At 33.2% G+C, this 69328-nt stretch overlaps 1 protein-coding gene across 2 annotated transcripts; it reads left to right on the forward strand.

The window, feature by feature from the left end:
* The first annotated feature begins 15649 nt into the window (after positions 1 to 15649).
* On the forward strand, positions 15650 to 60381 carry LOC145291411 (uncharacterized). 2 transcript variants are annotated; one of them, XM_080137218.1, is made up of 4 exons: positions 15650 to 15791; positions 26078 to 26212; positions 52721 to 52852; positions 60225 to 60381. In XM_080137218.1, exons 1-4 carry the CDS (start codon positions 15743 to 15745, stop codon positions 60305 to 60307), a joined length of 399 nt encoding a protein of 132 aa, XP_079993344.1. In that variant the 5' UTR covers positions 15650 to 15742; the 3' UTR covers positions 60308 to 60381. The 2 variants fall into 2 exon arrangements, with proteins under 2 accessions (XP_079993344.1, XP_079993343.1); XM_080137217.1 differs by lacking the exon at positions 15650 to 15791 and adding an exon at positions 17716 to 17873.
* Positions 60382 to 69328: the final 8947 nt, after the last annotated feature.

Below are 69328 nucleotides of genomic sequence, written 5' to 3' on the forward strand. Positions count from 1 at the left end.
TCTCAATATATTTCAGACTTATTAGTCCTTTTTCAAGAGAAGACAGCGGAAGAGTGTTCTTCATGAGTGCAAACTTTGTCTGGCCGAGACTGAAGGATATAAGTAGGTTATCGCTTGCTTGAAGCATTGTTGAAGAAAATTATAAGGTAAAATTAAAGCCAAGAACAATGCGAGATTTTTTTTTTATATAGAGTAAAACTCTAAACAACAGTAATTTTTTTTTTCTGTTGTATCCAATGGTGTTATAGATCTCAATATCTTCAATGGAAGAGTACTCGCTTTGCATGCAAAAGGCTCGAGTTTCGAATCCCGAGTTTGGACGTGTCTAACTGATTAGCCCAAATGAGGGCGAAACTCACTCTTGAACTTCCGGTTTTTTGGCTGTCATAGCTCTTGTAAGATGCAGCGTGTTTGGCTGTGGAAATAATGATATAATCTCTCACATTATGAAAATTATGCATACACTATATATATATATATATATATATATATATATATATATATATATATATATATATATATACCATATGTTCAATTTAATTAAAAACTTAAACATTAAAAAGAAATCAGAATTTATGAATACAACAATCAATAAAATAAATAAAACATTAAAAAAAATATGTAACAACCCCAACTTAATAGTTCCTGCTGATAAGACTGTGAACATTTACAACAATTTCATCATGAATCTACTGAAAAAAAATATAAACTTGCAAATGAAGAAGACATCCATAACATAAATGCTCCCAAATCAACATACAGAACAATATTGAAGTCTACACTCAAAAAATGCCCTAGATTTACTTTGAAGGACCACAAACTTGACTTTGAAAGTAACCCAACAATAAGACTAACTTCTCATTGTTTTTCAGATATAGGCAACATTAGTAAAAAAGATTCTAGATATAATATTGCCAATGATTAAATCTAAAGTATCTTATAATCTATGGTCTTCATCAGACGAAGTTTTGAATTGGTTTGATACATTGCCTTAATGCTATAACAGTAAGTTTATAATGTTTGGCATTGGCTCATATTACCCATCTATTTCTCCTAAATTGTTAGATATGGCATTAGAATTTGAGAAATCTGAAACTAACATTAATAAATTGGAAATTGATATAGTTAAATTAGCCAGAAGAACTTTAATTAAATATAATAATAATAATAATAATAATAATAATAATAATAATAATAATAATAATAATAATAATAATAATAATAATAATAATAAATATTGGACTAGGAAATAATAGAGAATTTAACTTTGATGTTACAATGGGTACCCAGACTCTACATAGGTCACTGATCTGGTTGGCTTCTATAGTTTGAAAGAGTTGGGGATAAAGGAGCAAAATATAAAGGGAGGTTTGTATAGAAATGATGCATTATTTTTCATTAATTCTGTAGAAATTTAGAATGGATTAGTCAAAGGATATATAATCTTTTTAAAGATATTAACTTAACGATAACTATAGATGAAAATCATAAAGTAGTTAATTTCCTAGATGTCATTCTGAATCTAATTAACAACACCTTATCATAAAGCTAATCAAACTTTATACTATATTGATTATAAATCAAACCACCCAATATCAATGAAAAAAGCAATTATACCTAGTATATCAAAAAGAATTTCCAAATTATTCCAAAATGAGTATATTTTTAACAACAAGAAAGAATATTACAACAAAGCACTAGACAGATCTGTAAAGGCGAAATAAAATATATTAACATTAAATATAAAATATATTAACATTAAATATAAAAGCGAAATAAAATATATTAACAATGTAAATAAAGCATCAGAGGAAGGGAAATATCAAAACATAAACCGTCACATGTTATTTCATACAATATGGCAATGCGTAAATCCAATTATAAAAATAGTAGGGAAAATATTAATGGTAATAAAAATAATGTTATAGGCAATATCAGTAAGTCCCAAATTAGCAACAGTAATACCATTTAAAAGACAAATAGACGTAGAAATTGTGTTTGGTTCAATCCTCCTTACAGTGCACACATAAAAAATAATTTACCAAAAGATTTGTTCAAATTATCGATAAAAATTTCCCTACTGGAAACAGTCTAAGTAAAATTATAAACCGTAATACTGTTAAATTATCTTTTTCGATGTGGACTAATTTAGTTAAAACTATTATAAGTTCTAACAACGCAAAAATAAACAAAGAGACAAATGTAGGAGGATTATTAAATAATCAAAACATTGAAGTGAATTCATTTTGCAATTGTAGGAATATTGACGAATGTCCATTAGAGGGTAAATGTTTCATTTCTAATGTAGTACATAAATGTGATGTAACAGATAATAACAGAATTAGAACATATATTGGGGCCACAGTTCATAGCTTTAAAGAAAGATTCAATAATCATATAGTTTCCTTCAAAATACCACATGTCAGCAATAAGAAGAAAACAACATCATTAGCAAATTGGATTAGAGAATTAAGGAAAAACAAAATTGAATACAAATTGAAATGGTCGATATTGGGTAATGCCAGTAAATACTCACCAAACAAGTCTGGCCGATGTAACCTTTGCAATCTCGAATTGTATCATATAATAATATCTAAAGAAAACATTCTTAACAAACGTTAGGAAGTAACTCAAAACTGTTTACCTAAATCAAAATATGCATTATCATTATTAAAACCTGATTAATAAAATTATTAAATTGAATTAACGTACTTAGCAAGTAAAGTTAATTTTGATTTATTAGGACTAACATGTAAATAAATAAAATTGGGAATACAAATGAAAATAATAAATTTAAAGTAATAATAAGGGCTAGGTAAAAAATTCATGTTGCCTTGTTTAAATTTGTTTTTCTTGTTTTATTTATGTATGTTTATTTAACTGTCTCTACGTTTACTGTCTTGCAAAACTAGCGATAAAAAACAAAAAAGCCAGGAATTATTCTCTATTACAGTAGATGAAGTTACGACTTATTACAAAAAAAAATTAAAATAAAATTAACATATTTACACATTTGAACGTAACGACTTTATTCTATAAATAGATAGGCACGTGTGCACAAGTTATTCGTAAATAGAAATCTTCTTCTGCTCTAGAAAGACACGGCAATATTCCAGTCTGCAAAAAAAAAAAAAAAAAAAAAACGGACGCCGAACCATAGTGTCAAACAGACGTTAAGTACTAATTTTAAATTTCATCTTAACTTCTAACACATGTATTTCATGTTTCCGTGTTTAAATTTGTTGTTCTTGTTTTATTTATGTATATTTATTTATCTGCCCCTTCTTTTCCTGTCTTGCAAAACTTTTACTACTACTATTCGAACAGGCAAAACACTGCTCACTCATGCTATATTCAAGAAAAGTAGTGATAAAAAAACAAAAGCCGGGAATTATTCTCTATTACAGTAGATGAAGTTAGGACTTTATTTAAGTAATATACTTAATATATACTATTACTATAAGCTTGCTTGTATTGAAAATGCTTGCTTCCTTGCTAGTCAATCAAACCATCTAATATAATTAGTCTTACTTTCAATTATATTTGAAACTAAAATACAGTGACATTAGCTACGTCCCTAGGACTATTATTGAATAGATACATAATGCTTTGAGCTTGACCATTACATTTGACGCACTATACTCTAATAGTTTTTTTCTCATTATGGCACAAGCACCATTGTTGGATTCCTACGTATATCAAATATGTACTTTGCCTCCAAGACGGCTGCCTATGTCTGACTTGCATGTTAAGTCCACCCCCCAAAAAATTTTTTCTTCTCTTCTCAAACTAAATGTTACTTGGCACTCAAAACTCTTATAATTAATCCTAACTTTATTCTGTAAGTTTAATCCTCTCCTGAAAACTAACAATCTGCTCTACTCCCCAAGCTGCCACTAACACTCATACAATACACCCGACTTAGATTGGGGTCTTTAGCTTTCAGCCCTTAACCTTCGCATGCTGACCGATTAGAAGTCATGATCACTAAACATGTGTACATTTCTGCCCCTCAGGCATGCATTAGTTTATTCTTATCCAGGTGGATACTCACTAACAACAGTCTGTACTTAGATATACAACTATCTATACTACATAGCCATAGCTGTCTCTTCCTTAGCTTAGCTATGTTAAATACAAAAACTGAACCGATACTCTATAATGCAAAATACAACTTCCTGATTTTTAAACGAAAGCTGAAGATATCTTCATTAGAAATAGTAACCTATTTAATACATACAATCTCCATATTTTCGCATCTACTGGAAATATGCCCATATATCTATTTATTGTACTATAATACTGTATACGACATAGCATATAATTTACTCCCAATTATATCTGTACTGTAATGTACTTCATATTAAAAATGACGTTACTTATATCTATTGAATATACAACTTAATCCTCCTGCTATCTAAAATATCCAGAGCTTGTACAATTTTTTCTAGTTAATTCGTAATACCATACCATTCTGCAACGCATTATCCTATTCCTAAGCCAACATAAAAATAAGAAAAGGAAACTTTTTTTAATCTAAAGGAAAAAACAAACGATGTTAACTCCTTCCAACAGACCTGTTTGCAAATATAGCTGCTTCCACTGCATGAACTCTTACTCAGCCCCTCCTCCAGTAACAATGAAATAGCAATGCCCTGTAATCACTTTGAGGAGTATAATTTTTCAGTTGATATATAACCCTTTTAAACTAACCCGTTAACATTAACCACCAACGCGGGGGTGCAGAAATACCTGGATTAGGACCCAGGTGTGGGGAAAACCCTCTCAGTGCTGATGGATCCGTAGATCTTCCCAGGTCATCCGTCTAGGAGAAGGAAAACTCTGAAGCTAAATCTAAGGGGAGGAAGGCCTCTCCAGTCTTGGATGACATCCTTCCTAGAGCTGGTGACTCAAACAAATTACCGGTCTGCAAACCTAAACTGCTTAAAGAGTAGATAGGTACTGTCTATCGCCCGGCTTCCATACTCCTTCTAGGCATAGAGGTCGAATCACAAGGAGTCGACAGACCTTCAGTGGTCGATTTTGTTTCCTGACTAGGGCAATGAACGCCGTTTTCCCCACTCCCGACACATCCCATCCCCTAAACTGGGCACTTGGGAGTGCTTGAATGCCATAATGCCAGTACAAGTAGATTGGGTTGACCATCGTCTGATGGATTGAGGGTACCGGATAGACACTTCTTGGCTGCTGTTCCCGACTGGTAGTACAAGAGACCTAACTCTTTGGTAGCGCTTAGAGCGGCTGCTCCATCAACAGTTGTATAATATCGGGTTGTTTGTAGTGCCATGTCCGCATGGAAAGGGACCCTGCACTCATCCCCGGTGGGCTATCCCAAGGCCACAATCCTAGTAGATGGCAGGACAACTGATGGTCTGCTTGTGTTGCATGTCTGGTATTCTGCATAACCACTTGTTCAGCATCCCTTACCTAAACTGAAACTCTAAGAAAAAGAATGACAGTACAATAAAAAAAATTACGCTAAAACCAGGCCCAAACAAACTCAAACAAAACCAACCTGCCTTCTCCCTTGAGGCTTGCATTTACGAACATCCGTGGGCTTAGAACTAATTTAAATGATGTCAAAGCATTTCTCTTAACAAACACACGGATATCTTAGCACTAAGTGAGACTAACCTACACTCCTCCATCCCCTCTAATTACTTTAACATGCCTGGCTATCTCCGACTCTGCCGTAAGGACTCTGACAGACATATGCACAGACTTGGAGTTTACATTCGTAACACCCTCCCCTTGATTAGAGAAACAAACCTAGAATCAGGCGATCAAGCCTTTATGTGCTTTAGACTAAGCATACAACATAACATTAGTTACTTTTATTTTCTCTCCCGCTCTCCCTCGACCCAAATATTTTTTCTCTTCCTGCTGAACAGTGCGCAAATGAGACCACTGAATGGTTCAAAATGGCAATTGAAGCACATGTTCCCATGGTTTACTTCTACTTGCGCAATTGCCATTGCTCAAAGGCAGCATGCATACCACAGATTTAACCGACGTTCAAACAGACTGAAGTATATAGAAACTAGAAGTAACGTTAAGAAAGAAATAGCGAAGCTAAGAGAGAATTTACTGAAACCACTAAAAAACACATCGAGGCACAAAAATTAGGAACGCGTGACTTCTGGAAAATAATGTAGTAAATAAGTAGTAAATAATGGGCAGCAACAATTCCCTCAGTAACCAACAATCACGAGGTTGTTTGCTCAGCAACGGACAAGGCTAATATGCTTGCCAGTCGGTTTGCCTCAAACTCCACACTGGGCTCTTCCAACCACCACCTGCTTGACTTTTCTTTACAGACAGACGCCACGCTAGACGATCTAAAAATCACCCCTGCTCAGGTGCATGCTATCATAAAAACCTTGACACTTCAAAAGCATGTGGATCCGATCACATCCAAGCTGTGCTATTAAAAAAGTGCTCAGCCGAAGTAGCTTCAGTTCCATCCAAAAATGCCTTAATGAAGCTTGATTTCCAGGCTGTTGGAAAACTGCTTCTGTGGTACCAGTATTCAAGAATTCTGGCGAAAAAACTGACCCAGTAAATTAACGCCCCATTAGCCCCCTCCCACTTTTCGCCAAAATCTCTGAATGTATATACCATTCACTGGACAAAGCGGGGGAGGGCAGAGTAGTAGCTCTAGATATATCTAAGGCTTTTGACAGGGTATGGCATGAGGGTCTCCTCAGGAAAATTAAATCATACGGTATCACTGGTAAAATACTTAACATAATTAAATCCTTCTTAGATAAAAGAAAAATCCAGGTTGTCCTCGATGGTCGTACATCTAAACAATATGATATAAATGCGGGAGAGCCTCAGGGGTCTATCCTTGGATCTGTATTGTTCCTAATATTCATTAATGACCTCCCCGACAAAATTGTCTCTGATATACAGTGGGGGTCAAAAGTGTTTGCAAATTGTATAAATTGATAAATTTATGCTTCAATATTTTCCAATATAATAACTATGTTACTCATTGTTTGATATGCAAATATATGAAGTAAATTCATAGAAACAGAAACCAAATAATCATATTCGGGGGAGGGGGATGGATCTTTAAATGATTTCAGGAAGGAATATGGGCCAAAAGAGTTTGAAGGCACTCATTTATCCGCAATAAATACCATTTTTAAAAATGATATAATTCGAAAAATTGTGTCATCATGATTATAGTACCATATATTGATAACATATTACAAGAAAACAACAGTTATTACTCAAATAACAATTAACAGAACAATACGAATTTATGAAACTATTTAACCCTTTATTCGCTTTCCTCTAATTTTTATCAAATCAATCAGCCTCCTATCAACAGAGGATGTTAATGTATGCACTTGCTGAGGTGTGATTTCAGAAGATGCCTTCTTGATTCTCTCCCAAATGTCTTTTTTACTATGGAATTGATGCCGTTTTCGTAAACCTTCCTCTTCAGAATCGACCAGAGGTTCTCTATCGGATTCAAATCGGGGCTCTGAGGTGGTCAGTCCATCAGACGTTCACCAGAGATCTCCTTGTCTGACAGCTAAGCTTTTGTAAACCGAGAAGCATGGCTTGCCTTGTTGGATAATTAGATTCTGGTTGAGAGCATCATTTTGTGAATTCAACCAGGGCAATAAATTTGCTTCCAAAACCTTGCAGTATTTCACAGAATTTATTTTGACACTGTCAGGGACAAGAAAAGGACGAACAATCTCACTTCCAATAATACCAGCCCAAATCATCATCACTCCTCCTCCTCCCTGTTAACGTCTGAATCGCAAAAGCCATTCCTTGGCCCAACCGTCGGGGCCATCGAGGGTTGCTCTGGCCTCGTCAGTCCAGAGAACATTTTCAAATATTTAGTGGCCCATGATAGTCGCTTCTGACAGCTTATATTACTCAAAGGAGAACATTTTATCTGTGTTCTCTGGTCGGCTATCTGTTTCAAAATTCGATTTCGGGTTCTTTTAGAGATGTCAGACACTCCTGCATGGTCGAAAATAGCTTTGCTTGTGCTGTGTGGGTTTGCTAGAAAACTCCTCTTGCTTTTTCTAATATCTCATGGTGAAGTCACCTTTGGTGCCACTTTTATGCTTTTTTCTTCCATCTTTTCCGTCAATGACGAACCGTTTCACAGTTCGATGATCTCGTTTTAAAATTTTCGAAATTTACAATGTAGACTTCTTTGCAGAAAGAAATGTAACAATTTCACCCTTCTCCCTATCTGTCAACATCTTTCCTTTAGCCATTATCAATAAATTAAGATTACCTGCATAAACTTTTGGCTCACCTGAAAAGTGGAAAATGTCGAACTATTATTAAATTCTGGCTTTTATCGTAAAATGTAGTAATGGAACGAACCAGAATGGCAACCAACAAATGATGGAAGAGTCCAAAATGAAAAATAAAACAAAATTAATAAAGAAATTGAGAAAAAATAGGTCTGCAAACTCTTTTAACCTCCACTGTATGCTGATGACACCACACTCTATAACAGGCATGACAAAAAACAAATGAACATATATCTAAAGCAATGGCAAAAACACTAGAGGATGATCTCCAATCTGTAGTGGAATGGGGACAAAAATGGATGGTCACATTCAATGCTGCCAAGACTAAACTGGTTTCATTCAATAATTACAAGAAACCTTCTCTGCCACCAATAGCAATGGCCAGTGACTCTTTATCTGAGAGTACATCTTTCAAACTCCTTGGCCTAACGTTCACAGGAAACATGAGTTGGAACAATTACATTGAAAGCGTTGCCAGGGCTGCTGCAAAGAAGGTAGGCTCTCTCTACCGTGCTAGAAAATTATTAACACTCGAAAGTATCCTGTACCTCTATAAGGCCACCATTCGCCCATGTATGGAGTATTACTGTCACATTTGGGCTGGTGCATCTGCTACTAGTCTCTCACTCCTAGACAAGGTTCAAAAGAGAGTCGCCAATCTGATAGGCCCTGAACTGGTATCTAAGCTTCAGCCTCTGTCCCATCGACGAAATGTTGCATCCCTCTGCCTGTTCTACAAGTATTTTAATGGTGAATGCTCTGGCGAACGGCAGTATGTTGAAGTGGGGAGGGGGTGCGGTGGGGGCGCAAGATGAATTGTGTCGGTAAGGACGGTAGGGGCTGCAGAGCGCATTCTGTGGGGGGGCACAATGTTCCTAAGCACAGCACTGTAACAGTGGGACACAGAAATAACAAGATGAAGAAAGATGGAAAACTAATAAAATTTCATTTATAAAAAGATAAAATTTAGTTTAAAAAGAGGGGAAAAATGATATATGTAAGTAAAGCAATCTTATATTAGTCATGTTTACCGAGTGAAGAATATCCAAAATGCAACAAAGTCAATATACATTAAAAGAAATATACGTCTGCTGATATGAGGGAGATGCGTGAGAAAGAGATATGCGAGAGAGAGAGAGAGAGAGAGAGAGAGAGAAAGAGAGAGGGGGAAGGAAATTATGATGAGGCCTCCCATTTCTTCCTTTTTTATATGTACATGCCCGTTCTCCTTTCAATATCATGCCTAATTTGTGACGATAATTTATTTACGCTTGTATTTCTTAACGAAAATGGATTTTTGTTTCAATGTATTATTCTAAATACCAACATTAAGATACAACATTCTACCCCAACATCAAGATACAAAATTCCTTCTTCGTCTTTTTAAAATTTAGTTTTCGTCATTTGCCGAGAAACATTTGTGAAGTTTCTTTTCTTAGTCCATTTTCCTTTTCTTTTCATCACAAACAGATTTGGTCTCTCGCCGTTTTTTATTCATCTTTTTTTTTTTTTTTTTTTTAATAACTTGACTGTTTCATATTTCCCTCCATGCTTTCCTAACAGTTTTGTTGTCTGCCATCCGCCTCCTCTTTTCACAGTCTGTTTTATTTTTATTGACTTTTCACCCCAAACAAGGCTCGGTGCCACTTTTGTGTAAGGGGCTACTATCTAGGATATAATTTACAGAAGTACTATGTAGGGAGTTAAGCCGCAAGATGTTTGTTTACATTACACTTGAATTTTCACATGTCAGTACAGTCGGGGAAACAGGAGCTTTGAAGGGAATTCCAACGTCTAGCAGTACCAGAAAAGAAACTACTGGAGTAGAAGGCTTTCTTACATCTAGAGGATTTCTACTGTGTAAAGGTGAGATTTCGCTGTTTGTCGAGGGTATTTATGTCGGGCTTGTAGTTCGTCAGAGCATATACCATTAAAATACTTGTAAAACAGGCAGAGTGATTCAACATTTCATCGGTGGGAGAGAGGCTGAAACCCAGCTTATAGTTTGGGACGTATTAGGTTGGCGACTCTCCTTTGAACCTTGTCGAGGAGTGAGAGACTATTAGTAGATGCACCATCCCAAATGTGACAACAATGCTCCATACATGGGAAAATGGTGGCCTTGTAGAGGTACCAGATACATTCAGGCGTAAGTAACTTTCTAGCAGGGTAGAGAGAGCCCACCTTTCTTGCAGCAGGCGCGGCAATGTCCTCAATGTATCTGTTCCAGCTTATGCTCCCTGTGCACATAAACATTAAGCTGAATTAAGCTGAGGAGTTTGAACAAAGTGAACAGGTAATGTCTTATCAGCTATAGCTATTGATAACTGAGATGGGTTCTTGTAATTATTAAAGGAAAGAAGCTTAGTGTTGGCAGCATTGAATGTTACCATCCATTTTTGTCCCCATTCCACTACAGACTGAAACCTCTAGGGTTTTCGTTATTGCTTAGGGATATGTGTTTATTTGTTTTCCCCTCGTGCCTGCCATAGTGTGGCGTCATCCGCAAATATACCCATCTCAGAGAAATTTTATCAGGGAGGTCATTTATGAATATCAAGAATAATAAAGGTCCAAGAATCGACCCCTGAACGACACCCACATTTATATTATATTGTTTTGACGTACGTCCATCGAGGACAACCTGGATTCTTCTCTTAAAAAGGATTTAATTATGTTAAGTATTTGTGCAGTAATCCCATATGATCTGATTTTCTTAAGACCCTCGTGCAATACTCTGTCAAAAGGAGTCAGTTCACAAAGGAAAATCAGCAATATTAGCACCATCATTATTATTTATATTGAAATTAATATTTTTAATTTTTACATTTTACAAACTTAACTCAATTCTACATACGACAATCTAGTTTTAATAAACATTTCACGAACTTGTTCCTTATTTAAGCACAATTTTTGTTATCATTGTATATATCCTAATTCTCTAATACGTATGTTTCAGAGTTTCTTTCTCTGATAACATGTTATTTTCTAATTTTGATTTGTGACTATAACAACCAAGATGAGGAAGTCAGTCCGACAATCTCAACCCCTCTCCTATGTACGTTAATTTAATCTTATTTATTATTTTTTAAATTTATTTTTCATTAATTTATTTATTTAATTTTTTTAATTAAATTTAACTAATAATTTCGAAATGAATTTATAGACAAACAAAACTAATTTATCTTAGTAGAAGTACAACATACATTTGAAGCCAATTATCAATCAATTAATAATCACTTGTTGCATCATATACATTTTTCTTTTTAGATCAATATTTGGAGTCTGTTTACTGTAAATGTTACAAGATAAGGGCTGTCCACTTTTCATGTAAATAAAAAAATAGGGAATTAGTTAAATGTAAATATGAAATATGATAGTCAAAGATTCGAACTTGCGAAGCTAGACTTGGAATTGAGAATTCCAATCATAAGTTTGAATAAATACAGAATGTTATTAAAAATAAGAAATGTGGAATTGCCATTGTTTAGCTCACACAAAATAGTTAGATATCTGTTAATTGAAAAAGGAATATAATGATGAATTTTGTTTCTGTTATAAAAATGAAAATTGAAATAAGGAATTTAAAAATGGACAATGGAAAATGTTATTTGTAAAGTGGGTTACGAAAATTAGGTTAGAGTGTCGGCTTTGTAAGAAACATGTGAATAACAATGCATGCTTAAACATGGAGGCATATCGTGCCATGTGTTTTCATATGCACGTGCAAACATGTTGGAAACACGTGAGTTGTGGTCACGTTGACCAGACATACGTGTGATTTCTCAATATAGGAAAGAGTTCGAAGTTAGAAGAGAACCAGTCAGTCAGTCGGGGAGAAGAGAGAGAGAGAGAGAGAGAGAGAGAGAGAGAGAGAGAGATGATATCGAACCTTGGAAGCGAGGTAAGAAGAAGAATCATGTAAGACTTGAATCCCTGAAATACAAAATTATGTCCGACCAGTCGAAGAAGAAATAAACGTATCATCAGGTGTTTTTGTATCTGCGTCTTCGTGTTGTTATTCAACAGAAAAGGTATTGTCCATTAGTATTAATATGAACTTTTTGTTTATTATATGTACAGCTTTCAAAACGTAAATGTCAAACTATTTCTCAGTCTATCTATCAAGATATTAAAAAATCTCTTCTAGTTAAATTACAGGCTTGGTGTTCCTGTAGTAAAATGTACATTACCTGTCTGTCTCGTTATATATAAGAACTGCGTCTCTCTTTATATGTAACCCGTCTTTTATATATACAGAACTGTCTGTCTCGTTATATATACCCTGTTTATGTCTCCAATATGCTATCTCCACAAACATGAACATCTTAAGACATATGAACACTCAACAAAAACATGAACACTCATAAGACTGTCTTTATCATTCTAAGACTCTAACAACACCAACAATACAGAATATACGTCATCTTAATACCACTCAGTATATAAAATAAATACATTTTTAATATTATCATTAGTACCATTTATTTTTATTTTATTTTTTATTTTATTTAATTTTCTTTATTTTTTCTTAATACATAAATTACCTTACTTAACAAACTCAACTTTACCATCTATAAACATCACTATTAAATTAAGTAATAATGGCATGGCCCATTTCTATTCCCTATACTAATTTAATATTTAATTCTTCCTCCACTCCTAATTGTATGATATAGATGTACGCTCTTTTTTATCACTCCACATTAAAATAATATATTATGTGTAATATATTAACATACTTAGCTTCATTATTTATACTGAATACTAAGTTGGATATATTTTGCCAACCTATATGCTATCATCTAAATTCATTAGGCCTATATAACAAGTTTATAAAGTTTAATTTATTTTGTTTATTTTTGTTAGCTAATTCTATTTATATAAATAGTTATCTTCATATGGAAAATAACAGCATAATTTTAAGTATTTTATAATATATATATTACGCAAACATATACACATATATATATATACACACACGCGCACACACACACACACATATATTTGAATCTATTTTCCAAATAATGTTTTATTTAAGTCCATTGGTTACTTATTACATCTAATTAAACCACTTATAAATTACTATTATAGAATTTAATAGTATTTATATTATTTCATATAACATGATAATTTGAATTCATACTAAATAGTACAACCTAAACATTCATATCTTTCCCTTTTTATTTACTGTTTAAATTATCCCTAAAATCATTGTCATATTTAATTTAGATTTAATTATTTACCTAACCTTTATTATTACTTTAAATTTATTATATTCATTTTTATTCTCAACTTAATTTATTTACATTTTAGTCTCAGTAAATCAAAATTAACTTTACTTGCTAAGTGCATTAATTCAATTTAATAGTTTTACTAATCAGGTTTTAATAATGATAATGCATATTTTGATTTAGGTAAACAGTTTTGAGTTACTTCCTAACGTTTGTTAAAAAGGTTTTCTTTAGATATTATTATATGATACGATTCGAGATTGCAAAGGTTACATCGGCCAGACTTGTTTGGTGAGTATTTACTGGCACACTACTCAATATCGACCATTTCAATTTGTATTAAATTTTATTTTTCCTTAATTCCCTAATCCAATTTGCTAATGATGTTGTTTTCTTCTTATTGTTGACATGTGGTATTTTGAAGGAAGCTATATGATTATTAAATCTTTCTTTAAGGCTACAATCTGTGGCCCCAATATATGTTCTAATTCTGTTATTATCTGTTACATCACATTTATATACTAATGGACATTCGTCAATATTCCTACAATTGCACTTCAATGTTTTGATTATTTAATAATCCTCCTACATTTGTCTCTTTGCAAAAATAAACAAAGATGGTGGTTGATTAGCGCTTGATTAATTAACAATTTAAAAATTCACCGAAAAAATGCAGGAGAGACTAATTGGGTGATAATTGAGCTGTTCATTTCTTTCACCATAGTTCTTGAATATTGGTACTACAGGGGCCATTTTCCAGCTATCAGAAAGACATTTATTATAGAGTTCGGAAATAATAGGGACTAGCTCAGCAGAACATTCCCCAATGAGTATAGTAGGAATTATATCCAACCCACTTTGGAGGTGTCTATTTTTTATGACATAATGGCTATGAGAAGGAATAATTATCATAGAATTGAATGCGACTTCTGCTCACAATGGAAAATTTGGGTGGGAATGGTTTGTGGTTTCTAAGATGGTGTTAGAGGCGAATTGCCAGTAAAGTAGTTCAGTCTTTATGGTTATCAAACAGCGACATCATAGTTGTTGGATATTGGCGGAATTGATTGCCCATTATTCACTACACTATTATAAATTTTCCAGAAATTGCAAGTTCGTAATTATGACTTATGGCGGTCGTATTAATGGAACACATGCTGCTTTTTCACAATGGCAGATGCACAGATTTAAATGAACCATTGGGGAGATGTGGGCTTGCTATAGAATTTCTGTGTAGAACCATGTGCTTCATTGCTCACTTTGACTCAGTCAGTTGCCTTATTTATGTACCTTTTAGAAGAGAAAGATAATATATTACTTTATGGAGTGTCTCGGATAGGTTCCCATTCAGCTTTTTAACATATCTAGTCGTTTTGAGCAATATATCTTCAGCCTGAGATTGAAAATTAAAGGTAATATCTAATAATATAACAAGGTGATCAATGTCCCACAAGCCTCAGGTATTGTCGTCAAGAATAAATCAAGAAGTGTTATATATTGGGACCCTACGCAAGTAAATAGAGATTATGTTAAGTAGTATGAATCTAGTCAGTCAAAGCAGGGAAGTTAGAGAGGTGACATGCATCTGAGAGAGACTCTAAGTGAATGTTGTATTGAGACTCTGCCCATGTGTTGCCCATCTTAAGACTAAGTCAGGAAAGCAAGTTAAAAAGTAATCAGAATTAGATATTGGTCTCTCTTCCCATGAACAGCCTTTTCCTAAATAAAACCTTTGAAAGCAAACAAGTCTCCATTGTGTTTCCATGCATGAGTAGATTCGTCTTAAGTTCAACCAAAGATGTTGCTAATCTCATTTTTTTTATAAATACTATTATAGGGATCTCAACAGTAAAAGAGAATTTTATTGCTTGTCAGATTAGTCGGGGTGGGTAGGTTAAGTACGTCAAGGAGGGCACAAGGTCTATGAGTTCATCAGAGTACATATTTATGTCTGCCATGAAGATTAAAATGGTGAGCACCGATCTAACGACCTGTAACACTCAACTGATAGCAGAAATGGTTACGTGATTGGAAAGATTTATTGTTTGATTGACAAGATGTGGAACAGCTGTAGCAGAATCTGCCAACGTGTCACAAAAAGTTAAAGAGTTTCTTGGTATAAAGCAAATGGAACCTCATTCCATTGCGGAATCTCTTACCAGAAAAACATCCTTCCATTGAAGAATTCTCAGGATGATTTGGTCATTGATATTCTGTATCCTGATTGGCACTTTGGCAACAGGTGAGTGGCTAACATTTGACCAAAAAATCAATATCATTTGGATCCTTCAGACTTTCGTCCTTATCTTGACTGTTAGTTTTAGAACCTTTCGGTTGATGGCAATTTTTCTCTCCCCAAAATTTGAAAAGGTCTGGAACCTTTTAAATTGTGTACCTTAATTTTTGTTGCCTGATGATATCTAATATAACTGAAACGGTCTGCACATCGTAGCAAGATATGACTGCATTTACATAAAAAATAATATATATATTCCAAGAATAATGTTTTTTCGGTTATGGCAGGATAGACAATTATATAATATAAATAGTATTATATCAAATATACTACATTTGTTTGATGCTCAATGATATTCAGAATATATATATATATATATATATATATATATATATATATATTTCTGTAGAAATATATTTTCTTATAATATATACCAATCCTTATTTCAGAAGCTCAATATAATTACAGAGCAATATAGTGAATAAATGACAAAAAAAAACTATATTCCAAAATTCATGATGTTGACCATGTTATAATTTATTCCTTTTATTTAGTTGACATTTATAATTCTTGATAGTATCTGTTTCATAGCGTAAAATCAATCACTTAATTATTATATCAATCAGTGAATCTATTATGCCCTTAACTCATCAGCATATTGCAGTATTAAGAATAGATTATATAATGTTAAAATGAACTTTTTAAAAAATTTTAATGGTGCAATATTATAAGTTATAAATTTACTATATTTTTTACTAGAATACATTGTCCTTTTCTTTTCCAGTTTTAACACCTAGCCCTTTACTTTTCCATGTTTAAGCTTTACTTTTCATGCTCGCATTTTTCTATTTTAATCCATGATTTTTCTAGGCTTCCAATAAAATCACTTGTTCTTTGTTTAATTTCAATCTTACTTTTTTGCCCCCGTAAACATAACATTATACACATATGTAATAACAATGTACGGCACTCGTCTACTTCAATAAAATGTCCCCAATTATCTCCCTTTCATTCTTTCATTCTGTCTGTTTCACTTTTTACTTCTCTTTTCGCGACAGCAGTGAATCAGTAGCAACACTAGTTATATGTCACAAACAGTCAAAATATCGGGGGTGTAATTCTAAATATAAATAAATAAAAAGATGGAGGCCTGATTACCAACGATAATTACACCTTCGACATCAGAGGTATGATTTTGACTGTTTGTGACATATAAAGATTGTGTTTGAATATGTTTTTTTTCTTCATAGAATTGTCTTAAGAGTTTGCTATATTCAAAAATACAGTGACAACATATTGTTACTTTTTGTTGAAGATTGCTAACGAAACAGATCTGAACATATACTCTTATGAGAAAATAAAAGAACATGTGTTTTCAAAAATTGTGAATTGAACCATAATATATATATATATATATATATATATATATATATATATATATATATATATATATATATATATATATATTATTTATTTTCTTCTGTAACAAGGCATATTACCACTTGGAACATAAAGAGCTTCTATTTTTTATTGTATCTAAAAGGAGACTGAGGAGTGCTGAGCAGTGAGGTGTCTGTTCGCATTACATTTAAACTTTTGCAAGTTAGTACAATCAGTGGAGCAAGAAACGGGGAAGGAATTCCAAAGTGTGATAGTCTGATGGAAAAAAAACTATCAGAGTACATCTAGGGATCTCAACAGTAAAGGGGGGTATTTTGCTGCTTGTCGGTAAGTCGGGGTTAAGTACGTCAAGGGGGGGCACAAGTGTTATGAGTTCATCAGAGCACATATTTATGTCTGTCATGAAGATTAAAATGATGAGCATCAATCTAACGACCTGTAACACTCAACTGATAGTAGAAATGGTTACGTGATTGGAAAGATTTATTGTTTGACTTACGAGATGTCCAACAGCTGTAGCAGAATCTGCCAACGTGTCACAAAAAGTTAAAGAGTTTCTTGGTATAAAGCAAATGGAACCTCATTCCATTGAGGAATCTCTTACCAGAAAAACATCCTTCCATTGAAGAATTCTCAGGATGATTTGGTCATTGATATTCTGTATCCTGATTGGCACTTTGGCAGCAGGTGAGTGGCTAACATTTGAAAAAAGTCAATATTATTTGGATCCTTCAGACCTTCGTCCATTTTCTTGACTGTTAGTTTTACAACGTTTCGGTTGATGTAACCTTCGATTTTCTTCAACTGTATCATGTCGAACTCAGTAATCTTTCTATCCAAATCGGGAAACTTTCTGACAAACTCTGGAATCTTTCTGTCGAACTCAGGATCGTTTTGGCAAACTCGGGAATCTTTCTGTCGAATATGATTATATTGAAATAATAGCTAAAAAAAATCTTCAGGGCGATATTTTTTTTTAAAGAATTTTGTGACCATTCCACCTGCTAATCCAAAATGGTCACCCATCTGGTACTGGTCAGGTTCAATGTTGCTTACCTTTAATGATCTAAAATAATTATTATGTATATATCAGATCTATTATTCCAACTCGAATCTAGCGTGCAGAATCCACGTTCTGCAACAATTACACCAAACTACATATTATGGTTAAAATTTCATCATTTCGTTTAATTGTATGAATACACAATGTTTTGAATTTTGGAGATAAGGATTGATTATTGGTATTACTTCGAATATTCGGACATCTGTTCTCACCTTGTGTGTTATTTTCATGTATTATTTGCATTCTTTGAACTACTGTTCTTATCATGAATGTTATTTTCACAACGTTTCGGTTGATATAACTTCTGACCATCTTCAGCTGTATCTTATCGAACCTGAGAATGTTTCTGTGAAGCGGCCACAAGAATCTGCATGCAATTATGAACAGAACCCTTTATTTAATACACTGGGGTAACATGCTCTTGTTTTGTCAAGCATGACTTGCTTGAAGTCCTAAGTAATTTGCAATTGTTCCTAAAGGAGAGTAAATTTACAACTCGAATATTACGAAGTATTTTATCCACTATGTCAAAGGTCTTTGCAGATTAGTAGGTCCTGCACGGTCGGCCAAACTCCAACCACTGTCTCATCGCTGAAATATGGCACCACTGTGCCTGTTTTATGAGTATTTTAATAAACGAACTCAAAGCACTAGCCCCCCCCCCCGACTAAAATACCCCCAACAAACCCGACAAGCAGCAAAATCCCACTCCTACACCGTAGCAGAAACAAATGGGATTTTTTTCTTCCTCGAATTAATGCCTCTCCCCTGTGCTATTTGGCCACATATTGACCAATCAGGGGTACAGCGCATTGATCCTTCCTATCCTCAAAGGAAATCAGCCAGCATCTGGTTGGAAGAAGAACAACTCGTTCTTACTGAGAGAGACGCCAAACAGAACGGACCTTCCATTTCTTCTCTCTCTCCACATCGGTTTTTTATGGTATCGACGATTCCACTGGGAATAACTACCGCGACACCACCAGGTAGCTGGAGTCCAGCTTTTAACAGGGAACATGTTACATTCTCATTAATAAACCTTTGCTGTGTTACCTTTTATGAAGTTGTTGTGTTCGTCATTTCAGAGGCTTGTATTGAATTGTTTATTTTCTTAGGGTGTGCCCTAAAAGCTTATAAACCCTTAAATGGTGACCCCGACGTGATATACAAGCAATTCTGAATGGCGAGCCTTTTTCTTAATTTTTCGTAAAACCAGACACGGCATAGAAAAGCCAGCGACCTTCCCCCAACAAGAAAGACAAAACATTCTCGTCGAACAAGATAAACTATAAAGCCGAAATATGGTCAACGACACGTGTTACATAAAAAAAAAGCTGAAAACGCATTTCGTAAGAAATACTTCTCACAGTTTCACAGAGAAAAATAAAACGTTTCAACCGGATGTATTTCCTTGAAACAGAACGAAGAACAAACCCATTTTCTTTCACTACGGCTACACATTAAAAAAAAAAAATACACACTCAAGCAAGAGACAACCGATACAGAAAAGAGAACTTTTCAATATATATATATATATATATATATATATATATATATATATATATATATATATATATATATATATATATATATATATAACATTTCTCTTCGTCTCTCGGCCAAAGAAAACGTAAGTACCCTTTTAAAAAGATTTTAACTTCAGGCTTTACGTAACACCTACAACTCTCTCTCTCTCTCTCTCTCTCTCTCTCTCTCTCTCTCTCTCTCTATATATATATATATATATATATATATATATATATATACACTCACAAAAAAAAAAGAAAAACACACACACGTATTAATCTTTTACCAATGCCTTTTCCATCCAAGAGTATATTTTTCTATTTTATTTTTTTGTGGAATCTTTTTTTTGTCGTTTTTTAAGTATTTTCTCTCTCTAATTTTTGTTTAGTGTTAAATATTTCCCCTTTTTTCCTTACGTGGTCCTTCGACAATGTCCTATCTATATTTCGGATCGTTAAATTTTTTTTTTCTGTTGTCGCTTTCTTTATATATACGAGTATATAAAATAGTTGCCGTGAGCCTTCGCAATGATGTCACAACCTAATGACATCATGGATATGGCTATTTTAAAAGCCATTGAGAGACTCACTCAAGAGATAAAAAAATTTGGCAAGCTGGAGCCGAGGTTGCGCAGGCACCGACTCCAGGCTAATTCCTTACATTCACACCACTACCGTCGCCGCTCAAACAAGATGAAACTGTGCTTTTATCACAGTCGTTTTGGTATGGAGGCGCACAAATGCAAAAACCCATGAACCAGGGAAACTAAGGTCTGGGGAGCTGAGCAGGGCAGGCTCTCCATGGGATATTTTCAACAACCATGCCTATTTTATTACAGACTCCCCATCCCAAGTACGTTGCTTGGTTGATACCGGAGCGGCCTGCAGTATTTGGCCACTGAAACTTCTCACAGAGAAGCCTCCAGTGTCATCCATCACACTGCAGGCGGTAAATCACTCCCCCATCCCCACGTACGGTCAAATTTCTCGTTCTCTGGACTTGGAATTACGGAGAGACTTTACGTGGGTTTTCACTATAGCAGATTTACCCTACCCCATACTAGGCGCAAACTTCCTGCACCACTTCAACCTGATAGTGGATATGCGCAGACGCTGGCTGATAGATGCAAATACAGAACATTCTGTATCTAGTGTAAAAACAAACACCCCCTCTATCAGTCCAGTATTCTTCATTGCCGCTTCAGATAACCCGTATCAGACCGCCTTACACTCCTACCCGGAGTTAACAAATTTAAATTTTGTGGTAAGCGAACCCACGCACACCACAAAACACCACATCAAGACCACAGGTGCTCCTGTTTTCTCATGCCCTCGCCGCCTCCCTGCTGATAAACTTAAGGCAGCGAAGGCAGAATTCAACCATATGCTGCAGCTAGGAATAATACACCCCTCGTACAGTCCATGGGCTTCCCCTTTGCATATGGTCTCAAAACGAGACGGAGATTGGCGTCCGACTGGGGACTACCGACAACTCAATGCCATGACGGTACCTGATCGTTACTCAATCCCACATATACAAGCCTTTGCTTCCTCTCTACATGGTTGTAAGACCTTCTCCAAACTGGACCTAATTAAGGCTTACCATCAGATTCCAGTGAATCCAGCCGACATACCCAAGACTGTGGTAACGACTCCATTTGGAGTGTTTGAATTCTTAACTATGCCCTTTGGTTTATGAAATGCGGCTAGCACATTTCAGCACTTTATGGACAAAGTAGTGCATGACTTGGACTTCGTCTATAACTATATAGACGACATTCTCGTGGCAAGTGCCTAACCTGAGGAACATGTCACTCACCTCCGCCTACTATTTGAATGGTTTCAGCGATACCAGGTCAGGATTAACCCTGGTAAATGTGTTTTGGGTGTGTCGTCACTAGTTTTCCTGGGCCACATTATCAGCCCAGATGGTATATCTCTGTTACCGGAAAAGGTGAAGGCTCTACAAGACCTTCAACCACCCACTTCACTTCGCCAACTAAGGCACTTCCTCGGTCAGTTGAACTATTATAGACGCTTTATCCCACACTGCACGGATCTCCTAGCTCCTCTTTCCGACCTGTTACGTAATAGAAAGAAGAAAAATGAGCAAATCTCACTTAATGAGATCCAGCTTAAGGCTTTTAATGAAGTGAAAACAAAACTGGCGACAACATCTCTACTTGCACATCCTGTACCCGATGCCCAGTTTTCTCTGGTCATTGACGCATTAGGCACAGCTGTAGGTGCAGTGTTGCAACAGCAACACCAACAACAGTTACAACCTCTCGCATACTTTTCAAGACAGCTGAAACCAGCAGAACAACGTTACAGCACGTTTGACCGTGGATTCCTGGCAATGTACCTCACAGTGAAACATTTCCAACATTCACTCGAAGGCCGTCAATTTGTGATCTACACTGATCATCGTCTGCTGACATATGCACTGCGTTCTAAGCCGGACAAATATTCTCCCAGCGAAACGCGCCACTTGGATTTTGTTTTGCGATTCACCAGCGATATCCAACATATCTCAGGTGAGCAGAATGCTGCAGCAGACGCTTTGTCCCGCCTTCCCATTAATTCTCTGTCCTCACCATCCGATATCGATTTACAGCAGATAGCCTTAGACCAGCCAAGTCTGGACACGTTGGATCCGTTATCACCTGAATTTGCACCTTGCAAATTCGCATACCTGCCCGTGCCTACCTCGGACATGCAGATCATTTGTGACGCTTCAATGGATTCACCTCGACTATTCATTCCATTAACTCATCGTAGAGTTGTTTTTGACACCCTACACAATTTGGCACACCCTGGATGCAGAACCACAGCTAGATTTTTCTGGCCAAATATGAGGCATGATATCACGGCCTGGACACGTTTCTGTTGTATCCTGCCAAAAGTCAAAGGTACACAAGCATATCCGTGCACCCCTTGGAACATTCACCACCCCAGACGCTCGGTTTAGCCATGTGCACATCGACCTGGTTGGACATTGGCCGGTCAGTCAGGGATTTACTCATCTCCTGACCTGTATAGACTGTTTCACACGGTGGCCTGAAGCCATTCCCCTCACAGACATTTTGGCTGAGTCTGTAGCACGAGCACTTATATCAGGCTGGATATCACGTTACGGAGTTCCCACCACTGATCGTGGCATACAGTTTGAATCCCACCTCTTCCAGGAACTCTCCAGGATTCTAGGGATACAACGTATTCGTACCACAAGCTATCACCCTGCTTCTAACGGGATGATTGAACGCTTCCATCACCGATTGAAAGCAGCATTACGTGCTTACCCTGATCAACAGTGATGGAGCGAATATGTACCAGTTGTCCTTCTTGGCTGTCGTGCTGCTATCAAAGAGGACTTGGGATACTCTTCAGCCGAACTTGTATATAGAGTACCTATCGTTTCCAGGCCAAATGTTGAGCCCGATAGAATTAACAACAAACGATTCAGCTCTGTATGTTAACAGACTGCGAGTTTATTTTAGTAAGCTCCCACCAATGCACACTAGGGAACAGACCATCAGATCTTCGGTCCCAAAAGACATTTCGTCTTGGACTCATGTTTTTCTTAGGACGCCGTGAAAGCCCCCCTAACTTCACCTTATACTGGCCCCTATCGCGTGCTTTCACATACCGATAAACTTTTTACTTTAGATATCAGTGATAAAAGAGAAACTGTTTCTATTGATAGAGTACAAAAAGCCTTTCTCGACACAAAAACACACGAGCCACACATTCCCCCTACTTTCACACAGCTTCAAAACAATGCTCCAAATGAAGACAATCATGTCACTACTACACATAGTGGTCGACGGGTACATTGGCCGAAGAGACTGTGTAAAACTTTGTATTTCTGTCAAGAAAATATTTTTTCCTTTTTTTCCCCTTTCAAAAAAAAAAAAAAAGTATGCTATTACAAGAAGTTGCAAATATTCCCCCAACTTTTCACACAAAAGTAAGAACATTTTTTCGTTCTCTTAAAAATAAATAAAAATAAGACATTTTTATTTGTCGCTATTTGTTATGCTACCTTTTTCTCTGTCGGCTTTCAGCCTAACCAGGTGGTTATGTAGCAGAAACAAATGGGACTTTTTTCTTCTTCGAATCAATGCCTCTCCCCTGTGCTATTTGGCCACATATTGACCAATCAGAGGTACAGCACAGACAGACACCTTACTACCCAACTCTCTACATAGTATCCCTGCATATCTGGTCCTAAATAGTAGCCCCTTGCACCAGTGTTTGACTGGAAAAAGGTAAAAGAAAATCCTGCGCGAAGAGAAATATTCATTGAAGTTAGGGTCTGGCGGTAGTCATAATGGATTTTCATTGACAAAGTGAAATATGTGGTTAATGTTTTGCATGGGTTCTGTTGTGCCCCATAAGAGAAGTTTGAGAATCAAGGGCGAGCCTCTGAGTTGCGGAAAATCGGCTGTGGCCAGGCCTGGTGAGGGATAGCCTCTGCCAGGCGTCATTGCCTAAGATTTGCTACATGATGAATACAACCAGAACAAATTTTATAAAACTATAGATAACAGTAACGATAACACTAAATATAACACTAAATATAACACTAAATATAACATCAAATATAACACTAAAGATAGCACTAAAGATAACACCAAAGATAACACCAAGTATAACATTAAAGATAAAACTTAAGATAACACTAAATATAACACTAAAGATAACACTAAATATAACATCAAATATAACACTAAAGATAGCACTAAGGATAACACCAAAGATAACACTAAGGATAACATTAAAGATAAAACTTAAGATAACACTAAAGATAACATCAAAGATACACTAAATATAACACTAAATATAACACTAAATATAACACTAAAAATAACATCAAATATAAAACTAAAAATAACACTAAAGATAACACCAAGGATAACATTAAAGATAAAACTAAAGATAACACCAAAGATAACACTAAAGATAACACTAAATATAACACTAAAAATAACACTAAAGATAACACCAAGGATAACATTAAAGATAAAACTAAAAATAACACCACAGATAACACCAAGGATAACATTAACGATAAAACTAAAGATAGAACTAAAGATAACACCAAAGATAAGATTAGTGCTAGATGCAACAACTTAGTCGTAAGCACATGGAATGACAGGACACTGAATACTCCTGGCAAGCTTGAAGAACATACGCATACTATGAACAGATACAACTGGAATGTGTCAGGGATATGTGAGGTGAGATGGAAAAGCATGGGAGAAACAACAATCCATGAAGGCCACAAGCTTTGCTTTAGTGGAAAAGATTACAAACACGGAAGATTCTTTGTGCAAAAACACACAGCTGGCGCAGTGATGGCATGCAGATCAGTTTCCAGCATGCTCATCACCTACGGGCTTCACATTTCAACTTCACAATCGTGCAAGTTTACATACCAATCACAACACACTCTTACGAAGAAATAGAGGGTTTCTACCATCAAATACAAGGTTATTGATGAAATAGCAAAGAAAGAAATCTTAATTGTACAAGGGGACTGGAATGCAAAGATTGGATATGCACAGAAAGACTGAAAAAGTAAATGCGTCTGCAACACAGAGACCAATGACCGAGGCTTGAGACTGCTTGAATTTGCGACGCTTAACAACCTCAAAGTAATCAACATATTCTACCTCCACAAAGCATCCAGACGGTGAATCTGGCACAGCCCAAATGGACCTCATCACAATATAGACTACATCCTAATGATGTGACGCTTCCGCACATCAGTCAACATCGCCAGGACATGCAGCTTCCCCAGAGTGGACATCAATAGTGACCATGAGCTTGGGTCAGATGAAGGTGAAGATAAGTCAAATGCAGTTGTTGTCAGTTCCAAAAGCAGGAAAAGAGAGAGTTGCTGTGCATTTAACTTTTTAATAAACTGTCACATGTCTGATAGATAGTCTGTAGAACACAATACCATGTGTGTGCTTCCCAGCTGACTATAGCATAGTCATCTTCAAATCTAATGTGAATAGATTCTTGCTGAGTCATCCTTTTTAATGATCTAGTCCTATCAAAGTTCCACCATTACTGATCATGTTGTCTTACCATCTACCTAATATTTAACCTTTATCCTAGAGTGGCTTCTGGATAAATTGTAGCCCTCCACACACACACACACGCGCGCACGCGCGCAGACAGACACACGAAAAAAGTTAATAGTTGAGCTAATTTTATTTTGCATTTATTGAGTGATTAATGAAACCCATAATACAATCGTCAATAAATGATTTCTTTTTTTTCTATTGAAGGATCTGACGATGAAGGCAGCTACTGTATATTTAATCGCAGAAAATTCTTAAAGGGTGAAAAGTACAAAGATTCGTATAATGATTGCACTTGTATGGGATACGATACGTTTAACTGCAGCAGCTTAACATGTTTTGGTAACGTTATAAAAACTTTATTCTTCTGTTTCTATATTGTTGAAATACCATCATTCCATCATCTTCGTATATACAAGGTAAAGTATTTTGGTCCCCTATTCAAATGAACAGTATAGCTCTGTAAACAAAATATAGAAATCTAATACTGTTTCAAACTGCCATAACCGCGCTAGCAGACATAACTGGATTGTTCCTTTTTACACCAAGAAGTCCACTTAATATCAGATAATGAAAAGGAAAAAGAAAAAAAATTGCTTTGACAACACTATTCTTTTTTATGCTTTTCTTATAGTATACATACAAAACCGTCCTCTAAAATTCCTTTTATTGCTCTCACCTTAATAGAACATATTGCATTATTTTCCAGTATCAATTGTCAGTCATGTGTGCCCAGACTTCTTCTTTACTGTGATCATTTTCCTCTTTTATAAATCACTATGTCATTCATTTTAAAAACTTTTATTTCTTATAAAATATGTAATTTATTGAAGAAATGCTGAGCATTAAATTCGATAAATCTCTGACGTTCAATGACTAAAACAAAATAATAGATTTGTTTATTTACAAAGTGTGTTCATTCAGTGATGGAGTTTGTCCAACATTGACACTCCATTTGTTTACAAACATTGCATGCCTTTTCCATAACACGTGGGTGTTAAGTCACACCCAAAACCCTTGACAGAATTTGATTAATTTGAGAGCCATCCCGAAAACAGCAATTTCATTGCTGCTGTTGCTGGTGGGGTCCTCTTCTGCTCCTGGGCTTGATAACTGGACTCCTGAACTGTTTTCCACTGTATTCATTTAGATAAAGGCGTACTATTACGAAGCTCCTGAGTAACACACAAACAACTATAATTAATTAATAACCAAATTTGTTGCAGTCAAAATAACCTGGGATGTTGATTGATTGCATTTATATAGTTTTTTTTTTTGGTCAACATTTAGATGTTGGTATTTGACTAGGTGTAAGGAAGGGGTGTATGGACAAAAGAACAGTATGGGGGAGGGTCAAAGTGTTGGAGGCGTGGTTTAACGTCCAGGTTTTTTTAACGAATGCTTGCAAACAAGGGAGCGGCATTGTCGAATAGAATGCTCTAACATTTAATAACTTTATTGATCATCTTTGTTAGAAAAGGATGAGAGAATTAATAGTGGAATGAGTTTATGTATGTGGACGGAGATGAAGAATTAGTCACTCCTGTAGGACGAAAAAAGAGTTCATGTATATGTATTGGAGTTTATGTATGTGGACCCAGATGGAGAATTAGTCACTCCTGTGGGACGAGAAAAGAGTTCATGTATATGTATTGGAATTTATGTATGTGGACGGAGATGGAGAACTCGTCAATCCTAACAACCAGTGCTCTACTTCGACCCTGGGCTATACTGCAAATTTACAAATACGGAACATTATTATTATTTATTATTATTATTATCTTTACTCATAATTCATATATTCTTCCTCCCATATTATTTCCTCCCCACTGCTCATCATGATCTTCCAACCCCCAGTCATACACTACTGATCCAAAATTTACGACCACTTAAAAATCTTTAAAAAGAAACCTTTTTTTTAAGGATAGATTTTAAACTCTTCCGACTCAAGTTTACTAATATTACAATCTAAAAGGTTATGGAAAGAAAAAGGTACATTCCAAAAATTTTATTTAAAAATTTGCATTTTTATTCCATTAGGCTTTTAACGCATGATCCAAATTATAAGACCAAGGGTATAAATTGTTAGATTTATGCTAATTCTAACGTTTTTAGTTCAGTTAGAGATTAGCAATCACTGTAAAGATGTTACCATGCCTAAAGCAAGAAAACTAACCGAAGTTGAGCGCTCTCGAATTCTAGGATTCCATAAGCAAAGTTTGTCACAGTGAGCAATAGCAGCTAAGGTAAATCGCAGTGAAACTGTTATTTACAACATTCTAAAGAACATTGAGAATTATGGAAAAGCAAAATCCTTTGGTAGCCCCCCCCCACCCCCAAATTGCTCCTGCATTGAGTAGGAGAATCAGATGGTTGTTATGAATGACAGAACACTTTCTTCTAGTCAAATTAAGGCGGTTACAGATGCTGATTGCAGTCCAATAACCATCAGATGACACTTACAACAAAAAGGCATGGTAAATAAAAAGCATAAACAATTCCTCCATTGTTTCTACGTCACAAAAGGGACCGCTTAAGATTTGGTCGTGAATACCAAATCTGGGACGTTGAGAAGTGGAAGAAAGTCCTGTTTTCTGATGAGAAAAAATTCAATTTAGATGGTTCTGATCGCTTCCAGCGATATTGGCATGGCAAAAAACATGCCCCTTGAAATTCTTTTTTCATATGTCATAGTGGTGGAGGGTCCGTAATGGTATGGAGTGCCTTTTCTTACAGAGGGAAGATGGAACTCCAGGTGGTGCTGGGTTGTCAGACAACAGCTGGTTATGTTAGCATGCTGCAAAAAGTATCTTCGATGATGGAGGGTCTTCGTTTGTGTGGGGATGGATGGTTATTCCAGCAGGATAATGCTGCAATCTACAAGAAAATGGAGTCCATCTCTTGGGATACCCTGCATGCTCACCGGACTTGAACCCAATTGAAAATGTTTGGGATGGTTGACAAGAGAGTTTTATCAAAATGGCAAACAATATTTAAGAAAAAATGAACTTCTTTGTGAAGTCATCTTCAGAAACTGGAGCAGAATCCCCTACGCCTCAATGGAAACCCTTATTTCTAGCATGCGTCAAAGAATTTTGGAAGTCATCAAAAGCAGTGGAGGTAAAACTCATTATTAAGTTTGATTGTTGAATGTTTTCATACAATTTTGTACAATTTAATAGAATTTTTGTCTTTGGTCTTAAAATGAGAATCGAGAGGAGGAGCTAGAAGTGTCGCGAGTTTGATATCCCAATTAAAACAAATTAAATATAACAACCTATTTTCAGTGATTGCAAGAGAAGAGAAAAGAACGGATGGTTAAGAATGAAATGAATAACGAAAGTAAAATTGATGAAACTAGTTCTGATGAAAGAACTGAGAGAGTGGAAGTGCAGAAGGGAAATGTTAGCGATGATGGGAGGTGGACAACTGAGGAGGAATAGAATCCTATCGTTAGAGGAAGTGATGAGAAGGAGTTTGAAGGAGCTAAGGCAGATGAGATCATCGACTCTGAGACAATGGAATCAGTCAAAGGAGCAGATGTATGGAGAAGTGGTGATGAAGTTCGAATTTTGACTTCTGTAGAAAAAAGGAGTACTTCAGAAGTTAAAACAGGTTCTTCTTAGAGACGATATCATAGACATTCCAAGCATGAAGAGTAGTGATAGGCGGAAGGTAAAAAGCGAGGTAAAAATAATTCAAGGAGTAATTCACAACATGATAAGAAAGAACATATCGATTACGGAAATTAACAGGCTTCTGTATGCAACGTCATACATTATTGCGAATCGTCTTGGCTTAATACAGAAGAAAAAGAGAGAAATGAAGGATAGAACGCCATACTAGCAGAGGCGGCTTGAAGAAAGTATTAAACGATGGCAGACATTGGTAGAACCGAAGAAATAAGAAAAGGAGGTAAACAAGGACAAAAAGCCAAGGACGAACTTAAAAGGAGGTATAGATTGCTGGAAAAGGGAACGATGAACGTTCTAACAATGTTGAAAGAAAAGATACACACTGGTGGTATGAAAATTCAGAACTTTGTTGGAAAAAGTGTTGTGTGTTCGGCAGAACAACATTTTCCGGAACACTCAGTCTCAACTGTATAAAGAATTAAATGGTAGTAAACACTCGAAATGCAAAAGATGCCAGGAAGTTCTGGAGTTGGATTTGGTGTGTCGAAGGGCGATATAATAAGAAGGCTAGCTGGTTGGGAGAGGTCAATGCAGCAGATGAACAACGTCGAGATAACCATTGATGACGGGAAGGCTGGCATACGAAGGATGACAAACTGGAAGACACCTGATCCAGATGGAATGATGGGCTTCTGGTTTAAACAGTTTCAATGCTTTTATCCACCTATAGCCGCTGCCCTGATTGGCTTGTAAAGTGTCGTAGAGTCGGGAGATGTCCCTGATTGGCTTGTTAAGGGAAGAACAACACTGATTAGGAAAGATGCTTACAAGGGAACAGATGCCAATAATTATAGACCAATTACATGTCTACCACTAATGTGGAAACTGTTAACTGGAATCTTTGCAGAGAAAATTTATGAACATCTTGAGAATAATGGTGTTTTTCCTGATGAACAGAAGGGATGCCAGAAAGGCCCGAGAGGTACCAAAGAGCAACTACTAATTGATAAAGCATTGATGCAGGATGCAAAGAAGAAGAAGAGGAATCTGAGCGTAGCATGGATTGATTACAGAAAGGCTTATGACATAGTTCCTCATTCATGGATACGTGGAATACTATTGATGATGAAGGTTGCTGAGAATGTGGTAGGGCTTTTGGAGACAAGTGTGGCTCAATGGAAAACGGTGCTGACAGCAAACTGAGAGGTGATGGGACAGGTTGGCATTAAACGTGGAATATTCAAACGAGATTCGTTATCTCCACTTCTTTTTGTAATGATAATGATGCCAATGAGCATCCTCTTGGAGAGAGAAAAACTGGGGTATTACTTTCGATCTGGTGACAGACGCCTCAACCATCTACTGTTTATGGATGGTTTGAAAATATTCGGTAGAAATGAAAAGGAAATGGAGAGACTGGTAGAACTTGTAGGGATATACTCAGAATACATTGGGATGGAGTTTGGGATTAGTAAATGTGCGGTGCTGGTGATGAAAACAGGAGTAAAGGTTCATTCGAATGGAATAGTGCTGCCAAATGGAGAAATCATGAAAGAAATAAAAAATACAGAGTATAAGTATTTGAGAGTGTTGGAGGGTTAGGTATCATAAACAGAGAAATGAAGGAGAAGGTCGGGAAGGAGTATCTTAGAAGAGTGAAACTAATTGCAAAGTCGAAACTGTATGGAGGAAACCTAATGAAAGCAGTGAATGCATGGGCAGTCAGTGTTTTGAGATACAGTGTGAGAATTTTAGAATGGTCTTACAATGAGTTGTATGCTATGGATATCAAAACAAGAAAAGTTTTAGCAATGTTTGGTATATTTCACATTCGAAGTAGTGTAGCAAGACTGTATCAAAAGAAGAAAGACGGTGGGAGAGGATTGAAAAGTGTAAAAGAATGTGAGAACCGAGAAGATGTCGTTGAAGGAGCATATGGTTAGAAGTGAGGAGTGGATGCTTAAGGTTGTGGCCAATGAAGTGGAGGTATGAGAGACCAAGGCTGATTATGTGAAACGTATGGATGGAGAAAGTGCAGAGGAACTGGCTGGGAAGAAAATGCATGGGAGGTTCTTCCAGAATATAGCAGAAGTGGCTGATGAAAGATCATGATAATGGCTTAAAGCTGGGTATCTGGCTAAGAATACTGAAGTTTTTGTTTGTGCAGCACAAGAGCAGGCATTAGAAACAGGATTGTTCAAAAAAGTGGTTCTAGGAGAGGAAGTTGCTGCAGAATACCGGATTTGTGGTAAGACCTCAGAGTCAATTGCGCACCCTGCAGCAGGGTGTAGTGGACTGGCCCAGAGAGAGTACCGCAAAAGACACGATCGCATGGGACTCAGCAAGAGGTGTGTAAGAAGGTTGGGGTGAAGTGTGCTGGAAAATGGTTTGAGGAAGTGCTTGATGAAGTAAGAACAAGTGAGGATGGCAAGGTAGAGGTATGGAGGGACAAAAGTGTCATAACGACCAGCAATTGGAACATAATCGTCCAGATTTGGTTGTCATTGACAAAGTCTCAAAAAACTGGCAGGTTGTAGACTTTTCAGTACCCTGGGACAGGAATGTGAGAGAGAAGGAGAACGAGAACTAGAGCAATTATGCTCCATTGGCCTTGGAGATAAGGCGTATACACGGGGTTAAAACACAAATAATCCCGGTCGTAGTTGGTACACTAGGAGTAGTATCAAGTCGTCTGGAAGGACAATTGAAAAAACTACAAATCCCCGATGTTTTAGGTGGTCTTGAGACCTCTGCTATTGTAGGTACCACCAACATCCTTAGAAAAACCCTTGATCTTTGAAGCTCCTGGTTTGGAACCGGGATTGAGAGAAATCCTCTGGAAATGAATCCCATCCCCTTCAAGAGAGACGTTTATAAACGAAATCAGAATTATTATTATTATTATTATTATTTCTTTTTAATGTACACTTTATCCTTTATTTTTACTTCGTTCTCTTTATTCTATTTTATTTTTCATTACTAAGCTAATGTATCCTATGCTAGATATCACAAAAGTGGAAAGAAGTCCTTCTCTGTTTTAAAATTTTTACTTTACTGTTTATTATAAGTATAATTTTTTTGCTTATCGTACGTATTTCCGTACCCCTTATCTGGTTTTTCTATCCCAATTCCCAGTTTTTTAAAATAGTTTCCTCTTTCTTCTCTCTTTTTACCTTCTTTCTTTTATTGTAATTTTTCCCCAATAATTTCTTAGTCCTATTTTCTTTTCACTATTACTTATATATTGCCTTTTCATTTTTTTACGTTCATTTATTTTATTTCCATATTAATTGATATATATATATATGTATATATATATATATATATATATATATATATATATATATATATATATATATATATATATAACTACTTCATTTACTCACATAAAATTAATATACGAAAGTATAGATTTATGCGTAAACTTTAAGTATTTACTTCAAAAGTGCTCAATACGTAGGTAGAGCTAGTTAGTAATTTATAAAATATATATGGCGATTAAGCTACACTGAATATTCAGCGTTTCATTCACTCTAGGATTCGTCAGGCTTATGCGCCGCAATATAACAATCGTTAGATAACAAATAAAATTTCAATTATTTAATGCACTCAATATAATAAGAGGCCACTATTAAACAATTGTTAGAAAAATAATAAAATGTCAATAAGCCTGACGAATCCTAGAGTGGATGAAACGCCGAATATTCAGTGTAGCTTAATCGACATATATATATATATATATATATATATATATATATATATATATATATATATATATATATATATCTATCTTCTATATCTATATATCTATAAAAACAGAGATGTGTGTGCCACAGACGATTTCTGATTGGTTAATCCAATAATCACATCTCCTAAAAAACAATCGTTTCTACGCTCTTACCTTTACCATAAAATATTATGGCTTTATTTATTGTCCATCTTGGAAGGGTTTAATTTTTTAATAACTTGTTATTTACAAATTAAAAAAATACGAAACTATTATGCGAAACTAAACTACACGAAATACGCGCACACACGCACACACACACGTTCACTACCGTCACGTTGTTATGGCAACCAAACCCGCTGACTTCTTTTTCTCATTTCACTCGTGGTCTTAAATTAGATTCGAATAAGTTGCCAAAAAACAAATATATAACAAATAAATGTTATCAAAGGCAAATTTTTCGTGTTTTTATTCAATTTAACATGTTTAATCAGCTCGAAAAGCATACAGTGTTTACCGATGTATTGGAAAATTCAAGATGGCGGCCGATTCTCTCTTTAACACGGTAAGTTTGGAAAAAGGTGTAATAAATAAAAAACCGGTTAAAATACTGTTAAAAACTCGCTCAATATATGTTACCGTGACATAGGTTGACATATATTCGGCGGGTTTTTAATGGTATTTTGTATAGTTTTTTATTTATAACACCTTTTCCCAAACTTACGGTGTTAAAGAATGTGTGAGACGCCATCTTGAATTTTCCAACACATCGGTAAACACTGTATTCTTTTCGAGCTGAATAAACATGTTAAATTGAATAAAAACACGAAAAATATATCCAGTTTTTATCGGTTTTTTACCTTCTCTGCAGAAGTACAAAAAACAAAAACAAAAAAAAAAAAAAAACGGAAGGTACTTTTACAGAATGTTAAACTAACCCTAACCGATGTTTTATGTTTAGTTTAGGAAAAGTCAGAAGAAATAAAAGTCATTATTGCATGAAATATACGTATTTAGTTGAAGTATTGTTTATGTCAATTCTTTCGAAGAAATTTAGCAAGAATACCTGTAAACCAGGAAATCGGTAAAATGTCATCATGGATGAATACTTGTCTATTATAATTTCTACCCTTGACAAAAACTTAGCCATAACAAAAGAGATTTATTGTTCAGATTGTTTTTGAGATTGATTTCTAAAAAGATATTTTATAAATAAAATCGACTTTAAAATTAAAGACTTAAATTACAATAATTGAATTTAAACATTCTTATTTCAATATTTGGCACATAACACCTGCAAAAATGATCACAATGTCAGGATTTCATTTTATTTCAGAATCGATGGCAAATACTAATATTTAACATTAGTTTATCATTTAAGCCGATAAAAAGCCCTTTTTTTTTCCGAGTCATAAAAGGATTTGGAGTTTCCTAATCAACCTTTCGGGTGCAGTTGCACGCTCTCAAAATAACTAAAGTGTTGGCTTTAAAAAAATTGGTTCATTAAAACTAAACAGGTTTAGTTTTAATAAAAAAAAAAAATTAAAAAAAAATCGCTTTGGTAATTAGATATGTCGTATGGTTATCCCTAATCGCTGAATAAAACCGCTAACGAGTTGAATGATTACGACATAAAATTAAACTCGGGTTCCTGAAACGGAAACTTCGTTTGTTTTTGTTTTTTTCTTATCAATATATTTACATTGTTATTTTGTTTTCATTTTCAATCATTCGAACAGTTTTCTTTTTCAAGTAATCCAAGTTACAAAATTCCCACTGTTTACTATGCTAAAATCACAATGACTAATGTATACCTATTAACCCTTATCCTTGAGTGGCCTCTGGGCCTTGATAAGTGGTGACACCCATGTAAAAAAAAAAAAAAAAAAAAATCACTCGAACAGTTTTCTTTTTATAATGTACAGTTTTAAAAGTTTAAAAACTATATAGTTTTTACTTCAGGAAAATTAATGGGTCAATTTTTACGATGTGCCCTGTTAAAATACTGTTAAAAACTCGCTCAATATATGTTACCGTGACATAGGTTGACATATATTCGGCGGGTTTTTAATAGTATTTTGTATAGTTTTTTATTTATAACACCTTTTCCCAAACTTACGGTGTTAAAGAGGGTGTGAGACGCCATCTTGAATTTTCCAACACATCGGTAAACACTGTATGTTTTTCGAGCTGAATAAATATATTACATTGAATAAAAACACAAAAAAGATATCCAGTTAGGTAGAAAAGTAACTTATCTTGCCTTTGATAACATTTATTTATATATTTGTTTTTGACTATTTTTTCGAATCTATGTGTACAGTAATCTTGCCAGGATGCGGAGGAAAATGAATGAAGGGGGAGGGGAATAAAATAAAAACATTTTGGAAACAGAGTAAGTTTGAAAGAATTGCTTTGCACAGAAAGAAATTAATGAAAAAATAAAATTAAATTTCTTTTCTTTCTTGATTTTTTTTTTAGTTTTTTATGAAAAAGGAAGTCAAAATTAAGACTATAAAAAACAATTTTTATTAAGAGCGAACCTCAGTCGTCAGGTCTGTAAAAAAAAGACGTGGAATAATAAATGTTTTCTAATACAAATTGTTTTTACTTATGTGTTCATTTGTCTCTTTGAAGTTCGTTTGTTTAATATATCGGTTTGCAATATAGTTTTGTCATTCTGTCAGACTCAAATTTTAAATCTATATATCTATAAAAGTTAAAGTGTGTGTGTGTGTGTGTGTGTGTGTGTGTGTGTGTGTGTCTGTGTACATTTCCCTACGAAATAACTCTGTCAATTTTTAGTCTACAGACTCGAAATTTGATATACAGGGTACTGAGATTTGGAAAAATCTATGTGATCGGTTTTTAGCCAGAAATTTGGCGATTAAGGGGTCAAAGTTCAACGATTTGAGCTTTGAGAACTCTACCAAACTTCTCCGACAATTTTGGGTCTACACATTTTAAATTTTAGATATAGCTTCCGTGGACATGAATCTAACTTAATAACTTGATTTGAGCCCAAAACAATAAATTTTCAGGGGTCATAATAGGGGTCAAAGTTTAAAAAATTACCCCTTTTTTTTTGCTCAGCATACACCTCCAAACACCCGGGCAACGCCGGGCACCCATGCTAGTATATCTATAAAAACAGAGATGTGTGTGCCACAGACGATTTCTGATTGGTTGATCCAATAATCACATCTCCTAATAAACAATGGTTTCTACGCTCTTACCTTTACCATAAAATATTATGGCTTTATTTATTGTTCATCTTGGAAGGGTTTAATTTTTTTCTAACTTGTTATTTACAAATTAAAAAAATACGAATCTTACACAATCTTACAATCCAACCTACGACATCCACGGCCGCCATTCTGGTGCTACCGCAGACATGTACACAACACGAAAACGATGTTTTGAAAATCTAGCAAAAATGAATTTTCCTGAAATTTTTCAATATTTAAAAATAAATTATGCCGGCTGATAAAATTTTAAAACTTTTTGTAAAGCTAGAAAGATAAAATTTAAAAATACTTATTTTTATGTAAAACGCGCGTTCCCTCGTGGTCTTTTCATTTCGGGTTTGTGTACACATAGATTCGAAAAAGTTGTCAAAAAACAAATATATAACAAATAAATGTTATCAAAGGCAAGATAAGTTACTTTTCTACCAAACTGGATATATTTTTCGTGTTTTTATTCAATGTAACACATTTATTCAGCTCGAAAAAACGGGTTTGTATTACTGTACACATAGATTCGAAGAAGTTGATAAGATACGAAACAATACAGGACGAAAACACGCGTACACACGCACACACACTCACGTCCACTACCGTCCTTGGCTACGTCACGTTGTTATGGCAACACGATAAATACACAGTAAATTTGATTTTCTTCATTTCTACGCAAATATTACGCAAATATAAATCATATAGAATATCTGTATGAATATAATTACACGTAATAGTTAAATAAAGATGATCATCGTATAAGAGAACCGAAAAAAAAAACTAATAGGGAATTTGTATAAAGTTGTATTTTCTTTTTAAATAAATAGAAAAAAGGGGTGTTGATAAGACTATCGATACTTATACAGTTTAGTGACGACATTAAAAAAATGAAAATATTGAAAAAAATTTTTATTGTACGTAACTGTTATAGACTGAAGTTCTCCGAAAAAAAAATTTCACTTCATTTGATCAAGTATTTTTGTTCTTACAGCGAAAAACAATTATTTATCACGACGACGTCAACGTGGCCATTTTGGAAATGTACCTAGCAGAATACCTCCATTTTAGGCCAAATTTCGCAATCTAGCCTTTTTTTCTCGCCGTATTGAGATGCGCACCGCACAACACATCTGCAATTTTTATACGTTTTTTTTTCTTTTTTTTTTTAAATCTGCAATTTTTTTGCGTTTTTTTTAAAAATAAGAATACTATTGAATATGCAAAGAAATTGAAGAATGCAAAGAATTGAAGAATTTTTATACGAGATTATTTTCGAAACATGCTCAGTTACTTGGACACGCATGGATAACTTCGAAACTTCGTTTATTTACTTCTGTTACAACTTAAAAAAAAAAAAAAACACCCCAAAAATGGCATCTGTCTTCGCAAATAAAAAAAAAAAAAATCTCATTCTAGTGGGGGAAAAAAGGGCTAGATTGGCCTAAAATGGAGGTATTCTGCTATGTACGGCAGTTACCTGCCCTTGGGGAATTCCTGGGTCTGCAATAACATTTCCAAAATCGCCACGTTGACGTAGCCGTGATAAATCATTGTTTTTCGCTGTATAAAAAAACTACTTGATCAAATGAAGTGAAATTTTTTTTCGGAGAACTTCAGTCTATAACAGTTACGTACAATAAAATTTTTTTTTCAATATTTCCATTTCTTAATGTCGTCACTAAACTGCATAAGTACCAGACTATCATTACACACAAAAATATATAGATTTATTTTTGAGTAAAGTTCCCCGGGTTTTCCTTTCACTTCAGTAAATAATGGTCTTTTGTTATATATATATATGATGTTTATGTTTATATATATGTATAAGTGATAGTGTCTGTGTGTGTCTGTGTGTGTCTGTGCGTCTGTGTGCATTTCTCTACGCTAAAACTCTGTCAATTTTAAGCCTACAGATTCGAAATTTGATATACAGGGTACTGAGATTTGGGAAAATCAATGTGATAGGTTTTCGACAGAAATTTGGCGATTAAGTGCTCAATATTCAACAATTAGACCTTTGAGAACTCTACCAAACTTCTCCTACAATTTAAGGTCTGAACACGTGATATTTTATATATAGATTCCTTGGACATGGATCTAACTTATTAACTTTACTTGATCCCTGAACAATAAATGTTAAGAGGTCATAATAGGGGTCAAAGTTTTAAAAAATTGACCGTTTTTTTTCCTCAGCATACACTTCAAAACACCTGGGCAACGCCGGGCACCGATTGCTAGTATATCTATAAAAACAGAGATGTGTGTGCCACAGACGATTTCTGATTGGTTAATCCAATAATCACATCTCCTAAAAAACAATCGTTTCTACGCTCTTACCTTTACCATAAAATATTATGGCTTTATTTATTGTCCATCTTGGAAGGGTTTAATTTTTTAATAACTTGTTATTTACAAATTAAAAAAATACGAAACTATTATGCGAAACTAAACTACACGAAATACGCGCACACACGCACACACACACGTTCACTACCGTCACGTTGTTATGGCAACCAAACCCGCTGACTTCTTTTTCTCATTTCACTCGTGGTCTTAAATTAGATTCGAATAAGTTGCCAAAAAACAAATATATAACAAATAAATGTTATCAAAGGCAAATTTTTCGTGTTTTTATTCAATTTAACATGTTTAATCAGCTCGAAAAGCATACAGTGTTTACCGATGTATTGGAAAATTCAAGATGGCGGCCGATTCTCTCTTTAACACGGTAAGTTTGGAAAAAGGTGTAATAAATAAAAAACCGGTTAAAATACTGTTAAAAACTCGCTCAATATATGTTACCGTGACATAGGTTGACATATATTCGGCGGGTTTTTAATAGTATTTTGTATAGTTTTTTATTTATAACACCTTTTCCCAAACTTACGGTGTTAAAGAATGTGTGAGACGCCATCTTGAATTTTCCAACACATCGGTAAACACTGTATTCTTTTCGAGCTGAATAAACATGTTAAATTGAATAAAAACACGAAAAATATATCCAGTTTTTATCGGTTTTTTACCTTCTCTGCAGAAGTACAAAAAAAAAAACAAAACAAAAAAAAAACGGAAGGTACTTTTACAGAATGTTAAACTAACCCTAACCGATGTTTTATGTTTAGTTTAGGAAAAGTCAGAAGAAATAAAAGTCATTATTGCATGAAATATACGTATTTAGTTGAAGTATTGTTTATGTCAATTCTTTCGAAGAAATTTAGCAAGAATACCTGTAAACCAGGAAATCGGTAAAATGTCATCATGGATGAATACTTGTCTATTATAATTTCTACCCTTGACAAAAACTTAGCCATAACAAAAGAGATTTATTGTTCAGATTGTTTTTGAGATTGATTTCTAAAAAGATATTTTATAAATAAAATCGACTTTAAAATTAAAGACTTAAATTACAATAATTGAATTTAAACATTCTTATTTCAATATTTGGCACATAACACCTGCAAAAATGATCACAATGTCAGGATTTCATTTTATTTCAGAATCGATGGCAAATACTAATATTTAACATTAGTTTATCATTTAAGCCGATAAAAAGCCCTTTTTTTTTTCCGAGTCATAAAAGGATTTGGAGTTTCCTAATCAACCTTTCGGGTGCAGTTGCACGCTCTCAAAATAACTAAAGTGTTGGCTTTAAAAAAATTGGTTCATTAAAACTAAACAGGTTTAGTTTTAATAAAAAAAAAAATTTAAAAAAAAATCGCTTTGGTAATTAGATATGTCGTATGGTTATCCCTAATCGCTGAATAAAACCGCTAACGAGTTGAATGATTACGACATAAAATTAAACTCGGGTTCCTGAAACGGAAACTTCGTTTGTTTTTGTTTTTTTCTTATCAATATATTTACATTGTTATTTTGTTTTCATTTTCAATCATTCGAACAGTTTTCTTTTTCAAGTAATCCAAGTTACAAAATTCCCACTGTTTACTATGCTAAAATCACAATGACTAATGTATACCTATTAACCCTTATCCTTGAGTGGCCTCTGGGCCTTGATAAGTGGTGACACCCATGTAAAAAAAAAAAAAAAAAAAAAATCACTCGAACAGTTTTCTTTTTATAATGTACAGTTTTAAAAGTTTAAAAACTATATAGTTTTTACTTCAGGAAAATTAATGGGTCAGTTTTTTACGATGTGCCCTGTTAAAATACTGTTAAAAACTCGCTCAATATATGTTACCGTGACATAGGTTGACATATATTCGGCGGGTTTTTAATAGTATTTTGTATAGTTTTTTATTTATAACACCTTTTCCCAAACTTACGGTGTTAAAGAGGGTGTGAGACGCCATCTTGAATTTTCCAACACATCGGTAAACACTGTATGTTTTTCGAGCTGAATAAATATATTACATTGAATAAAAACACAAAAAAAGATATCCAGTAGCAGTATCAGAATTTTTGTAGGAATTTTTGACACCCCTAACACGAAACTGCGAATACAATATAAAAATCTCGTAATTTCTCTGTTAAAAGTGGGTTATTTATTTTCTTTATGGATTATACTTCCAAAATAAACTATTACAGTTGTTTTAAAAGTAATAAAAATATTTTTATTTTTTTTTTAAAACAGTAATGAATTTTCCGAACTCAATATTTTTCAATTTTTAAACTCAATATTTTTAAATTTTTAAATTTTAAAAATCTATCAAAATTTTTCTATTGATTCTATTTTTACGATATTTTCAGGGTCAATGTGAAATTTTATGTTCTTTCCAATAAACCGAATATAATATTTTAGACAAACGTTTTTTTTAAATTCACGCCCCCCCATTTTCACGCCCCCCCCATTTTCACGCCCCCCCCATTTTGAAATGTCTATTAAAAAGTAAATAATTAATTTATGTTTAATAGGTTTATATATCACAAATTGAAGAGAAAAGGTCAATAAATAATATATTCAAATTTAAAACAAAAAAAAAAATCAGTTTTTTAGAAATTTACCTGTAAAGTCCGAAGTTTAAAACCTTATTTTATAAGAATACATTTTTTCTTTTTGTCTTTTTTTTTTTTTTTTTTAATGAAACCTTGGTCCTTGCTCCTTTAATTGAAAAAAAAATTAGGGCTTGAATTACATTTTTCGAGGAGTTATAAGCTTAGAAAGATAGGGGGTCGAATAATTTACGCCTCTCATTTTGAAATGTCTATTAAAAAGTAAATAATTAATTTATGTTTAATAGGTTTATATATCACAAATTGAAGAGAAAAGGTCAATAAATAATATATTCAAATTTAAAACAAAAAAAAAAATCAGTTTTTTAGAAATTTACCTGTAAAGTCCGAAGTTTAAAACCTTTTAAAAAAAAAAAAAACACATTGTTTTGTTTTGTTTTTTTTTTAAATAAAACCTTGGTCCTTACTCCTTTAATTGAAAAAAAAAATTAGGGCTTGAATTACATTTTTCGAGGAGTTATAAGCTTGGAAAGATGGGGTGGAATTATTCACTATTTTCACGAAATTTCTGACACTGCTAGATATCCAGTTAGGTAGAAAAGTAACTTATCTTGCCTTTGATAACATTTATTTATATATTTGTTTTTGACTATTTTTTCGAATCTATGTGTACAGTAATCTTGCCAGGATGCGGAGGAAAATGAATGAAGGGGGAGGGGAATAAAATAAAAACATTTTGGAAACAGAGTAAGTTTGAAAGAATTGCTTTGCACAGAAAGAAATTAATGAAAAAATAAAATTAAATTTCTTTTCTTTCTTGATTTTTTTTTTAGTTTTTTATGAAAAAGGAAGTCAAAATTAAGACTATAAAAAACAATTTTTATTAAGAGCGAACCTCAGTCGTCAGGTCTGTAAAAAAAAGACGTGGAATAATAAATGTTTTCTAATACAAATTGTTTTTACTTATGTGTTCATTTGTCTCTTTGAAGTTCGTTTGTTTAATATATCGGTTTGCAATATAATTTTGTCATTCTGTCAGACTCAAATTTTAAATCTATATATCTATAAAAGTTAAAGTGTGTGTGTGTGTGTGTGTCTGTGTACATTTCCCTACGAAATAACTCTGTCAATTTTTAGTCTACAGACTCGAAATTTGATATACAGGGTACTGAGATTTGGAAAAATCTATGTGATCGGTTTTTAGCCAGAAATTTGGCGATTAAGGGGTCAAAGTTCAACGATTTGAGCTTTGAGAACTCTACAAAACTTCTCCGACAATTTTGGGTCTACACACTTTAAATTTTAGATATAGCTTCCGTGGACATGAATCTAACTTAATAACTTGATTTGAGCCCAAAACAATAAATTTTCAGGGGTCATAATAGGGGTCAAAGTTTAAAAAATTACCCCCTTTTTTTTGCTCAGCATACACCTCCAAACACCCGGGCAACGCCGGGCACCCATGCTAGTATATATATATATATATATACAGCGGCACTAAAAAGAATATATATATATATATATATATATATATATATATATATATATATATATATATATATGTATAATCTTATAAATATTTTTTTTGTGTATTGATATTCATATTGAAAACCATTTCTTCTATTTATTTAAAAAGTAAATACAGCTTTGTTTTATATAATGGTCACGGAATTGCATTCTTCTATAAAAAAGCTAGCTAATTTGTATATTCTTTTAAACATTCATTTTAATTATTTCCCTATTAGTTTTTTTTTCGGTTTTCTTTTGGGATGATCATCTTTAGCTAACTATTACGTGTAATTATATTCATGCCGATATTCTTCATAATTTACACTTGCGTAAAAAGCTTATAGTAAACACAAGCTGCTTTCTATATATATATTTATGTATGCATATATAGTTTTGTATAAAATATTTTGCCTACCAAACCACTTTGTCAGTTTTTGCTCCACAGACAACAAAGGAAATATATAGAGTATTCAAATTCATGCAGCACTTTATAATTGGGTATTAGCTGGGGAAAATCAACGCAAAAGGAAAAAGTAAATCAGAAACAAAACAATTTGGTTTCGATTCTCGGAGGTGACGCACGAGTTCTTTTTTTTTTCTAACTTTTTAAATCATTACTACATATTGGGTCCTATATAATATAACGTAATAATAAATACGACATCCGCATTAATCAACATATCATACTCAAGAGAATTCTCCGACTGGGAAATGCAAGGCGGCCTGCTAGTAACAAATAAATCTCATTTTTTTTTAATGTTTTCAATATCAGAAAGGGGGCCACAATATAACAAGTGTTTGAAAACAGATAAAATGTCAATTATTTAATGCACTCAATATGATAAGAGGCCACAATATAACAATTGCTGGAAAACAAATAAAATGTCAATTATTTAATGCAGTCAATATCATTAATAGGCCGGAATAATACAACTGTTAGAAAACAAATAAAATGTCAATTATATAATGCAGTCAATATCCTAAGAGGTCACAATATAACAATTGTTAGATAACAAATAAAATGCCAATTATTTAATGCAGTCAATGTCATAATGGGTAAAAATATAACAATTTTTAGGCAACAAATCAAATGTCAATTTTTAATGCACTCAATATCCCAAGAGGCTACAATAGTACAATTGTTAGAAAACAAATCTAAAGTCAATTATTTAATGCACTAAATATCATCAGAGGAGACAATATAACAATTGTTAGGTAACAAACAAAAAGTCAATTATTTATGCCCTCAAAATCAGAAGAGGCCACAATACAACAATGGTTAGAAAACAAATCCCTATCAATTATTTAATACACTCAATATCATAAGAGCACACAATATAACAATTGTTTGAAAACAAACAAAAGATTAATTATTTAATGCACTCAATATTATAAGGTGCCACAATATAACACTGTTAGAAAACAAACAAATATCCATCATATAATGCATTCAATATCATAAGAGGCCGGAATAATACAACTGTAAGAAAGCAAAAAAAAAATTCTATTATTTAATGCACTAAATATCATAAGAGGCCGCAATAGTACCAGTATTAGTAAATAAAAAAAATGTCAAGTATTTATGGACTAAACATCATAAGAGGCTACAATATAACAAGTGTTAGATAACAAATCAACTGTCAATTTTCAATGAACTCAATATCATAAGAGGCCGCAATATTAAAATTGTTAGAAAACAAATAAAATGTCAATTATTTATGCCTCTACATCCTAAGAATACAACAATGATTAGAAAACAAAAAAAAATATAAATTATTTAATGCGCTCAATATCATAAAAGGCCCCAATATCATAAGGTGTTACACTATAACAATTGTTAGAAAACAAGTAAAATGTCAATTATTTAATGAACTCAATACCATAAGGGATTACAATATAACAATTGTAAGATAATACATAAAATATACATTATTTAATGCACTCAATATAATCAGATGTTACAATATAACTATTGCTATATTACAAATAAAATGTCAATTATTTAATGCACTCAATACTATAAGTTGTTGCAATTTTAACAATTGTACGATAAAAAATACAATGTCAATTATTTAATGCACTCAATACCATAAGGTGTTACAATATAACAATTGTTAGATAACAAATAAAATATCAACTATTTAATGCACTCAATACCATAAGGTGTTACAATATAACAATTGTTAGATAACAAATAAAATGTAAATTATTTAATGCAATCAATAACATGAGGTGTTACAATATAACAATTGATAGATAACAAATAAAATATCAATTATTTAATACAATCAATACCATAAGGTGTTACAATAAACCAATTGTTAGATAACAAATAAAACGTCAATTATTAAATGCAATCAATACCATAAGGTGTTACAATATAACAATTGTAAGATAAAAAAAATGTCAATTATCTAATGTACTCAATACAATAAGGTGTTACAAAAGAACAATTGCTATATAAAACTGTTAAAATGTCAATTATTTAATGTAATCAGCACAATATGGTGTTAAAATAAAACAATTGTAAGATAACAAACAAAATGTCAATTATTGACTGCAATCAATACCATAATGTGTTACAATACAACAATTGTTAGATAACAAATAAAGTGTCAACTATTAAATGTTATCAATAGCATAAGTTGTTACAATATAACAATTGTTAGATTACAAATAAAATGTCAATTATTTAATGCAATCAATACCATCAGGTCTTACAATATAAAACTTGTAAGATAACAAATAAAATGTAAATAATTTAATGCAATTAATACCTTAAGGTGTTACAATATAACAATTGTTAGATAACAAATACAATGTCAATTATTTAATGCACTTATTAACAAAATGTGTAACAATATAACATATTTACATAAAAAATAAAATGTCAATTATTTAATGCAATCAATACCATATGGTGTTACAATATAACTATTGCTAGATAACAAATAAAATGTCAATTATTTAATGCAATCAATATCATAATGTGTTACAATACAACAATTTTTAGATAACAGATAAAATGTCAAGTATTAAATAAACTGCATACCATAATGTGTTGCAATATAACAATTATTAGATAACAAATAATATGTCAATTATTTAATGCAATCAATACCATTAGGTGTTACAATATAACTATTGTTAGATAACACATAAAATGTCAATTATTCAATGCCATCAATACCATAATGTTTTACAATAGAACAATTGTTACATAACAATTAAAATGTCAATTATTTAGTTCAGTCAGTACTATATGGTGTTACAATATAACAATTGTTAGATAACAAATGAAATGTCAATTTTTTAATGCACTCAATACTATAAGGTGTTACAATACACACAATTGTTAGAAAAGAAATAACATGTCAATTATTTAATGCACTCAATACCATAAGGTGTTACAATAAAACAATTGTTAGATAACAAATAAAATGTCAATTATTTAATGAAATCAATACCATAAGGTGTTACAATATAACAATTGTTAGATAACAAATAAAATGTCAATAATTTAATGCAATCAATACTATAAGGGATTACAATACAACAATTGTTATATAACAAATAAAACGTCAATTATTTAATGCAATCAATATCATGAGGTGTTACAATATAAAAATTGTTATATAACAAATAAAATGTGAATTATTTAATGCACTTAATACCATAAGGTGTTACAATATAACAATTGTCAGATAATAAATAAAATGTCAACTATTTAATGCACTAAATATAATAAAGTGTTACAATATAAAAATTGTAAGATAAAAAAAAAAGATTGAGGCGAAACAAAACACCAATTGTTAGATAACAGATAAAATGTCAATTATTTAATGTAATCAATGCCATAAGGTGTTACAATATAACGATTTTAGATAAAAAATAAAATGTCAATTATTTAATGAAATCAATACCATAAGGTGTTAAAATATAACACTTGTTAGAATAAATTATCAATGACAATAAAAAAAAGGTGTTACAATATAACAATTGTTAGATAACAAATGAAATGTCAATTATTTAATTGTTTCAATACAATAAGGGATTACAATATAACAATTGTAAGATAACAAATGAAATGTCAATTATTTAATCAATCAATATCATGAGGTGTTACAATATAACAATTGTTAGATAAAAAATAAAATGTCAATTATTTCATGCACTCAATATCATAACATCTTACAATATAAGAATTGATAGATAACAAATAAAATGTCAATTATTGAATGCAATGAATACCATAAGGTGTTACAATATAACAATTGTTAGATAACAAATAAAATGTCAATTATTTAATGCAATCAATATCATAATGTGTAACAATAAAAACATTTTTAGATAACAAATACAATGTCAATTATTTAATGCAATCAATACCATAATGTGTGACAATATAACAATTGTTAGATAACAAATAAAATGTCAATTATTTAATGTAATCATTATCATGAGGTGTTACAATATAACAATTGTTATATAACAAATACAATGTCAATTATTTCATGCACTCAATATAATAAGGTGTTACAATATAAGAATTGATAGATAACAAATATAATGTAAATTATTTAATACAATGAATACCATGAGGTGTTACAATATAAAAATTGTTAGATAACAAATAAAATGTCAATTATTTAATGCAATCAATATCATAATGTGTTACAATATAAAAATTGTTAGATAACAAATAAAATGTCAATTATATCATGCAATTACTACCATAATGTATAAAAATGTAACAATTGTTAGATTACAAATAAAATATCAATTATTGAATGCAATCAATATCATAATGTGTTACACTATTACAATTGTTAGATAACAAATACAATGTCAATTATTTAATGAAATAAATACCATAAGGGATTGCAATATAACAATTGTTAGATAACAAATAAAATGTCAATTATTTAATGCACTCAATAATATAATGTGTTACAATATAACAATTATAATATAATGAATACAATGTCAATTATTTAATGCACTCAATATCATAAGGGGTTACAATATGACAATTATTAAATCACAAAAAAATGTCAATTATTTAATGCAATCAATATCATAAGGTGTTACAATATAACAATTGTTAGATAACAAATAAAATGTCAACATCTTAATGCACTCAATATCATGAGGTGTTACAATATAAAAAAATTTATATAACAATAAAAATGTAAATTATTTCATGTAATATATACCATATTGTGTTACTATATAACATTGTTTAGATAACAAATAAAATGGCAATTATTCAATGCAACCAATGCCATAAAGTGTTACAATATAACAATTGTTACATAACAAATAAAATGTCAATTATTTAGTGCACTCAGTACTATATGGTGTTACAATATAAAAATTGTTAGAAAATCAATAAAATGTCAATTATTTGCTGCAACGCATACCATAAGGTGTTACAATACACACAATTGTTAGAGAAGAAATAAAATGTCAATTATTTAATGGACTCAATACCAAAGGGTGTCACTATATACCAATTTTAAGATGACAACTAAAATTTCAATTATTTAATGCAATCAATACCATTAGGGATTACAATATAACAATAGTTATATAACAAATAAAATGTCAATTATTTAATGCAATCCATACCATAATGTGTTTCAATATAACAATTGTTAGATAACAAAGAAAATGTCATTTATTTTATGCTCTAAATACAATAAGGGATTACAATAGACCAATTGTTAGATAACAAATAAAATGTAAACAATTCAATGCAATCAATATCATGACGTGTTACAATATAACAATTGTCAGATAACAAATAAAATGTCAATTATTTAATGCACTCAATACCATAAGGTGTTAAAATATAACAATTGATTAATAATCAATAATATAGCAATTATTTAATGCAATCAATACCATAATATATAACAATTGTTAGATAACAAATAAAATGTGAATTATTTAATGCACTAATTTACATAAGGTGTTACAATATAATATATTTAGATAACCAATCAAATGTCAATAACTTAATGCACTCAATGCCATAACGTTTTACAATATAACAATTGCTAGATTACAAATAAAATGTGAATTATTTAATGCAAACAATACAATAAGGTGTTACAATATAACAATTGTAAGAAAATAAATAAAATGTCAATTATTTAATGCAAACAATATCATAAGGCGTAACAAAATAACAATTGTTAGATAACAAATACAATGTCAAATATTTAATGCAATGAATACCATAAGCTGTTACAATGTAACAAATGTTAGATCACAAATACAATGTCAAATATTTAATGCAATCAATACAATAAGGTGTTACAATATAACAATTGTAACATTACAAATAAAATGTCCATTATTTAATGTAATCAATACGACGGTGTTACAATATAACAATTCTAATATAACGAAAAAAATGTCAATTATTAATGCAATCAATACCATATGTTGTTACAATATTGCAATTGTTAAATAAAAAATTAAGTGTTAAATATTTAAGGCAATTGATACTATATGGCCTTACAATACAACAATTGTATGATAACAAATGAAATATCAATTATAAAATGCTATCAATACCATAAAGTGTTACAATATAATAATTGTAATGGAACAAATAAAATGTAAATTATTTAATGCACTCAATACCATAAGGGATTAAAATATAACAATTGTTAGATAACAAATAAAATGTCAATTTCTTAATGCACTCAATCTCATGAGGTGTTACAATATAAAAATTGTTATATAACAAATAAAATGTCAAATATTTAATGCAATCAATACCATAAGGGGTTACAATATAACAATTGTTTGAAAATCAATAGAACTTCAATTATTTAATGCAATTAATACATTAAGGTGTTACAATACACACAATTGTTAGATAAGAAATAAAATGTCAATTATTTAATGCACTCAATCCCATAAGGTGTTACAATATAACAATTGTTAGATGACAAATAAAATGTCAATTTCTTAATGCAATCAATCTCATGAGGTGTTACAATATAAAAATTGTTATGTAACAATAAAAATGTCAATTATTTAATGTAATACATACCATATGGTGTTAAAATATAACATTTGTTAGAAACACATAAAATGTCAATTATTTAATGAAATCAATACCATAAGGTGTTACAATATAACAATTGTTAGAAAACAAACAAAATGTCAATTATTTAATGCAATCAATACAATAAGGTTTTACAATATAACAATTGTAAGATAACAAATAAAATATCTATTATTTAATGCAATCAATACGATAAGGAGTTACAATATTACAATTGTAAGATAACAAATGAAATGTCAAATATTTAAGGAAATCTATACCATAAGGAGTTACAATATAACAATAGTTAAATAACAAATAAAATGTCAATTTTTTAATGCAATCAATACCATTAGGTGTTACAATATAACAATTCTAAGATAACAAAGGAAATGTCAATTATTTAAAGCAATCAATACCATAAGGTGTCACAATATAACAATTGTTAGATAACAAATACAATGTCAGTTATTTAATGCAATCAATATTATGAGGTGTTACAATATAACAATTGGTAGATAACAAATAAAATGTCAATTATTGTATGCACTAAGTACCTTAAGGGATTAAAATATAACAATTGTTAGATAAGAAATAAAATGTCAATTATTTAATGCAACCAATACCATAAAGAGTTACAATATAACAATGGTTAGATAACAAATAATATGTCAATTATTTAATGCACTCAATACCATAAGGGATTACAATATAACAATTATTAGATAACAAATGAAATGTCAATTATTTAATGCACTGAATACCATAAGGTTGTACAATATAACAATTGTAAGATAACAAATAAAATGTCAATTATTTTATGCACTCAGTACCATAAGGTGTTACAATATAACAATTGTTAGATAACAAATAAAATGTCAATTATTTAATGCACTCAGTACCTTAAGGGATTAAAATATAACAATTGTTAGATAACAAATAAAATGTCAATTATTTAATGCACTCAGTACCTTAAGGGATTAAAATATAACAATTGTTACATAAGAAATAAAATGTCAATTATTTAATGCAACCAATAACATAAAGAGGTACAATATAACAATTGTTAGATAAAAAATATAATGTCAAGAATTTAATGCAATCAATACCATAAGGTGTTACAATATATCAATTGTTAGATAACATATAAAATGTCAGTTATTTTATGCAATCAATACCATAAGGTGTTAGAATATAAAATTGTTAGATAAAAACAAAATGTCAATTATTTAGTGCACTCAATACCATAAGGGATTACAATATAACAATTGTTAGATAACAAATAAAATTGGAATTATTTATTGCAATCAATACCATAAGGTATTACACTGTAACAATCGTTAGATAACAAATTAAATGTCAATTATTTAATGCAATCAATACCGTCCGCGATTACAATATAACAATGTTAGATACGAAATAAAATATCAATTATTTAATGCAATCAATACCACAAGGTGTTACAATATAATTGTTAGATAACAAATAAAATGTCAATTATGTAATCCAATCAATACCACAAGGTGTTACAATATAAGAATTGACAGATAACAAATAAAATGTCAATTATTTAATGCAATCAATACCATAAGGTGTTACAATATAACCATTGTTAGATAACAAATAAAATCTCAATTATTTAATGCAATCAATACTACAAGGTGTTACAGTATAACAATTGTTAGATAACAAATAAAATGTCAATTATTTAATGCAATCAATACCATACAGTGTTACAATATAACCATTGTTAGATAACAAATAAAATGTCAATTATTTAATGCACGCAATACCATAAGGTGTTACAAGAAAACAATTGTTTAATAACAAATAAAAATTCAATTATTTAATACAATCAATATTATGAGGTGTTACAATATAACAATTGTTAGATAACAAATAAAATGTCAATTATTTAAAGCAATCAATACCATAAGGTAAGATTGTTAGATAAAATATAAAATGTCAATTATTTATTGCACTAAATACCATAAGGTGTTACAATATAACAATTGTTAGATAACAAATAAAATGTCAATAGTGTAATGCAATCAATACCATAAAGTGTTACAATATAACAATTGTTAGATAACAAATAAAATGTCAATTATTTAATTTAACATAAGGTGTTAAAATATAAAATTGTTAGATAACATAATACGTTATACAATATAAAAATAGTTAGATAACAAATAAAATGTCAATTATTTAATGCACTCAATACTATAAGGGATGTCAATATTACAATTGTTAGATAACAAATGAAATGTCAATTTTTTAATGCACTCAATACTATAAGGTGTTACAATATAACAATTGTTAGATAAAAAATAAAATGTCAATTATGTAATGTACTCAATGCCATAAGGGATTACAATATAACAATTGTTAGATAACAAATAAAATGTCAATTATTTAATGCAATCAATATTATGAGGTGTTACACTATAACAATTGTTAGATAGCAAATACAATCTCAATTATTTAATGCACTCAATTCCATAAGGGATTACAATATAACAATTGTAAGATAACAAATAAAATGTCAATTATTTAATGCACTCAATATCATAATGTTTTACAATATAACAATTGTTAGATAACAAATAAAATGTCAATTATTTAATGCACTCAATATCATAATGTTTTACAATATAACAATTGTTAGATAACAAATAAAATGTCAATTATTTAATGCATTCAATACCATAAGCGGACACAATATTACAATATATCTTTTAATTAAAATTAAAATATGTAATATTTCAGATATTACTCTGTGTAATATTGGAAATTATTATTCAACATTCCAAACGTCTTGCTTAACATGCAACTGCTATGGAAAACATCGACTGGATTGTCATATTGTCTCATCAGGAAGTTGTTACTTCATTATAAGTGGTATGTATCAACAAATTACTCTGTTTATACTTGCAAACATATATAATACATATTTTAATTCTTGTGTTTTTTATTGTTGTTTAATGGCATTAAATGTATACAGTGTGTTACAACAAAATCTGACACTGGACAAAAAGACAACAAAAAAGGTAACAAAGACAAAAGCTCCATATGCAGAGAACCGACAGTTCATTTAACAACTGTGAAAGAGTCACATGCTTTGACAACCTTACTGTAGCGATGAACGCATCCACAATAGCAGCCTTCAGAGAGTCGACCGTGTGGTGGGTGTGCTTGTTGATTTTGGCCTCAATCATGCCCTAGAAGAGAGTGGCTTCAAATCTGGCAATCAGTGGTAAGAAACATTATGTGTTGGGCACAAAATGAGTCACTTGTTTTCGCGATAATGTCACTGTATATATCAGCAAACGGATTTTGTTTCAACATTCTGTATAAACTTTGCGTATTATTGGCATTATTACTATTCACATCTTTGGTGTTATTAATACAACGTTCCGGCTGATGAAACCTCTGATCTTCTTTTTTTTTTCCAAGGAAGTCACAACTTCTCATCAAGACCCAGAGGCCACTAAGGGTTATTGCGTGTACAGTAATCAATGGTATAATATCGTAGTAATTGCTAATAATGGAGATCTGATAAAGTGTCTTACTTAAGAGGGCGAATCATCAGGAACTTGTTTATGTTTGACTTGAAGACATCCAAGTTGTAGTCAGGTGGGAAACAGACAAACAGAAGAGAGTTCCCCAGGCGTGCAGTTCTAAGAAAGAAGCTTTGTTCATGGAATCTGCGTTTTGAATTAGGCACAGATAAAGAGTGGGGAAAATTAGTGACAGTGGTTTTAGCTAGACGGGTGTTGTTCATGAATGGTGAGGAGGGACCAGAGATTGGAGCTCAGACGAGCACTTCTCATGGAAATAACGATAAAGCAACGACAGGCTTGCAACGTCCCTTATGTGGGAGAGAGGTTGCAGGGATGAGAAAAGGGCATCCCCCCACTAGACTACGAAGTCAATTTTGTACTCTGTCAAGGCAGGATAGGCTGTTTTTAGCAGCTTCTGCCTAGATATGGCAGCAGTACTCCATCCTTGGACGTACTTCACTTTTATATAGATAGAGAAGTGCATCAGCGATGAGATCTACTGGAGCGGTAGAAGGATCCCACCATTTTTCCAGTGACCTTGGCAACAGATTTGATGTATTTGTTCCATTTCAAATCAGGAGTAAAGGTCAATCCCAGAAGCTTGTAAAAACATGGAGCCCTCCCAAGACGAGAGCCATCCATTTCAATTGATGACAGATAGGGATCAGAGCGTTGGTGATGTAAAGATAGAAGCTTGGTTTTAGATGCATTAAAAGTAACCAGCCACCTCTTCCTCCATTGCACAACGCACTCAAGATCAGAGGAGAGAGAATTAGAGAGAACTTTGTCATTTATGGCCTTTGATGTGTTGCCATAGATGGTCCTGTCATCAGCATAGATGTCGACGAATGATTTAAATATGTGTTTTCGGAGATCATTGATGTAGATCAGGAAGAGAGTTGGGTCTAGGATGGATCCTTGAGGGACTCCAGCATTAATACTGTGGGCCTCTGATTTCTGCCCATCAACCACTACTCTTATACGCCTATCAGAGAGAAATGATTTAATAATTGAGAAAACATTTCCAGTTATACCGTAGCTGGAAATCTTGTGAAATAGGCCTTTGTGCCATACCTTATCAATTGCCCTAGAAAGGAAGCCTTTGTCGAGAGGTTCTCTAATCCTATGAGATATAACCGTTAGCACATCTGCTGTTTATCTAGCAGAACGGAAGCCATATTGCATGTCACTAAGGAGGTTATTTCTGTTGAGGTGGTTGACTACTTCTTTATTTAATATAGATTCCAGCAACTTACTCATGACACACAGGAGACTTATTGGTCTGTATTAAGAAGGAGATGACTTATCACCTGAATTCTTAAATATAGTGCATACTGATGAGGTTTTCCAAGGTGTTGAGAAGCAATTCTCCTTAAGATAATGCTTAAACAGTTTTGTAATATGGGGGCAAGTTCTGGTTGAAGCTTTTTCAACACTATAATTGGAATGACGTCAGGGCCAGTTGCTTTACTGGAATCAAGGTTCTTGATTAGTTTGGCGACCTCAGGCACAGATATTGGTATGTTGCATAGCGTGTTGTCTGTTATAGGAGGAAATACAGGGAGTTGATAGCCTTGGTCGCATAGGGTAGAATTAGCTGCAAAGTTCTTGGAAAATAGTTTGGCTTTGTCTGATGCTGACGAGATGACCTCAGGTCCATTGATGATAGTTGGGATAGAATGCACACCTGTTCAGGATCCTGTTTGCTATTTGCCAAAACTGGTGGGAACCAAACCTCTGCTCAGCTACTTTGGATTTAACGGACTGAGCATACAGCTCTTTTGCATTTTTTATTACTCTTTTACAATGGTTACTGGCAGTCCATAAAGCAGCTTTAGTCTCAGTACATCTATTACATTGGTAGCAATGGGAAAAGTGATTTCTGTGCATGATGGCAGCAGCACATTCTGGGGAGAACCATGGCTGGCTGTTAGGTTTTTGTTGGAATTTTTTGGATGGTATGAATCGGTGTATACCTAGAATTAAACATTCAGTCAGATCTGATACTATAGAGGACTTTTTAAAAATGGAATGAAGATGTAGATCAGATATAAATGTACGGAAGCTATCCCAGTCAGCCATAGAGTATCGGTATACTGGAAAGGTACGTCTGAAGACTTGTTGCATTTCATTTTTATTTTAACTGATACAACAGAGTGGTCGGAAGATTCCAGAGGAGATAGAACGGAACATGAACATAGCTCAGGGGAAGTTGTGAGAAAAAGGTCTAGAAAGCTTGCATACTGACCGGTAGTATCGGGCACACGGGTGGGTTCAGGAACAATCTGAGTGAGGTCATAGGCAATGGAGAAATCATGAGAGAACCTCCTCTCATCCTCTGTCTTGTTTGAATGGGTCAGCCATTCCACACTGTGGACATTAAAGTCACTGCAAATGTGAATGTTAGCCGAAGGATGAACAGACAGGATGTGGTCAATTTTCTCAGATATGCTCTTAAAGAGAGTAAATCCGCTGTTGTGGGGGCGATAGAAGGTAAATATAAATGCAATGGTGTAAGTAAGTGTAACCCGGAAGCACATATAAGGTAAATCAGGGTCTTCTCTGGAGATATCCCTACCACACGGAAAGCCATCTTTAATGTAGGCACATATTCCATGCCCATGGCGATCTTGGGCATCAGATTTAGATGTTAAGTTAGAGTATCCATTAATTATGAACTCATCTAGGGAAGTGGTCGGCCCTATGCCAGTTTCGCTTAGGAACAATAAGTCCGGTTTTGTCTCCTGAAATTGGGTTTCAACATCTGGAAGGTTGGAACGTAGACCCCTAATGTTAGAGGTGTGTCTTCAGGTGTCTTCAGGTGAGTCTTGTCAAACTAGGGAATCTTTGTGTCGAATCTGGGTTCTGCATGTAATTTCAAATGAAACCTTTTATTTAATCCATGGGGGTAACATGCTCTCGTTCTCTGCTAGGAGTTTTAAGTAATTTGCAATTGTATTCTGAATATCGCCCACATTAAAGATTGAATCTTCAACTTCCAGCAGAGTGTCACTTGCAAATTAAAATTAATTATGACTACACATTACTATATATATATATATATATATATATATATATATATATATACTAGCAAAATACTGGGTTCAAAAACAGCCTACAGAAAATGGACTCTGATTTATTAAAGTATGATAGGTTATGAAAAGGAAGGGTTGTAAAGAGATATCTTCGAATTCGGGGGTATCAAAACCAAAGCTAAATATGATGAAAGTAAAAATCATAGATAACCCCCATAATTTATTATACCATAGCTGTTCACACTGAAACACTTATCACAATATTCTGTGGATATATATTAAAAAACCTTGTTAAACTTTGTGATATATTCCCATTCTATGGAGGTCAGGCACGAATGAACACCCCATAATTTTATTATACCATATTTCTTCAAACTGAAACATAATTATCAAAGTATACTTACGCAGATAGATATGAAAAGTATTTATTAAAGTTTGTGCCTATTTCCATTCCATGGAGGCCAGGCGCGAATGCAGACCCCACAATTTTATTATACCATTCCTATTTAAGTTAAAACATATTTATCAAAGTATTCTTATGTACATCTATATCAAAAACACATGTAAACGTTTTTTTTAGAGTTAGAGTTCATTTTCACCGGCACTAAACAAGACATAATTTTTACTTCCGCTCCATAAACGTAGATGGTTTCTCTTTTTCCTCCATATGTGGTCAGCATTATGAAAATAACACTCAAGATGAGAACAGAAGTTTGAATAATCCAAATAAAAATTTCAACATGATAATTATCAATCCTCATCTAAAAAATTCAGAAATATTTGTAGATCTTATGTTATTTTATCCTCCTGCAGGGTAGATGACGTCATCCATGGAAACAAAGTTGGGAATAACCGTGCACACTAAAACTGGCATCATTCATTAAAACAAGAAATAACTGCACAATGGTAAAGTGATGCGGCAAGTGACTGGTTCACTTTTTACTTGTCAAAGTTGGATAAATGCTGAAAAAATACAGAAAAAATAAAATACAGAAGACAAACAAAAGAGAGACAAAAGATAATATATCAAATTAAACAATAATATACAGCTTGCCAGAGCTTCAATCTATGGTCGCCCCTTGTCAAACCTTCACAAAAAAAACACTCGTCTAGTTACAACTACTATCAACAATTTCCCCCTACTCCTTAGCCATACCTAAATCTAAACACAAATTCCATGAACAAAGCTTTATCATGTAAAACTCTATTCTACTACCCTGCTTTCCAGCTGACACAACATGGTCGGCTTCAACTCCAATGTAAATAAGTTTTTGTTGAGCCGTCCCCTTAAATAATCAATTAATACCCAATTTCCACCACTAACGAGTACTATACCTTTGTCCTGGTGATCGTCATACACTCATTTAACTCTTATCTCTGAGTGGCCTTTGGACCTTGATAAATGGTGACTGCCTTGTAAATAAAAAAAAAGTCTTTGCAAAACTAATTGCGTTTGCGCCTTTAAGAAGTCTAACTATAATAATAAAAAAAATTTGACGCTCCTTTGAATAGCAGATTCATGTAGCCACATTAAAATTAAGGAGAAGTTTGTAGCAGACAGAATTGCAAGGAACATCAGCAGGAGTGAATTCTTACGGCTCGAGCTTTTGAATAGACTTCCTTTCTGGCTTGTCCAATCAGAAGTCAGCTCTCAGTCATGTAAACGAGTTTATAAAAGGTTAAATACACGGTAATTATCTCTCTTTTCTCCCTGCTCTCAAACTGAAGACATCTCTTGTAGTATGTACCAATTCCCAGTACTATTGTAACTCCTACAGGGTAGCTCAGGTGCATAGACTCGTGGTTGAGATGCACCTGTAGCCGATACCTGTGGCATCAACCGTGTTTTCGTCTAGTGGTCGAATTTGTCTTCGTCGTCATCGATCGCTCCCCGGTTCCACTTTCAAATCAGCTTTCAAACGTCACCTGGGTTATTGGAGAAATATATTGCATTCACAATGGCGTTTCCAATTAAAGAAAAGAAAGTCAAAACTTAATTGGTTTTTCTTAACATAGAATTGATTATTGTCTTAGACTTTACAAATAATAGTTACACACTGGCCTAGTCATGCAACTTAGGGGGCTGGCAGTTTTCTTTGCTTTACCAAGTTCTCCGTTCTTCATCTACCGTCAGTCCACGGGAAGGGATCAGCTGCCAGAGTGAAAAGAAGACGCCGATTAGCCAAGTGTCTCGTTTTTATCAAATCAGTAATTCCTCCCTCTGCCTTTTTGAAGTTATTCTTTCTTTTTCTTTTCCTCTCCCTCTCTTTTTTTATCCTATTAATTTGTACTCCCTTTTTCTTTTCTTTCTTTTGAATTTCCTCCCTCTCTCTGTTCCCCTAATTTCTACTCCTCTCGAACTTATCTCTACCAAATTTTAACCGTCATTTGCACTGGGGTGTTAACTTATAATCAAATTAGAGATGATTAGTCACCCCAGGTCGAACAATGGTTGGCGGCGACCTTTACCCTTGACCCCCATTCGAAGCTGTCAGCCTTAATCAGACAAGAATCTCTGGATCTCTTCAACCTCCCAACAGAGGTTTTTAAAAACAACCTTTCATGTTAAGATATATAATGACAATGAGATAAAAACAATTATTTCTTTTTTTCTCTTTCTGACAAAATCCCATAGACATTTCTGTTTAAAACAACATCAAACCATCATCATCATCATCATTAGAATTCAGCCGTGCAAATTCCTTTGGTTCTCAGTCCATGTCATTAACCACTTGACCTCGAAAGGATGAGTGGGATGACGTCATACATTATAACAGAAATTGAGACAGGTAAAATAATTTCTCTATTTTCTACATAGAAATAACTGCATTTTCACACGCATTGCATGTGTTGGATGTTTACAATATAGAATGTTGATTAGTATTTTGTTCAGTGGCCTATATATACGAATGTAGAACAGATTCTAAAAGCTATGTGCGTCAAAAGCAGAGATATGTCATTGAATTCCAAGCAAAAGTGCATTGAGAATGGTCGTGACTATGTAGAAAACTAAGTTCTGGAGCAGAAAAGATCACTTGTTTCAATAGTATTACTCTTGTCTTCATAGCTCTTTAACTTTTGAGTTAAAAAGGAGGATTTACTTTTAGAATGACCTTCATATGACAAATGTGCTCCATACGCCCATGCACAGCCATCGTTCATTACTGGCAACAAAAATGCATTGAGAATGGTGGTGGTTATGTAGAAAAATAGATTATGAAGCACAAAAACTCACTTATTTTAATGATATCATTGGCTTTTTGTCTCTTTGCTTTATAAGAATTTCTAATTTTACACTGGCTTATTACTTTCGCATGTAGGTGTTACTTTTTGGAATACTATTGAAATATTATAAGAGTCACAAGATACTAACTATCATTGAGTCATTGAGTTCTTTTGCCTTGTCATCCGGCTATAGGGTGTTGAGTCAGCTTCCTGGGGTTCATTTTTGTTTAGTTTGCTGAGGTGGAGTCTAAAAAGTTTTGGCTGTTTGTTTTGAATTTCACACCGGCTTTCGCATATAGGTATTACTTTTAGAGGGTGGAACACTTTCTATTGGTTGAAAATACTTTTATCTAACACCTTTATGTTAAAAGGTGTTAGCTTATAGTAAAGTTGATTGAAAAGATTATGAAGATTTTATCTTTAATTTAAACATCTGTATTTTTTTTTCAGTTGTGGAAGACCAGCAGCCACCTTGTTCATTCTCTTTGGGGAATTATGTTACAAATTCAACCGATGGATACAAAAGGCGATGATTTACACGTTTTATAATTTTATCATTTAAAAAATAAAAATTAAAATGAAATAAAGCAAACCATCTCTACTATAACTATGTGTTTTCTTTTTATTTTCTCTGAAATATATGATATAACCGACAACATGACACTCTTTACTTCTCAAGATGGAAAGTCATTGGAACAAATGCATTGAGGACATTGCCAAGGCTGCTGCAAAGAAGGTAGGTTCCCTCTACCGTGCTAGAAAATTAGTCACACCAAAGAGTATCCTATACCTTTACAAAGCCACAATTCGCTCATGCATGGAATATTGCTGCCACTTCTGAGCTGGTGCATCTACCACTAGTCTCTCACTCTCAGAAAGAGGCCAAAGAGGAATCCCAAATCTAATAGGTTCCACATTATTGGCTAAGCTCTAACCTCTGTCCCATCACCCTAGTGTTGCACCCCTGTTTTGCAAGTATTTTAATGAAATATGCTCTGATGATCTCATAGCACTTGTGCCACCTCGATGTACATGTTCCCGACTAACCTTACAAGAAATAAAATTCCACCCCTTCACCGTAAAGGTCCTTAGATGCCAGAAAGTTTTTTTTATTTTAATAGTTTCTTCTCTCGGACTACTTATGTTTGGAATGTTTGCTTGTTTTTCTGACTATACTAACTTGCAGAACATGAAAAATAATGTGCACAGAGACCTTGCTGCCCGACTCCCCACAGTCCACTGTTACATATGATCCCTAAAAGTAGCTCCTTGCGTTTCAAGTGTCAATATGGCTTGTTTGGGTTGAAAAAGAGTAAAAAAAAAAAGAGTAAAAAAAGAAAGATATTGGATATCATTTCGTCTGACTATTTCATGACTTTCAACAATCCTTTCTGATTAAATTTTATAACTTTTGAGATGAGGATTGATAATTTGTATTCTTTGAATTACTCGGACTAGTGTTCTCGTGAGTGTTATTCTTACAATATATATATTTATAACCTCTTATTATCATATATATATATATATATATATATATATATATATATATATATATATATATATATATATATATATATATGTGTGTGTGTACTAGCTGGCAGCCTGGTTTTGTCTGATTGTACAATATGCATAAACATGATATTTTAATTTATGCAAATTGCGTCTGTATTGTTATAGAATCAATCCTCTATTAATTATTATATATTGTGAGAAATAATTTGCCCTGTGGACTAATTCACAATATATATATATATATGTATATATATATATATATATATATATATATATATATATATATATATATATATATAGCACACAAAAAAGGATCCTTTTCTGGTTTATAAAAATTATTATTTTAAATGGTTGTAATTGTTTCTGAGTCATCACTATTTGCAGATGCTTTTTTTTTCTCTCTTGCTAGAAAAAGAAGTTTCGACCCATGCTCTCGACTTCGTCATGAATTCAGAGACCAGTTGACCCCCTTCACTTTACAATCTCTGCTTTTGTTTTTTGTAAAGTGCTTCGGCAATTTCCGGAACATTTTATTTTTTTTACTTCTTGTTTCCTGTTCGTCTATAATGAGTATGATGATAAGGATGAATAATAATAATAATAATAATAATAATAATAATAATAATAATAATAATAATAATAATAATAATGTTGAGGACTTATACTAGAATGGAAATTGTCCCAAATGCGAGTAGCAAGCAGGTAAGAGATGGAAAAGAGAAGAGTTGATTTTATTACCTCATGTATCTGTTTTTTCTTCTATTCTTATTATTTTTAAAAGTAAATTTTTGTTCTGTTATTTTCTAAGTTAAAAAAAAAAACCATTAATCATAATTTAATTCTATATTTAAAAAAATTATAAATTAACAAATAAACAAGAAGGCGAAAATGATCTCTAACGCTAATTTACTAATTTCATTTGGCGGTGGACGTGCATAATCACAGACTGCTTTCCAAGGAACATAAAGTATGCCTAATAGAGAAAAGAGGAACACAATACCTAATATATATATATATATATATATATATATATATATATATATATATATATATATATATATATATATATATATATATGTATATATATATATACATATATATATATACATGTATATATACATATATACATACATATATATATATATACATATATACATACATATATATATATGCATATATATATACATATATGTATATACACATATATATACATATGTATATACATACATATATATACATATATATACATATATTTATACATACATATATATACATATATATATACATATATATACATATATATATATATATATATAATTACATATATATACACGTATATATATACATACACCCAACAATACCTACACTTTAAAAGTCACCACCCTAAAAGCTGCATAAAATCAATTCCCTACACCCTAGCACGTAGAATCTGCACCATAATCACGGACAATAACCTTCGAAAAATCCGACTCAAGGAACTACGAATAAATTTAAGAAAAAGAAAATACCCATCACAACTTATAGACAAAGGGATCCAACTTGCGACAAATATACCAGTAGAAGATTTGAGAACCCCTAAAGAACGAAACAAAGAACAAATCTTAACATACGTCTCCACACACAACACAAACAACCCTGAACTTTTCACAGAGATAACGAAAAACCTCGTCCTACTTAACCAAAACAGCAAACTAAACAATTTCCTTAAAACAACAAAAATAATAAAAAGCAAACGCCAACCCAAAAACCTAAAACGCATTCTTACCTCATCCAAACTCAATCAAGACGCAACAAAAGGAGTCACAAAATGCAACAAACAACGATGTGGAGTCTGCAACATAATATTAGAGGGAAACACATACACATTTGCGAACCCCATACAAACATTCAAAATTAAAAAAAACCTAGATTGCACCTCAAAAAACGTAATCTATGTAATAAAATGTCCAGCATGCGATAAATCCTACATAGGCGCTACAAAAAACCTTAGTAATAGAGTAGCCCTACACCGATCCAACATCAAAATCGCGGAAAATAGACACCTACATGTATCACAACATATACACGCATGCAGTGGAGGCAGATTCGAGATAATGCCCATCTTTCAAACTGACAACTACTTCTACTTGCTAACTCAAGAAAAAAATTTCATAACAAAGTTTAACCCCGCCTTAAACGTCTCTCCATAATTATACACATAAATAGGCAAAACACAAAATACACTTACACGCATGCATGCTTGGGTAGGTGTGCACCCTCACACACGAAACAACAAAAAAGCACAATAAGGCACACGCACACTTTCGCGGGTGCGCGCGCCCATACCCAGTACAGTACCATTTCTCTTAACTAAACAAACAACTAGAAATTAAACGTATATATGTGTGTGTGTGCGCGTGTGTGCGTATATATATGTGTATGTGCGTGGGTGTACGCATATGATTATGTATGCGTGTGTGTATAATTATATATCATCTGTTATCTATGCTACATCTTGTTTGTATATATGCGTGCACTTATGTTTGGGTGACCGAATCCATGTATACATATGTGCATGGATTGGAAAGGAAACTCCAACCAATATATACATAAGGTGGGATGTATGAATATGTATGTGTGTGTGGGATTGTGAATGCATGTGCCCATATATATATATATATATATATATATATATATATATATATATATATATGGGCGGATGAGTGTATACACATCCGTATGTATGTGTGTATGTATGTATATATACATATGTATGCACATGTATGAGTGGGTAAATGTGTTCGTGTGAATATGGATATACGCGTATGTGTAAGCCCCTGCATATGTCTGTGTGTGTGCATATGTGTGTGTATGTGTATGTGCCTACATAGTATGTGGATGTTTGTGAGTGTATGTGCACATATATATATGTGTGTACATATATGTGTGCATGTGCGTGTATGTGTATGTATATATATCTTCTACCTATTATTCTCCATCTTACTTGTGTGTGTGTGTGTGGGTGCGTGTACATATGTCTGAATGATTAAGCGCATATATACATGCGTGTTTTGGTAGGGAAAAAAAAAAAAAAAAAGTGTATATATATATATATATATATATATATATATATAAAATAAAAAATAAAAAAATAAAAATAATTGTTAGCGGTGGATGTATGCGAGTGCGTGTGTGAGTGTGTAGGTGGGTATGTATATGTGTATATATGTATGCTCCTACATATATTTCTATGTATGTACGTGTGTGTATGTGTGTGTGCCTGTATGCGTGTGCATGTGTACATGTACATGAATATATATGTATGCGTATGGGATTGTGTGTGAGTGTATGCTATACATGGGGAAAGAAAGCCTTTAAAAAAGAACCCTAAAGAAGCCATAAAAACCTTCACCATATGGACTAAAAAACACTCTTTGAAACTAACTTTGAACGGTCACAGTGAAACACTTGAAGTTGGAGACAGAACGTCTAAACACTGAACACACGCATCGCGCCACTATGAAAAACATATTTAATATCAGCGGAGGCATATCCACAAACTCCCATTTTAAAGAAAAACTTTTTACGAAAATATCTGAAGAGAGCACACCCTAAGCTCGAAACGCGTTATAAAAATATTTTAAAATAAAAATATGATGAAAACCTTTAAAAAAAAACCACAATTGTTGATGGCTACACTCTTTTAAATATACATTTTTTCTCTCGTTGGAACTACACAACCATCACTTTAAATATAAATAACTACAACGACAGAATGCCAGCAACAAGAAAAAAGTCTCTGGAGGACTTGATGGATTCACAGACAAACCTCTCCATAGAACACAAACATCTCTAGGACGGATTGCAGCAACTAAATGAGAAAATGGACAGAATAATCCAGCTCATTTCCAACCAACAGGATAAGAAAGAGATACAATTTGAGGAAATAATTAACCAACTCAAAGCACAACAAGAATACCTGGAATACTTTAGAAGACCATACATACAGAATGAAGTACTAAAAACCAAGAAACGGAATCTCCAAAACTGGAACATCCTCCTTAAACAAAGAAAAATGGCTTTTTACCATGCAGTAAAATGCAGTGACACCGCAGCAACATACAAGACATTTCTAACGATGGAGGACCAATTCATTCCATATAAATTCCGGGAAAAAATTACACCACAAGATACAGAGGAACAAGTGAAAATTAAAAAAGCCCTAAGTATTTCAAAACTTCAGGCCGAAATCGACATACGGGAAGACAAAAAAATACACTCTACGGAGAAGTACACAGAAATTGACAATAAAGTATTTAAAAAAATCAAGGAACTCTGCCCCAAGGAAACACACCAACCCCTCTTGGAACTCTGGGATTCTGAATGCAAAAAAGAGGAGGAAAAATCCAGGGAAATCATTGGACGGAAAATAACCTGGCTAAAAAACCTGCCGGAAAAAGAAAAAAGCAAACAATCGACAAACACATACAAGGACAACCAGGAACAGAACACTCTTACACGATATCCGCAAACACAGAGATCACACAACAAAGGTAAGAAACGAAACATACACCATACACAAACACATCCACACAACAGATACAACTACACACAAAGAAGCAACCACAATATATTGACATCTTACACAAATTCCCAACAACTGGCCCAGCCAAAACGCACACTAATAACACCTCAAAATTACACAAGAACCCGCACCATTAACAAACACAACACACCGGACAACATACCACACAATACATCTCCACAAAAATACCCACTTATATACAATCCTAAGCAATACAAACCTAACTATTACCACCCAATTCAGCGAACACAATCAAAAGTCCATTCCCACAGACACTACGTCGCTAACACAAACAACGAAAAAATACCTTTACTAAACAACCCCTACCAAAACACCCCCACAATGCAACACAACTACCTGAGACATCACATAATTCAAAACACTACCTACAACTCTCACCCCTCATATCCCACACAAAGAAACAAACCCCTAAGGCACCTCCCCCATCAACGGGAACAATCAGTATATCCCATGCAACACCAATCCCAACAAACAGACATCCCCTACAACAAACCCCGACAACACAACCCTATACAACAATGCATGTATCCTCAACAGCAACACCAATTCCAACTGAAACACAACTATCCAACACAAAAAACATATAACGACAACCCATTCAACCATTTATCACTGAACCCTCACAATATTGTACACGACACTCATTTTACAAGGAGACATCACACCACCCTAAAACACACCACTCCTCGAAACAAGGAAACAAACAACTCCCAGCATTTTTTAGGAAGCCCCCAGGGAACAACAATTCCAGGTTAGAAAAAATTAGACCCAAAATCATCAATTTATCCACATACTCCTTATCAAAGAACGAAATGGAAATACTGAAGCTGGGCCTCAAATTCTGCCCCACCCCTAAAAGCAATATAGCAGAACTAAAAAAGGACCTTAAAGAATTCGAACGGAAATTTAGACTAATAGAAACACTAGATAACAAAGGGGACAAAGATGATTCTTTAGTAAAAAACAAATCAACATATTTCCCTAATAAACAGAACAACACAAAATAACTAAACAGCTACTTCGAAAACCTCTGGAACCTTAACCTCCAAAAAAAACACAAAACCACAAGCAACCTCACACATAAGCAAAAACAAGCACTCGAAAAGATCCGTAATAATAATGACATAATAATAAAAGAAGCAGACAAAGGCAGTGCCGTAGTAATCATGGACAGAACGTATTATGAAACAAAAATTACAGAATTACTGGATGACAAACACTACTATAAACCCATTAGTACCAACATAGATAACACCACCATCTCAAAAATCACAAAACTTTGTACAACACACAACAAAATATTAAAAAAGAAAGAAAAGGACTTCCTCACAAATTTCATTACAAAGACCAACAACTTCTACGGACTGCCTAAAATACACAAATCTGGCACAATAAAACTTGCCATCGATACACAAAACTCAGAATATATTAGCGCTCCAAACCCTAGCGACCTTACATTTAGACCCATTGTAGCAGGACCAGCCTGTCCGACAAGCAGACTTAGCAACTTAATAGACATCTTATTACAACCTTTCACAGATCAAGTTAAGAGCTACATAAGGGACGACATCCATTTTCTCACTACCTTACCACATACAGTAGAAAACGGGACACTATTAGTTACATTTGACGTTAGTAGTTTATATAGTAATATACCCCATGAATTAGGAAAAGAAGCAATACTATTTTGGATCAACAGACACGCACAAACACTACATCCCAGATTCACAAAGCAATTCATTATCGATAGTATAGACATAATTCTAAATAATAATTCCTTCGAATTCAACAATACCAACTACATCCAAACACTAGGTACAGCAATGGGAACGAAAATGGCACCGACTTACGCAACCCTTACATTAGCCTACCTAGAAGAAACCCTATATAAAAAAATAGAACAAAAATTTGGCCACAGCACTAAAATACTGTTTGTAGAATCATGGAAAAGGTACTTAGATGACTGCTTCATCCTATGGAAACCCACATGGGGGGACATCACTAACTTACACACCATACTCCAGAACCTACACCCAAAAATTAAATTCACCATAGAACAAAGCTCTGCAGAATTACCTTTCCTAGACATACTGATAAAGATTAAAGACAATAACATTATCACAGACATTTACCGCAAACCTACAGACACCCAACAATACCTACACTTTAAAAGTCACCACCCTAAAAGCTGCATAAAATCAATTCCCTACACCCTAGCACGTAGAATCTGCACCATAATCACGGACAATAACCTTCGAAAAATCCGACTCAAGGAACTACGAATAAATTTAAGAAAAAGAAAATACCCATCACAACTTATAGACAAAGGGATCCAACTTGCGACAAATATACCAGTAGAAGATTTGAGAACCCCTAAAGAACGAAACAAAGAACAAATCCTAACATACGTCTCCACACACAACACAAACAACCCTGAACTTTTCACAGAGATAACGAAAAACCTCGTCCTACTTAACCAAAACAGCAAACTAAACAATTTCCTTAAAACAACAAAAATAATAAAAAGCAAACGCCAACCCAAAAACCTAAAACGCATTCTTACCTCATCCAAACTCAATCAAGACGCAACAAAAGGAGTCACAAAATGCAACAAACAACGATGTGGAGTCTGCAACATAATATTAGAGGGAAACACATACACATTTGCGAACCCCATACAAACATTCAAAATTAAAAAAAACCTAGATTGCACCTCAAAAAACGTAATCTATGTAATAAAATGTCCAGCATGCGATAAATCCTACATAGGCGCTACAAAAAACCTTAGTAATAGAGTAGCCCTACACCGATCCAACATCAAAATCGCGGAAAATAGACACCTACATGTATCACAACATATACACGCATGCAGTGGAGGCAGATTCGAGATAATGCCCATCTTTCAAACTGACAACTACTTCTACTTGCTAACTCAAGAAAAAAATTTCATAACAAAGTTTAACCCCGCCTTAAACGTCTCTCCATAATTATACACATAAATAGGCAAAACACAAAATACACTTACACGCATGCATGCTTGGGTAGGTGTGCACCCTCACACACGAAACAACAAAAAAGCACAATAAGGCACACGCACACTTTCGCGGGTGCGCGCGCCCATACCCAGTACAGTACCATTTCTCTTAACTAAACAAACAACTAGAAATTAAACGTATATATGTGTGTGTGTGCGCGTGTGTGCGTATATATATGTGTATGTGCGTGGGTGTACGCATATGATTGTGTATGCGTGTGTGTATAATTATATATCATCTGTTATCTATGCTACATCTTGTTTGTATATATGCGTGCACTTATGTTTGGGTGACCGAATCCATGTATACATATGTGCATGGATTGGAAAGGAAACTCCAATTATTTTCCATCTTACTTGTGTGTGTGCGTGTGGGTGTGGGTGCGTGTACATATGTCTGAATGATTAAGCGCATATATACAT

The sequence above is a fragment of the Euprymna scolopes genome, chromosome 12 (genome assembly GCF_053919585.1).
Source record: "Euprymna scolopes isolate OS-2025 chromosome 12, ASM5391958v1, whole genome shotgun sequence".
NCBI classification, from domain to species: Eukaryota; Metazoa; Mollusca; class Cephalopoda; order Sepiida; family Sepiolidae; genus Euprymna; species Euprymna scolopes.

Bases quoted from the DNA above. Each gene is read 5' to 3' on its own strand.
- LOC145291411 (XM_080137218.1), top strand. From the start codon at position 15,743: ATGATTTGGTCATTGATATTCTGTATCCTGATTGGCACTTTGGCAACA. The intron at 15,792-26,077 runs GTGAGTGGCTAA...TTTCTATTGAAG, and splicing joins GATTGGCACTTTGGCAACAG to GATCTGACGATGAAGGCAGC. The intron at 26,213-52,720 runs GTAACGTTATAA...GTAATATTTCAG, and splicing joins CAGCAGCTTAACATGTTTTG to ATATTACTCTGTGTAATATT.